The 65994-nt window shown below is 36.2% G+C and overlaps 1 protein-coding gene across 4 annotated transcripts; it reads left to right on the forward strand.

The window, feature by feature from the left end:
• The first annotated feature begins 23443 nt into the window (after positions 1–23443).
• LOC131157876 (mediator of RNA polymerase II transcription subunit 11) lies at positions 23444–39441 on the forward strand. 4 transcript variants are annotated; one of them, XM_058112307.1, is made up of 4 exons: positions 23444–23672; positions 23756–23872; positions 24370–24550; positions 29697–29900. In XM_058112307.1, the coding sequence occupies exons 1-3, from the start codon at positions 23619–23621 to the stop codon at positions 24544–24546; spliced, it is 348 nt and encodes a 115-aa protein (XP_057968290.1). In that variant the 5' UTR covers positions 23444–23618; the 3' UTR covers positions 24547–24550; positions 29697–29900. The 4 variants fall into 4 exon arrangements, with proteins under 4 accessions (XP_057968290.1, XP_057968289.1, XP_057968288.1 ...); XM_058112309.1 differs by lacking the exon at positions 24370–24550 and adding an exon at positions 39253–39441 and having other exon boundaries at positions 23478–23672; positions 29697–29756; XM_058112306.1 differs by lacking the exon at positions 29697–29900 and having other exon boundaries at positions 24370–24803.
• Positions 39442–65994: the final 26553 nt, after the last annotated feature.

A 65994-nucleotide genomic window follows, 5' to 3' on the forward strand; every position in this document is an offset into this window, starting at 1 on the left:
TTCAAGTGGGTTCATTACAATTGGTATTTGAGACAAATTCCTACCACCATAGGAGAGGGAACTCGCATAAACCAGATTTTGGAATCCATTACTGCACGTCAGATCACTATTGCTCAACAATTGGAAGCTCTTTCTGAGAGTGTGAAGCGGCTCGGCAAGCAGAGGATCAACTAAGAAAGCCCAGGAGGGACATTTGGCAATGATTTCAAATATCAACACTATGAGGGCTACGATAGGGTGCAACACAATACAGAGAGAGCATACCCCTTGGCTCCAGCTGCAGCAAACTCTGATATGTCATCCAAAAAGGTGACTGAAATGGGTGGACCTAATGGTAAGAGAAATTTGCATCAACAAAAATTCGGTTGCAATCCCAAATTCACTCAGCTGATCAAGAAGGGATTAAACATGTCTAATCTAGAAAGAAAGTGTCTAGATCCAGTGTTTTTGTGCACGCGCAACAAGAAAAGAGCTCCTCCTCCTCCTACTCCAAGAAGGCGGCGGAAAATTAAGCCCTACAACAAAGATTTAGTCCTTCAAGCAAACTACAAATTTGTTGTGTTTGACCCGGGAGACTATAAACTTGAATCGATGGATCTAGATAATATGTTGCAATGGGATGATGATACTCTAGAGTCACACCATCCATCTCAAGCAGATTGGATTCGTCACTATGTGGAGCAATAGGAAGAGGATGAATCTAAAATGTGGAAAGATAATGCAGTCAATGTGGGTTCTGATGAGCAAGCCATTTCCGTGGCTGAGAGAGTTGCTCATGAGCGCTGTGAACCTTCACCTGGTTTGGATGGTTCTCTCGCTGGTTATCAATTTCGTCTTGATAGTGTAAGGAATGAGAAAACGAAGCTTCTATTATGCACAACAAGCATTCTTCTGAGGAAAATTGTAGCTGACAGCAACTTGCCTGGTGTTACTCATGTCATTGTTGATGAAGTGCATGAGCAGTCTCTTTTGGGTGATTCTTTGCTTATTGTTTTGAAGTATTTGGTTGAGAAACAATCTGCTGATGGCACTCAAAAGTTGAAAATTATCCTTATGTCAGCAACAACTGATTCAAACTTATTTTCAAGATATTTTGGTCATTGTCTAGTTGTTACTGCTCAAGGCCGAACACATCTTGTTACCACAAACTTCCCGGAGGATACATATCAAAGCCTCAACTACCATCTTGCTTCAGATTCTCTTGCATCTATACCAAATAATTCATTCATGAAAGCAAAGCTTCCAAAAGGTCCTATGAGCCACAAGAGGGGAGAGAAAACTCTCATCTTATCTGCTTGGGGTGACAAATCTCTGCTCTTTGACGATTATATTAATCGATACTATATTCCTGAGAATTATCAATCATTCAGTGAGCATACTTGTCTTAATTTGAAAATATTGAATGAAGATGTGATTGATTATGATCTTCTTGAAGATTTGGTTTGCCATATTGATGAAATTGATGCCGAAGGTGCCATACTCATATTTTTTCTTGGAGTCTCAGAAATTAATGTGTTGCTTGATAGACTAACTGCTACATATCAATTTCTTGGCGCATATTCTGATTGGATTCTTCCTTTACCGTCATCCATAGCTGTTGCAGATCAGAAAAAAAAAAAGTGTTTCTACGAACCCCTCATGACATACAAAAGGTTATAATTGCAACTAATATTGCAAAGACTAGCATAACAATGGATGAGATGGATTTCATCTCCTCGAATTTCACTTACAATAACCTCATAGGTCTCTACACACAAGCTGACATGCTTGATAAAATTCCTAACATGCTATCAAGGATGAAGGAGAAGGGATTCTCTCCCAATAATTTTAGCTACAGAATTTGCAGTAACTCGTATGGGACAGGATCTGATATTGAGAACATGGAGAAACTTCTAGAAGAAATGGATAGTGAACCTGACATCTCCATGGATTGGAACACTTCCACCATGGTGGCCAATTTCTACACTAAAGCAAATATTAATGTGAAAGCAATTGCAGCCTTGAAGAAAGCTGAGGATGAAGAAGAGAAGGTGGCTTCACTATTATCTGAGCTCTAGTTCGAAGAGGTCAGAGTAGGGGAAGTTTTGAAGAGAGCTTCTGTTGAAGTTGCTGAGGGGTAGAAGAAGGAGGATGCGTGGAAGTGGTATCATAAGTGGAAGGAGAAGTTTCCTCACCTTGTGGGCAAGGTGCTCAAAAGGGGAGGGTATTGCTACGAGCTGAGACATAGGAAGGTCGGGAATTCCGAGCAAACGACCAAAGAGGAGAGGTGGCTCAGGCGGGAGGTTATGAGTAAATGACCAGAGGGGAGAAGAGACTTGGGTAGAAGGTTCCGAGTCGACGACCTGAGGGGAGAAGGGGCTCCGAAGGATGACGCGTCGCGAATGGGCTCAGATGGAATAGCTAGTCGCAGGGGAGCTCGAATAGAGGGCTTGAGGGGCTCAGACGGAACGGCTAGTTGCAGGGGAGCTCGAACAGATGGTGCTGAATTGTGGGCGTCAGAAGAGGCCGAACAGAGTGAGCACATGGGCAGGCTGGCCATTCGCAGGTCGGCTCTTTGCAGCTTGAGTCATCGTGGGCCAAGGCATGGATCACGTGGCAGCTGGGCTAGGTGCTGGGCCGAACTCCCTTGACGGCTCATTGTTGTCTTACGTGTAAAGGGGCCACCTATAGTAGATCGCAAGGAGTATTCCAGAATAGTTAGTTAGAGTTTGTTATGTATAAAGCTAGGGTCAGCGAGAATACAAGGGAGTAGAAAATTGGGAATCAATTTGTTTTTTGTTTTAAAGAGTGGCTGACTATTTTTTTTTCTATTATTAAAAGTCAGTCTTTTTTAATCTCTTTCATTTCAATTTTCTTTTACATTGGCTTTCATTTTCAAGTCTCTCTATTGAAGGTTTCATTAAAGTCTAAATTTTTAGTTAGTTTTTTTCTCCTTGTTTGAATTAATTTATGTCTTAAGTTTTGTTTGGGGGATTAATCAACTTAATTTGCATCTCTTATTTAAATTCTGTTTTAGGGCTCAATTAATTTTCTTAGAGTTTTATTAGTAAAGATAGTTTTTTTTTTTTTTTAGTATTTTGTAATTTTTTAAATTTTAATTTTGTCTGATCTCCATATTAAAACTGGTATCTTTATTTAGTGAACTTCAACTAGTGTTTAACACGTTTAGTGTTTATTTAGTTGAATGTTGTAGGTCTATTTCTCTCATTATTTTGTGTTGAGTCTGGCTTTTATTTAGTTATTATACGCGTGTTAAATCTTTTAGTTAGGGTTTAAATTTCATAGAAAAAATCTCAAAAACTCCAGGAACCCGAATCTAAACTATGTTCAGTAAACCTTTTGTTGTTTTTTTTTTTTGGAATTACACTAACTTTATAACTAAACTGCATTCTCTGAGAAGATGATCTGGCCCTTGGGCTAATTATTACACAATTGAACTCCTATAATTGGGATAGCTTTCGCGCTGCTCATTTTTAGAGTGAGCTAGTGCTACTACTGTTAGTTAGGTATCACAGATATAGAAGATCATTGCTCTATACACTATAGAGGCAAAGTATGTAGTCATGACAAAAGCCAACAAAGATATGATTTGGCTACATTGTTTGTTAATAGAGTTGAGTTTCAAGCAGGCGAAGAGTATTTTGCATAGTGACAGTCAGAGCGTGATACACTTGGTGAAGAATTCAACATTTAACTCAAAGACCAAGCACATCGGACTCCGCTATCACTTCATCAGAACTCTTCTAGATGAAGGAATGTTAGTAGTTGAGAAGATCCTTAACAGCAAAAACCTGGCAGACATGTTAACAAAGATAGTGACTACAGATAAATTGGAGTTATGCTCAAATTCAGTGGGTATCCTAGATCTACAGAAATCATCCAGAAGATGATCACTACACGAGCACCCCAGGAAGGTGGTGCACACACTCTCGCAAGGGGGTGCGGTCAAAGACTAAGGCGAGGATACAGTGTTGCAGCACTAGAGCAGCTGGCACTTGGTTGCCCCCATATGTTTGGAGGGGGTGATTTGCTGGCCCACAGATGTGGGTGCAATAAATGTTAAAAGAGGAAGTCAAAGATTGTATCTTCTCCTTGAATCACGCATGATCTAGCGTAATTATTTTTTCGGCGCCTACTCCTCCATAGTTAAGATTTGTAGCTTGCAATTGTTGGCTCATTAAATGCTACTCTGTTTCCATGTCTCCTCTTCTCCTATAAAATGGGTTGTGTGTTGTAGAGGTATATACACAAGTGTAATTAGTAGTGTAAAAATCAATTGAGTTGTGTTGTGTTTAAGAGGCAGAGAAGTTGAGTTGAGAGTTGAGTTTGAGTGTGTTACACTTCCTCCACTATATTTCTTATTGATATAATGAAACTCCCTCTCTCCCGTGGACGTAGGCCGAGTTTGGCTTAAACTTGTAATTCTGGTGTTCCTTGTGATTGCTTGCTTGTGTTTGTGTTTTGGACCATCCCCAATCCCTAACAACTGGTATAAGAGCATTTGGAGAGAGTGAGGAGTGTTTAGAGTAGTTTTTTGCGCAAAACCTGAACACTACTAGTGAAGGTCCAAATTTTCATAATGTTCTGATTGAAAATATGAGCATACCATTAGGTTGGAGACGACGAGACAAAGTTGGGACAACAAATCGCATCGCAGAACTTATGCCGAGAAGTCTTCACATGGCCGGAAGAGGCATGAATGCCGTCTTCACGCGCCTCCATTAATTTCTTCTCATTTTCCAGCTCGAGTTGCTTCCCCACAAAGATCATACATTGATCTTCAAGATTCAATGCGAGACTTGACAATGCAACAACAAGTAAAATGAACTTGGCCGCCATGTTCTAACTGCAGCAGCTAAGGGGAAAACCCAATGTTATGATAAATAAGATATTACAACAAAATGGGCTTTAAAAGCAATTCCCAACCCCTCGCTAGTCACACAAATGCCCACCCCACTCTACCCACCCTTCCCATTTTTGAACAAGAAAATTGAACCCCTAACCAATCTGTAGGATCCCACAGAGGCATTCCATCATGTAACACTGCATGGTACCCACTACCCACTACAAGTCATCTTGTAAATAGATTTTAAAAGCATGTTCTTTGAGAAGCATGCGTGAAAAGGAAAATAATTGTATCAACAAATTAAAAATACATGTTATTTTCTATATACTTTTTGCATTTTTGAACTTGGGTAATTATACTTCTACCTTATTGTCTGATAAACTTTTACTTTTTAAACTATGGTTTGAATTGTTCATCTTTTTTTAGAATTGAAGTTGGATGTTTAGAGCTTATTCTCTTACACAGGCCAAAATAAAAAGAGCTTTCTCTTGTTCTATATTTTTCCTAAAGGAAAATAGAAGATGGTTGCAAGTATTTGAACAGTATTATTTTTATTTTATTTTTTTTATGATAATTCGAAAACTTTAGCCACCATCACAATACTTTGGACACTATGGTGCAGCACCAAACCTGGGGTGGTGAAAGCTGCCCGTCCATTAACGCACCCCTGGTAATTCACCAAGAGAAACTCTCATGGGGAATCGAACCCGTGACCTTACAATCATCAAATCACAAGTCGTCCTTACCACTTTAGCCAATCCGGCTGGGTTGCAAGTATTTGAATAGTTATATTATTTGTTACTACAAAAATGAAACTCTAATCCAACCTAAAAGTTGATAATCTTAACTAGGTTTGCTTCACACTTAATTTCTTCATATGAAAAATGTTTTCTTTTTGTGGTTTCATTTTGGGATTAACAAAGTGATTCCTACAAAGAAAGCTTGGAGTATCATCTTCTATGCATAGAAAGCAAATTGCTTTTGGTTATTATGTAGTTTATGTGACGACCTGCTTAATTTCCACATTTTTTTTCATAATATAATAAAATCAATATCACAAATCTCAGCAGATCATAATCTACTTGGACCCGTGGGTACTAGGGATACATCAAAACACATAATGGAAGCCTAAGCAGCAGGAAACATACAATCACAATATCATAAATACGAAAACATCCATCACAATATCATAAATACCAAAGTCACTATATCTACTAAATTTCAGTATACACATACCAAAAACAAGATCTAGGGACATTTCCCTCAAAATCCAACTGTCACTACTAAAACTTATCCTTCAAAGAGGGCAGATCAACAGCACTAGATCAGCGGGGCTTTTCCCGCTCTCCTATTAGGGGCTCCTGAAAAGTTTATAAAATTTTGGGGTGAGACACCTCTCAGTAAGGGAAATAAACTAACACTAGTTTGTGGCAATATGAGTATTTCTGTGTTCTATATAAAATCATACATAAACATATCAGTATAACTGTATGTATCATATCTAGGAAACATATATTTTCAAATCATTGCAGAACATACATGATTTTCATAAATATAATTCATCTCGTATAACATAATAAGAAAAAAATCCTAGTAGATTAGCTGGCTGTTGTCATGTATTACCCCCACATGATTGGGTTGTGTAGCCCAAAGGCGGGACCTGACAATGGTTGGCCGACCACTGCGAAGTCAAAAGTATAGTTTGTAAGTCTGATGGGTCTGCCAGACCTGGTCCGTACACCAGGGGCGCTCCCACACTTCTTAAAAACCACATCGACCATCCAATCTCACACCACTCCGTACAATGGAGTTAACACAAATATCATTATCATGATGACCATGGACATATAGCAACGATACCATGCAAGTGCTAGCCTAGCTCAAGTCAGCCAGGTTCTGATATCATATAACATATACTGAAACTGTGATATATGGATATTTCATATCATTAATTATCAAATCAATCATATCATTTTGCCTATATAGGTATATCATGAAAATCATCGGCCCGTACACCGGTATTTCACATTTTACCATAGCTCGGCCCGTATGCTGGTAAATCATATCCATAGCTCGACCTATACACCGACAAATCATATACATAGCACGGCCCATACGCTGACAAATCACATCCGTAACACAGCTCGTACGCTAGCAAATCATATCCATAGCACGGCCCGTACGCCGGCAAATCATATCCATAGCTCGGCCCGTATGCTGGCAAATCATACACATAGCTCGGCCCATATGCTGGCAAACAAATATAAAAATCTCGGCCAGTACGCTAGTTTTTCATTATAAAAATCCATATCATTAATACATTCCTAGAAAACAGTATTTCATAACAATTTATACTCATGCCACACGAAACAGGTTTTTCATATATCTAACATACCATCATTTTCAGCAGTATTTCCCAAATATAAATCATATATAAATATATTTATTTCCTTGAAATCAAATGCTATAATATTATAAATACTTTTCATAAAATATTAATTTAGTTTATCCCCTTACTTGATTCTTGAAAAGCCCCTAAAACAAACACTCGTGCACTTGCAGGGTTCCCGTTCAACACCCTGAAAACAACATTCCTCAAAACTAAAGTTCAGTATTTCTACGCGTACTACGCTTTCTACAACTGTCAAATAACCAAATATTGAGTAGAAAACTTTACCCTAAATTTGGGATGGTTTTCAACTCAGCCCCACCGACGATTCGCTTCGGCAGATTTGCAGAGAACTTTCCCAGAAGCGTCGTGGTGGCTTTAGATCGTCAAACCGGTGAAAATTCGGCCCAAAATCTTAGAGAGAAGGAGGAGGAACCGAAGGATGAGAGAGAGAGAGGGGTTCTGCGTAGGAAAATGAACTGAAAATCACATTTAACCCTATTTATACTGCGGAATTCGTCGACAAGCCACGTCACCTCGTCGACGAGTCCTATAGAAAATTCGTCAACGAACTTCATCCCTCGTTGACGAATTTCAGGTTTCCACAAATCATCTTTCAGTATCTTTTTGTTGACGAATCTTGTCCTCGTCGATGAGCTCCTCTTATACCCTCGTCGACGAGTCCCCTGTGTTCGTTGACGAGGAGTTGAAAAATTCCTCGGGATTATCCCATCCAAAATGTTTCGCGTTCATCGACGAAGTCGACTGCCTCCTTCTATTCCTGTTTCCAATTCCCTTTCTTTTTATTATTTAAATATCATTATTTTTCGGGTCGTTACAGTTTATGTCAGCATGTACATTACTAATTAATGTCTTTCTAGATGGAAAATTTAGATGTTGTTATTTTATGAGTTTACTTGGAAAAAAAATGTATGAAGATTCACTTCAATCAAATCAATTTTAGAGACTGATTCCATTTAAAATTCAGAATTTGTTCAAAGGATTGAATTTGAATTCAGTGTATAGCACTTATCACTTAATTTTAGCAATGTTCCTAAAGTTTTTGAGACCTTAATTTTTTTTTTTTTTACTTGTACCAAAAAAATAATAATAATCATACTAAAAAATAAATTTTTTAGACTATATTTAGGAGTATATATTTTAAAGTTTACAAATTTAGTTTCTTATGGTTTTAAATAAGTTTACTCGGAGAGATCTTGGATTTAGATGAAATGTGATATAAAATTGTATTGAAATTTATTCAAATCTATCCAAATCCAAATTCAAGTTTGAAGTTCATGTTACCAAACACAACATTAATGCAATTTTTATTATATTTTATCCTAGTACACATAAATTAAAAACATGAATTTTATGTTGCCAGAGATAAGATTAAGACTATCAAATCTAAAAATAAACAATTGATAAAAAATATAATTATACCTATTTTTAAAAAAGGGGAAAAAGAGGAAGAGTTATTGGAAAATTTTAAATTTGTCATTCATTTTGTGAAATTATATTTTCAAATTTCAATAGCTATATTGTGGGAGTTTTTTCCCGTTTTAACTTTTTTTAAAAAAAATATATTAAATAATACCTCATTCTGGGAAGTATTTCCCAGAATGACTCTGACGTAATCTCGCTAGTCCAAGTAGCGACTTTTAACAAAGTCTCGCTACTTCAAGTAGCGATATTTACACGTGTCACTGGGGTTTATTTTTCGTAAAGCACAAATCTCGCTACTCCAAGTAGCGAGATTTACCACGTGTCACTGTAGATTATTTTTTGTAAAACACAAATCTAATTATGTGTTGAAAAAAAATATTATTTAATATCTATATTTTAAAAAATGATAAAAAAGGAAAAAACTCGGTTCCTTGTGCTGTGGTGTTTTTTGGTTCGTTGAATGAATTGTCTCGGGTGGACAGCCCCAAAAATGATAAATAAAGATGCAGTCATCGATTCTCCCGAGAGACCGCGAGTAAATATTGATGACAAAGGACGCATTTTTTATACTAATACTTGTACTTGCTCCGCTATTCAGCCCAAGCCTAGCTGAGGAAGAGTTACGAGACGTAAAACAAAAAAAATATGCAGATTGGCCCGTGCATACTATATTGAATATAATGATTCCATCATTCATGATAAGATCAATAATAAGATAAATAAGTGTTGGAATATTGCTTCAAGAATTAAACAGTTGGAACTGAAATCCAAAGCTACGCAAGTTAAATTAGAAGAAGAGAAGATTAGCTAATTAGTTAGCCTGATTAGTTAGTTTTCTTTATTCTTGATTCTTGTATTATATAAATACAAACATATACTCTGTATTTGAAGCAGATAATAGAGAAGAATTTTTCAACTTATGTAAAAACTTCACATGGTATCAGAGCACTTGCTTCCCTTCCGTAATTTTTTTTAATTTTCAAAAAACCATGAAAGCTCTGTTTTTAGCCACACTGCGCCTCCAAATTCTGAGCAGAACGAATATTCAGAAAAATTCTGACGCTGATTAAGAGAAGTTGATAGATTAGTATTATGTATTGGCATTATTCTGGTATCAAATTGCAAAGCCTCAAGTGAATTGCTTTTATCTCTGGTCTTTACAAAGAAAAATTCGTTGATCTGCAAATTTTTTATATTTCTTCGGGAAATTCCATATATGACTTCTGCTGATAATTCTACCAGTTCTCAAAATTGTCATCGTATGATCAATCTTTATGATGATTCATCCAGTCCATATTACTTACATCCAAGTGATAATCCTGGTGCATTACTGGTTTCTGAAATTTTTAGTGGTGATAATTACATTGCATGGAGTCGGTCAATCACCATTGCTCTAACAGTTAAAAATAAGGTAGCATTCATTGATGGCTCGACTCTTGCTCCTTCTATAAATCAGTGTTCTCTCCATACTACATGGCTACGTGCAAACAATCTAGTTCTTTCATGGTTAATGAATTCCATTTCCAAGGAAATAAGAAATAGTATTCTCTATGTTACATCTGCTGTTGATCTTTGGAATGAGCTGAAAACAAGATACTTACGAAGTGATGGTCCGAGATTTTTCATCTTGAAAAATCTCTTAGTTCTATTACTCAGGGTTGTTTATCAATTACTAAATATTTTAATTCATTCAAATCATTATAGGATGAATATATTAACTACCGACCATTCCCTACATGTAGCTGTGGTAAAATGGCAACTTGTACCTGCAACCTGTTTGATTTTTTGTTGGTTAGACAGCAATCTGATTATGTGTTGAAATTTTTGATTGGTTTGAATGATTTCTATGCTCCAATTCAAAGTCAATTGCTTATGATTTCGCCATTACCAAGTATGGCGAAAGTATTTTCTTTACTACTTCAAGAGGAAAGTCAAAGACAACTAAATAATGTTGTCAGCAGTGAAACTCATGCTTTGATTGCCAAACAAAACATTCAGCCATCTGGTTTTTGGAAATTCTCAAAGGATAAATAGAAGAGATTTTCTCTATACTGTACACATTTGTTGATACAATGGGCATACAATAGAAAAATGTTTTCATCTTCATGGTTTTCCTCCTGGCTGGACTGGACCAAAAGGAAAAAGGAAGCCACCTACTGGACATGCTGCCATGACAACTCCTGAGCTTTCTCTTCAACAGAGTAATGAGGATCCAAAGTTTTCTTTTACTTCCGAGGAATTCAATAAATTGCTAGCACTTGCAAATTCTACTTCATCTCTAATATCTCATCAAACATCTTCTCTGGCTATTAACATTGTTACTTCTCAATTTTCTGGTAACCCTTCAAATTTTTGTTATTTAGTTTCTTCATCTCTGCAGAATGTACATTCATGGATTCTAGATACAGGTGCAACAGATCACATGATATGTTCACCTTCATTATATTCTTCTCCACCTACACCAATCAACACTTCCATAAATTTGCCAAATGGAAACTCTTTTCCAGCTTCACACATTGGCAGTATTTGCATTTCAAATATACTGTCTTCATATAATGTGTTGTGTGTTCCCAGTTTTTCATTCAATCTGTTGTCTGTTTCTAAACTAACAAAACAATCTAACATTTGTGTTTCTTTCTTTAACTCATATTGCCTTCTATAAGACCAATTAACAAAGAAGATGATTGGGACCAATTAACTCATACTGCCTTCTTTAACTCATATTGAGAAACATGGACTGTACCATTTATCTCAAGTTCCTTCAAAGGCTGCTACTCACAATCAAGCCAAGTTTCATTCTTCATCTTTGGCTTCAAATATTACCCAAAATCAATTAGATACCTGGCATTACAGACTTGGTCATGTTTCCAACTCAAGGTTACCTTATCTTAAACAGCTGGAGTCATCCATATCTTTTAATACCACACATGTTTGTGATGTATGTCATTTAGCAAAACAAAGAAAACTCTCATTTCCTGTATCTTAGTCTAGTTCAAAGAACAAATTTGATTTGATCCATTGTGATATATGCGGACCATTCAATGTTGTTTCCTATTCTGGTTTCAAGTATTTTCTTACTATAGTTGATGATCATACTCGTTGTACTTGGGTATACATGCTCAAGATGAAATCTGAAGTTTCTTCTATCGTTAAAAATTTTTGCACAATGGTAGTAACCCAATTCAATGTTCTTGTTAAAATAGTGAGATCAGATAATGGTCCTGAATTTCTTTTAACTCAATTCTATAATGACCATGGCATTATACATCAAAGATGTTGTGTAGAAACTCCACAACAAAATGGTGTTGTGAAAAGATAACACCAACATTTGTTAAACACTGCCAGGGCCTTATTGTTTCAAGCAAATATGCCTTTACCTTTCTGGAGTGACTGTGTATTAACTGCAGCTCACATTATAAATAGACTTCTAAGTCGAAGTCTTAACAACCAAACACCATCTGAAATGCTTTTTGATAAACCTCCTAATCTTTCTCATCTTAAAGTATTTGGTTGCCTTTGTTTTGCATCAACACTTACAACCCATAGACATAAATTTGATCAAAGATGTACCAAATGTTTATTCTTGGGTTATCCTTCTAACATAAAAGGTTACAAATTAATGGACCTTAATACTAATAAAGTTTTCATCTCAAGAAATGTAGTTTTTTCTGAAAATATTTTTCCTTTGAAGGTTTTTTCACCTAATCCTGAATCACATTCTTTGTTATTCCCTCCATCAGCTTCTACATCTGATTTTTTTTATTCTTCTAATCAAACTCCTCCATCCTCTTCACATTCAACCAACAATCATCTAACATCTTTGAACAATGTTCCCATCCCAGATATTATTTCACCACAACTCAGAAAATCTTCAAGAATTACACGACGGCCAAGCTATTTGCATGATTTTTACTGTGGTACAGCTTCCAAGGTTTCACTTGCAACTTCTTCATCTGATATTGCTAATTGTTTTTCTAATAAAGGTATTCTATATCCCATCTCTGATTATCTTTATGAAAAACAATTATCTCCTTCTCATAAAGCTTTTCTAGTCTCCATTTCAGCTTCTAAAGAACCCAAAACTTACAAATTAGCTACTCAAATACCTGAATGGCAAGCTGCAATGCAAAATGAATTAAATGCCTTGGAATTAAATAAAACTTGGGAACTTGTAACTCTTCCTCAACATAAACAGACTATTGGTTGTAAGTGGGTATTTCCAATTAAGTATAAGGCAGATGGAACTATTGAAAGGTACAAAGCTCGATTATTAGCTAAAGGTTACACTCAACAAGTAGCTTAATTTTTTTGAAATATCTTTACTCATATTAATATTTAAATTAGAAGGATCCGACAGTTTCATTTATTAAGTCAAATGACAAAAATACTTATCATAGATAGTGCTGGATCTTGGTGATAATAATAATAATAATAATAATAATAATAATAATAATAATAATAATAATAATAATAACAATAATGTAATTATTATTTTACAAAAAATTCATTAATGTTGTATTGCTGCCCCCTTATGTTTATTGCTGGTCATTCATATCTAAATTCGCGACCTGGTCTTAATTAACAACAATTCTGACTTTATACGTAAAATAAGAACCACGAACCAACTGTTGTAGAAATACAAATGGCTCGGTATACACTTTTTAGGATTATATTTTATTTGGTAGTTCTAAAGATAAATCATCATATCATACAGCTCTTTTACTGAGTATACATTTCAACCCTATTCAAGTTGAATTGCACCTAATTGACTTCTTTCCTTTTTCTTCGGGGGCCCGTTTGGTGTTACTTTCAATATTGTGAAATTAAAAGTAGAAATAAAACCTAAGAAACATACATAGAGAGACTAAATTATATTTCAAAACGTTACATTCACGAGACTCGTATACATTGAACTTGTCAAAATAGTAACCTAATTTTAGTAGAGTCCTGTTTAAAAATTGAGCATATCCATCCACACACCTGTGCAAAGAAAACATTCTTCCAATACAGTTGATACCAGTATGTTCACAACATTACATTCACGAGACTCGTATACATTAAACCTATAAAAATAGTAAACTAATTTCGGCAGAGTCCTGTTTAAAAATTGAGCATATCCATCCACGCACCTGTGCAAATAAAACATTCTTCCAATACAGTTGATACCAGTATGTTCACAACATTACATTCACGAGACTCGTATACATTAAACCTATGAAAATAGTATACTATTTTCGGCAGAGTCCTGTTTAAAAATTGAGCATATCCATCCACGCACCTGTGCAAATAAAACATTCTTCCAATACAGTTGATACCAGTATGTTCAAAACATTACATTCACGAGACTCGTATACATTAAACCTATAAAAATAGTATACTAATTTCGGCAGAGTCCTGTTTAAAAATTGAGCATATCCATCCACGCACCTGTGCAAATAAAACATTCTTCCAATACAGTTGATACCAGTATGTTCACAACATTACATTCACGAGACTCGTATACATTAAACCTATGAAAATAGTATACTAATTTCGCCAGAGTCTTGTTTAAAAATTGAGCATATCCATCCACGCACCTGTGCAAATAAAACATTCTTCCAATACAGTTGATACCAGTATGTTCACAACATTACATTCACGAGACTCGTATACATTAAACCTATAAAAATAGTATACTATTTTCGGCAGAGTCCTGTTTAAAAATTGAGCATATCCATCCACGCACCTGTGCAAATAAAACATTCTTCCAATACAGTTGATACCAGTATGTTCACAACATTACATTCACGAGAATCGTATACATTAAACCTATCAAATTAGTACACTAAATTATACCTGCTTTTCACTTTACCTATTGCTGCTCTATAGATTCAGAATTAAGTAAATTACATTCTGTACAAATGATACTCCACACAATTACATTATGTACAAATGATACTCCAAACAAGTTGAAATAAAGGAGAAATGATATATTCTATATAAATAGATGCTGTACAAATGAAGTCATTAGTAAATACATTATGCCAAAATGAATAATGAATAAATACATTATGTACAAATGAAGCTGTAAACATATATCTGATGTACAAATCAAATTATGAACTAATTCACAACTGCATATATCGGCTACTCGGTACCGCATGGAGGTCGTCTCCGGTGTCGGGGTGGCTGCCATCTGTGTCTGCCCTCACCTGGCTGCTCCTCCGCGTCTGGTGTCCGGTCACGTCGAGGGGCTACATGTCTGTCGTCTCCGCCCACACGTACTGGAGAATCCCTCTCTAGGTGAAGCTGACGGGGAGCTAGTAGGTACGACATCGACGGCGTCGCGGCAGAGTCAGATCGATAATCCGCCGATCTACTGGAGGTTCCCGCAAAATCAGCAGCGGACGGCCCAAACACATACTCCTCATGTACAATGGGTGGTGAGAAGGTCGGACTCGATGGACGGCTGGAGGTAGCTGCTCGACCCCCTCGTACTGGAGCTGCTCGACCACCTCGTGGAGCCGGCGTCCGGCGTGGGGTAGGGATCCGTCGCCCGTCCTCGTAGACAATGTCCAAACCAACTCTCGCTAAATCGCTCACAACGGGGTCTGATGATAGCGACTCCACCTGGTGTAATACGTCAGCCTGCATCATACGAAAATAGTGTTTAAAACATTGAATTACTAATCATCACGGTAACAAATTAGGTAAACGTTTGAGTAAGCGTACGAGGCTCATGTAGACCGCCACAGTCCTATCTACGAAGCGACGTGTGATTGACCTGTACCACGCGTAATATGGATCCTCCGGACGCATCGGGCCATCTGCCCGGACTCCCTCGACAATGTAGTCGCGCCTATGTACCCACATACTCACGTACATGGCGTGCTCCGCTGCCCAATCTGTGTTCCCCCGACCGCGACCATCAATCTCATGCAAGTCCTCCCTACGTACATCCACCCCTGAGGTACAGAAGCGACCGGGAATGCCCTGTCGAAAGCCAAACTGGCGCATCACTCGGTCTGGGAGATGCCACTCGACAATATGAAAACATATGAGTGGCACTCGAGCAACCCAGAGGTCCGACCCAACTGCATAACCAGGTGGTAGGTCGGCAACAATATCATCCGTGTAGGGCGCCCATACGAACTGCGCGTAGACATATAGTAAATGTTAGAGGTGGGACGGGAATATATGCAAATCTTGAAATAGCCCTAAATACACATAATGGAGACTACCTTGTGCTCCCGGTGCATGTCCAGCTCGAATCTGTACCAGGGCAGCGTGTGTTGCCCAACATTAGGCGCCAACAACTGATCCCTCCACCTGTACACAATAGAACGTACGTTAGCAAGGTCTAATCACTACTACGTACTACAACTGAAGCAAATTATTTTCAGTTTAGTTACTAACCTCCACGCGAGTGGAGCTGGGTCAATCGGTCGTCCGTCCTCATCCCTCTGAATAAGACGTCGAACACCGCGGCGCGTAGGAGCTAACGACGTGAATCTCTCCCACGCCCAAACCTGCAATAAGCGGAGTGCTCCTCCGATCTGTGAGTGTGACACGTTAGCGGCGCGGCACATCTCCTGGTACAGCCAAGCTAACGTCGCAGCACCCCAACTATAATGGCGTATCTATGCTTGCTCCGCGAGCAGTGGAAGGGACATCAAGTGTGCGTAACTTCCCGATAGGTCGCAGAACAGCGTCCCACATATCAATCGCAGCATGTGGGCACGTGCGTGACACGCTATAGTCTGATCATCAGCATCAGCCGGAAGCTGGTGAAACATCTCCCCCTCTAGAAACCGCATGCGAATGCGGGCACCAACAAGCTCACTGTCTGGGGGCACCAACATGCGGCGAAGTCCTCCCCCCTGACCGATGCCTCCATCCTGTACTGGTCCAGCTGTACGACCAGTGATGGGCAACCCATCAATCGGTAGCCCGAACAACACCACGACATCCTGTAATGTGATAGTCGCCTCCCCGTGCGGCAAGTGGAAAGTGTGTGTCTCTGGCCTCCATCGCTCGACCAACGCGGTCACAAGATGCCAATCCAACTGGATATGGCCAATCTGATATATCCCATAAAAACCCGCGTCACGTATCCAATCAATAATGCGAGGGTCTGCGCCTATCCTATCCTGTACGCTCTGACTGCCCCCTCGGCAATATAAGACGTCAGCATGCGAATCGGACCACGCCCGACTGGACCGGTGCCGATCGCCCATACACAGTACAGTAGTATCGGACGGCCCTGGATCGATCCTACAAACAAGCCAGAATATTGAAAGCATTAACATAGAAAGCATAAGGATTGAGTATCTGTCCCCGGTGCTTTGTATGGTGGAAACGAACAAAAATCTCAAGGGTTATCCTATATGTGTACAAATGAAAATGTCTCACCAAGTTTTCATAAGGAATTAGCAGGTGAAAACTTGTCGTCACGTGAGGAGTAAAAGTACGCAAATCTCGAATCACCTATAAGTTATAGGTCAGTGCGAAGGTCCAGCTGCATCCCCAGGTTGGGTCCTTCTCGGACATCTTGTGCGGTTATGTCCTTCTTGACGGCATATGCTACACGTGATATGTTTCCGACCTTCCCGAGCATCCATCTCATTATGTATACGTGAGCTCCTAGGCCGACCTTTATGTCTAGCGTATGCAGGATTTGCCTGCAAGTTTGGCAACGAGCAAGTTGGCCAATATGCCTCATACATGATTGGATAAAATTCTGCAGCATATGTTGCGTAGTGCTCGGCAGTGCTCCAATATGGCTCAACAAACTGGCTCACATTTAGTTCTGTCTCGGCACAAGCTGCAAGAAGGTGCGAGCAAGGATAGTGTAAAGATTGCCACTTCCCGCAGGAGCATTCGCGCCTCTGGATGCTCAAAGTTTGGACATTGTTTCCTTTATGGGGTCCCCGCTGCGCGGTCGTGATGCTAAAAGTACCCCTAGATCGGTTGAACGTCGTGACTCGTTGTCCGGTCGCCTTCAGCTTCCTTCTTTCCATCGCTAGCAATATATGCGGAGTTAACGTATTTCCTCCAGATATTGCGTTACGAGCAGACTCCCGTTGGCTATTAAAGTAATGGGCAACACGATAAAATGTTAGTTGCACGAGAGCCGTAATGGGAAGGCTACGTGCGCCTTTTAGGACGGCGTTGAAACATTCGACGAGGTTGGTGGTCATGTTTCCATACCTCTTTCCACCGTCGTGGCACTGAGTCCACATATGAGGAGGGATCTGATCGAAGAACGACTTGGCTGGCTCTCCACCCTCATCGAATATCCTCTCCATCCAGGTGTCAAATTTTCTCACCTGATGCTCCCATCCAGCTCGCTCAGCCATTCGCTTCATATTCACACTCCGCACTTTCGTATTAAAGTTGCTTACGACATGTCGAAGGCAAAATCGGTGGTGCGCACGTGGTGGTTGCCAATCAGGATTGTGCTGCACCGCAGCGATAATCCCTAGATGTCTATCTGATGTGAGGCAAATGTCGTCCTTGTCGGTAATCAAACGCAAAGAACACAGAAACCAATTCCATGTGTCGAGGCTTTCCTCTTGCACAATAGCGAATGCAAGGGGAAATATTTGCCTATTTGCATCGGGGCACGTCGCAATAAGGAGTTTGCCCTTGTACTTACCATACAAGTGTGTACCGTCCACACATATAACGGGAGGGCAGTGACGAAAACCCTGAATAGATGCTGCAAATGACCAAAATACTGATACGAAGGTTGCGCTGTTAGTGCTACCTGGAACCGGAGTTGACCTCCACCTCACTGTACTCCCAGGATTGTACGCGCGCATCGCTTCCATCCACTTCGGTAACGTTTCGTACGATTTCTCCCAATCACCGAAGACTTGGGCTATTGCCTTCTGTTTTCCCAACCAAACCTTCTTATAAGATATTGAATACCCGAATCGACAATCAATGAACTCTTTCAATGTAGCGATCGACGTCGACGCATCTCCCCTGATCATAGTCACTATCTCCCCAGCAATATGCGAAGACGTGATTTGGTTATGGTCCTGCGATATAAGTTCATTCAGACACGTATGCGGACCACTATATTGGATGATTTCAAAAAAACGGTGTATCATCCGATACATGGCATGCAATCTCCATGTGCAATCGTGGTCCTTACACCTAGCAACCCATAACTCAGGAGTAGATCGCACGACGTGGAAGTCATGGTGGGTGCGAGTGTGATATATTCGCACTGCGGCGATCAACTGATCCTTCAAACCGAAGAGCATCCCCTTACTCAACTCAGAGGATTCTTCCCAACGAGTGACGCGTATGGGAAGCTCATCGACTACAGTTAAATCTGCAGCAGCTAGGTCAATATGACCGTACATCGGAAGCTCGCCGATGAATTGCGTGTCAAACGTTGCGTCGTCCGTGTCATGGTGAGGTAAGTTCACATCATCGGGGACATCATTTAACCCTTCACCCATTTCCTGCTCGTGCATGTGTTCGTCTTCAATACGAACATCATTTGTAATGTTCATGCCCTCGTCCAATGCGTCGTTCGCAATGGCAAACAACGATGCTGGTACCGCACTTGGGACATCTTCGCAACCTCCCTGCGAAAACATCTGAGGAACAGGTGCTTCGTACTCCGACGGTTGGAATGACGATCCCGGATATTCATTAAAATCGACCGTGGACGTAGCACGAACCTCCCGACCAACATCGACCTGATGTGTTTGTTCGGTGTCTTCACCGACTTCACCCAATTGCTCCGCGGGCTCATCTGGTTGCCTAACTGCAATTACACCCACTTGAGGAATAGTCTCGACATACAATTGCATCGTCAAATATGTCTCACCGACACAGTGTGCGTCCAATACAATGCGCAACCCATAATCATCTGAAATCGGAACAGCCTCGTAGAACGCTGTATTATTTAACTCTCGCGCAGGGTATCTTGCGGTCACCCGCAATGCATATTGATCTGGATCAATATGCAAATATTTATATATCTTCGTATATAATTTACTTAATTTACACTTACGGCCAATTCGAATAAGTCGAACTGGCCGACTACTATACCTAACACCATCTGTTGCGGTTATAATGTTCCTCCCTATATATAAAAATACAGTGACTGGATCACTACTTGAGCTTCCTGCCATTTGGATCGGCGATCGGGAAATAAAATAAACCTACGCAAGACAAAATTGTATGTATAAGTGATGTGTAAATGAGACGAAATAAGTAATAACTATAAACCAAATAGATGTATACAAATTCTAATGAATGAATGAACTTAGAGTTTGGACCTAACTTTCCCAGAAAGAAAATAAATAGATGAATTCAGCGTCTATATATAAACAACATGAATATGTATTGATTTTCCCCATATGACATATTCTTCAGATTTTCCCAAAATTGTAATTCAACTTAGAATCCAAAGAACTATGAAATGGTGCTCTTAAGAGTATTTTTTCCAAAATGGTACTTCGTACTCTGCCTCATTATGGGTTGGGTTGCCACTTAATTTGAAGTTCAATTTCGTTAAGTAGCCTTTTGAGGATTTATTGCTAATTCAAACACCCATACTCAAAGGAGTTGAAGGGATCTTTTGGAAAAATGTTACTTAGAACGCATAACATCCCGATTCATGAAATGGGAATGGGATTGTCTTATGGCAAGTGTTTAAAATGTGAACACTGCATTTATATCGATATATTGGTGAAAAATACATAAATTCGGGGAGGAAAAAACTCATTACTACTCTCCTTTAATAATGTGACCTTTTAGCTATCATCTCTACAGTGTTCCCAGTCAGCGTCATCGACGATGACTAGTTGAGGCCGATTTCGCCCTCGTACCGTTGGATCTTTAATGGTGCTCCGTCGACTGTGGCCTCCTCAGGCACCCTGCACCCTAGGATGTTATACATATGGGACTTTTTTTTATGGAATTTTTTATTTTAATTTGATCCCTAAGGAACCGCATTTTTTAGAACTACTGCACCTACCAAATAACTCGGATAATCCAACTAATTGTCTTCTGCTACTTCAGGATTCTAATGATGGTCAGCTGTTCAAGCACCTTTCTTTTTTGGCAGTTTATGTGCAGTGTAGGAGTTGCCTCTATTTTAATATTCGTTAAAGTCATTGTTCTATTACATAGGATGGACTAATGACAGAGGATGGGTGAGATAACCTTTCATAGCTAGCGCTGTGATTCTGTGAACATTGCCTCTGTGTATGTGATTTTGGGTGAATTAGAATTGAGTAGATTGTTGGAAACCAAGTAGTACGCTTGTCAGTATTGGTGAACAAAATATAACAGAAATTTAGGCTATGAGCTTGGAGAACTAAGAAAACTCTTCACTCGAAGAGAACTTGTCAAACCTTGCCCACATGATCATCTTAGTCTAGGAGAGGGAGAACTCATTGATGTCCAAACAGCAATTCACATTATAACTGGATTCTTGAGTAGGTAGACAAAGAGGTAATAAATTTTATTTTATTTTCATAACCTACACACACACATTCCCAAAGCAACATTTTTTTCATAGCCTACACACACACATACATATATATAAGTATGGAAAAAATCCCACCCGAAATACTAGTGTCAAAAACAAGTTTTAACATTCTTCTCGAGATGGGTTAAAATTGGGGTCTGAGAGAGAGATTATTGGAATTATTGTGAAAGGTACTAATAATCAATTATTAAGTATTTGGGAAGATTTATCCTATGAGTTAGTTTTTGAAATTGAGAAGGCGTAGCATCCAACAATATATATATATATATATATATATATATATATATATCATTGTGCTGTGCTGGCCCTAATTTTTTTTTTTATTAGTTTTTTGAAGAACCAATTCATAAATCTAAAAATAAAATAAAACTATTTAGTTAAAGATTAGAAAAGTGAACAAGAAAACATATTATATAAATATGTTTCTTTATGTGGTCATTTTTTTGTTTTTATTTTCAATTTTTAAGATATATATATATATATATATATATATATATATATAATCAATAATATAATATTTTTAACACATTTTCAATTGTCATATAAAGAAATATTTTATTATAAAATAAATTTGGATAGTACAACAATTAATTAAACTAATTATAATAAACTGTTTCTTCTTAATAATATTTTTATTATATATTATTTTTAATTTTATTTTTTAATTATATATTTAAAATATCAATTGATTTAAAAATAATACATAAATATTATTTAATTAAAAAAATTAACTTATATTAATTTTCATAAATATTAACCAAACATATTGTCAAATTTTAATTTTTCAACTAGTCCTAAATTAACTGGTGAAAAGAAAAGAATAAAGGGAAGAGAAAAGCCTAAAGATGTGTTCAATATTTAGAAAATAATTCTCAATTTTCAGATTCTTCTTTTGTACATTATAAAAATATCACATATATTTTTTTTACTTCTTTAACATTAATATAAGAGTCAGAATTTTTTTTAAAAAATTTTCAACATAATTATTAGTAACCCGAAAAATAAGGTATAAAATCCTAGGATCTTATATATATGACAATACAATTTATAATTAGAATGTGCACTCACATTAACTCAAAGTATCAATTAAAATCATACAATTTGCATATTATGTTCACAACTTTAGTGGATGTGCCCAATTATATTAAAAACAGTTGAAGAAAATTTAAGAATTGAATAACAAAATTTCACACTTTTAAAGTAAACCATATGATCTAATTATAATTGCACAATTATATTCAAAAGAGTAGAAGGAAATTCAACATATTTAGTAAGTGGGGGAAACTTCAACAATTTATAGGGCACCAAACATAATGCATTTTACAATGAAATAACAATCATAAAAAAAATAAATAAATATTAAACAATAGTTTGAATGGAAAAAATAACATATTATCAGCAAAAAATTAAATTCAAATACCCAACCAATGAATGAAATACAAATAAAATATTATCAGCAAAAAAATTAAATTTAAATACCAAAACAATGAAATACAAACCTTCAGTAATGTTTGTCCACGAATCTTTTAACACAAATCACAAACTCTTTCTCGGATTATCAAAGCTTTCGATGAAATCAAAATAATGTAAAAATGTAAGCACTGAACATAAAAAACATAACTTACCCCATCTCCTTATATAGATTTCGATTTGATAAAGCCTGCAACGGTCACCTGCTCCGGCTCTCTTCATCGGTCACCTGTTCCGACTCCCTTCAACGGTCACCTGCTCGGCTTCTGCAACAGGTACTCTGTTCGAGCAAGAAAGGAGGAAGAACGGGCGAGGTTAAACTGAAGCAAATCTCGCTACTTGGAGTAGCGAGATTTGCCACGCATCGAGAGCCGGGTGGAGTTAATTCAAAAGGCCGTGGCAGAGCATTAATTATCCCATTAAATCTCGCTACTTGGAGTAGCGAGATTTTCCACGCGTCAAATGGTGGTTGGCAGAGATTTACCACGCGTCGAAAGCGGGTGGCAGAGCATTAATTCTCCTAATTAAATCTCGCTACTTGGAGTAGCGAGATTTGTGCTTTACGAAAAATAAACCCCAGTGACACGTGTAAATATCGCTACTTGAAGTAGAGAGATTTTGTTAAAAGTCGCTACTTGGACTAGCGAGATTACGTCAGAGTTATTTTAGAAAATACTTCCCAAAATGAGGTATTATTTAATATATTTTTTTAAATAAAAGTTAAAACGGGAAAAAACTCTATATTGTGGTGTTCATCCTACTTTGGACATTTTACCTAGGTTATTTCAAAATCGCCATTGTTTTCCTCAAGACAGACGACGTCATTTCGGGTGAGCCCACAGCAACACAAAATGCCGTCAAATTAGTTTGGCATTGTTTTCTGGTCGCCGTGCCAATAATAGAACGCCCCACGCTCCGCCGAGTGCTTCTGCCGGGTGACTCTGCGCGGCCGTTTTCTGCAGAGCTCAATGGATTCGCAGACCCAAAGCACCTCGCTCCAACGCCTTCAGAATGTCGAGAAGGTAATCGTTCTATTTCATTTTAGGGTTTTCCGATCCAAAATCCAAGAAGACGCAATTTTTTTTTTTTTTTGTTTCTGTTGCAGAGAATCGTTAGGGTATTGGAGCTGGCAGGAGGAGTAATGGACGAACTCTCGAACCCCATTGGCCCTAGGAAGGAAATGGTCAACAGCCATTGCGGCGAGTTCATGCAACTCATCAAGGTTTGTCCACACCCTTCTTGAGAAATTTATCCTCTCTGAAGAGAAAAAAATTGTGAAATTCAATTCCTGATTGTTTTTTTTTATTCCTTTTTTCCGTCATGAAATTGGCGTGCAGAATTTATATTTTTAAAGAGCAAAGTTCAATTCATTAACATTTTGGATCCAAAATGTTAGAAATTTGTGGTTTTTCTTTTTTGGTTGTAAACATCAGTTGTGTAACTCATCTCCTTTACTTGTATGTTGATGGCGCTAAATTTTGGGGATTGAACACATCGTCTTCTTCTTCTTCTTTCTTCTTATGCTATTTGGTGAAGATCAATTTATCGACATTTTGGATCCAAATGTTGGAAACTTGTGATTTTATTGTTAGATACATCAGTTGTGTGACTTGTCTTCTTCATTGGTATGTTAATGGCGGTAAATTTTGGGGACTGAACACTTTTTCTTCTTCTTCTTCTTCTTCTTCTTCTTCTTCTTTTGGTGATTTGGGAAATTAGGACATCCAAATGACACTACGGGAAGAAATCAAAAGTGCATGCGAATATCGTCCATTTGAGAAGTGTGATTACAGTTCAAGAATATCTAATGAGATCTGTTGTCGGAAGCTGGAACATGTCATTGCACAGTTGGATGGGATGAAGCAAACCATTGATGATTATCATGGTGCAGTTTGAAGAGGTTTCTTTTTTGGCATTTGTAATCAAAACTTGATGCATTTGTTTTAATGCATTGCCTTTGCCTCTTTTGTTTAAAGATCTTAGTTTTTTTGTTCTACAAACTTGATTGTGCCAAGCCAAATTCTGCACATTCATTTGAATAGTGTGTTCATTCTGTAGGACTGAGAGAGATGTAAAATGGGAAAATTCCAAATCCACTATAATGCCTTCAAAATTCTTAAAAAGTGCAATGTAATTGTTTTATATTTCATCCATTTATGATTTGGGTCGGTTGGAGGAGTTTTGGTATGCATTGCTGTTCATAGGATTAGGAATTTTGCTCATAGAACTTTATGTGATTTGTTTTGTTAGAATGGAATTGGTACTTATAGTTTTGCATGTTGGCTACAAATTTTTTTTTTTATTTCATTCAACTCTCACTCTATCCTGTTAGAGTATCAAAGACCAAACAGTGGCTTAGATCATCTTACTAGCCAAAAAGAGAGAGAGAGAGTTCAGCCTTTGAACCGAAACTAATCGAACCGAAAATCAAAATACAACAAAACTGAAAACCAAAATGAATCGACCAAATATATTTGGTTAATTCAGTTTTAGCCGAATTATGCTCACCCTTAGGTGACAAAACCCAAAGAGAGAGAGAAAGAGAACGTGATCAAGAGAGAATGGCTTATTGGAAGGCTGTTTGCAGAGGAAGACTTAACGAGAGCTGGAGAGGCAAATGTGATGAAGAGAGGAAGGCTGATTTGGTACAAGGAAAAAATTGTGTAAATTTTAATTTTTAAAATTGAAAATTTATTTGATTTGTATTTACTTACAAACTAAAATTTAGCCAAATCATCAAAAAATTTTGGTCACATGTCAAATACTTATTGGGCGTCGTGATTAAGTAACCTAATAATTTCTTAAGTAGTAAGAAATTGCTCAATAGCTCACAAAGTAATCAAAGCAAACAATTACAAATTCACCCACAAGAAGCACAAATAATTTTACGTGGAAAATCCTCCAATAAAGAGGAAAAAATCACACAAATCTTCCACTATATCAATAAATTAGATTACAAATACAAATCTTCTAGCCAAGCTAGAGATCACCAATCATGTATGATCAATGTTAGAGAGAGAAGCTCTCACCTCTCACTAGGAGGCGCATGTCCATGAGCTGAGTTCTCTTCCACCCACCACCTCCGCCTCCGGCCATCTCTAGTTCTTCTTCCCCCCATTCTTCTTCCCCCCAGTCTTCATTTTCCCCATCCGATTTGGTTCTGTGCTGTTGATTTTCAGTGCTTCGTTTTTCCCGCTCATTTATGATTTTGAATTTTTTGAATTTTTTGTAATTTCTGGCTTGGTATGGGTAAGAAATCGGGTCGCAAGGTCGATTCGAACCTCCAGAGGGATTTGCATGGTATGAAGGAAATGGATCTAACCCTTAAGGTGATTGAAAGTAAGGGTGGTATCAAGGCTGACTGGGTTAAGAAAAAACCCCAGGGGGTCGCAGATGAGGCTAAAAGGCTTCTCGATGTTGATTGCTGCAAGATTCAAGCAATTGCGAAAGGGAAGATGTAGATTCCACCCTTTTCCTTGGAGGCGATGGCCTCATGTAGCCGATTGCAAGAGTTGGTCGAGGATAATGATGAGTCTTCCATGAAGAAAAGGGCTTGGGATGATGGCGCCCCTTTAGAATCTGACTCAGAGGGGGAGAAGTCGTCCCATAGTAGTGTTCCTTCAGCAAGGTTCCCTTCGAAAGGTGAGCTGCCTGAGAACCCTAATGCCAAAGCTGAGAAAGTGCCCAATAAAGGGGAGAATACTGCTTCCTGGGCAAAGTTGTTTGCTGATAATAGGCAGAGGCAAAGTTGTGGGGCAATCCCTGCCTTTGCTACTGGGGGTGATGTTGCTTCAGTTGAGGAATTTGACCTTGAAGACCCTGCTAGTGTTGGAGATAATTGTTTGGTGGGTTATTTCGTAGGTAAATACCCTGGAAAGGCAGCCTTGCAACAAATTGTTAACTTGTGGAAGGTAAAGGTTGTTGTGACCCATTTTGCAAGCACTTGGATCATTTTTAAGTTCAACAATGAGCAGGACATGAGCCAAGTCTTGCAAGGGGGTCCATATCTTGCCTATGGTAAACCCTTATTGCTCAAGGTTATGCCTGAAATGTTCCAGTTTGACATTGAGAGTTTCACAATTGTGCCAATTTGGGTTCAATTTAAAAATCGGCCACTGAAACTGTGGACTCCAAACGCCCTGGGTAAAATCTGCTCAGTGCCTGGGTTTCCTTTGTTCGCGGATAAGTTAACTACAAATCGAAAAAAATTGTCGTTTGCTAGAGTTTTGGTGGAGATAGACATTGCTAAAGAAATTCGAAGGAATATTACTATCAAATTACCCAAGGGTAAAACTATCTCTCAGGAGGTTCACTATGAAAATCTCCCTAAATATTGTAGGCAATGTAAGGCTATGGGCCATTTGCAAGTAAACTGCAGTGAGAGTGTTCAGCAGGTTTAGGTCAAGCCAGTCCAGAAGAGGATTCCAGTTCTGGTGGTTGAAGAGCAGATTCCTGCAGGTGAGGGTGAGGCTTCTATTCCTGTCACAGGAGAGGCTGCTGTTAAAGATCTGTTGGTCCCTGTTTCTGGGTCTGGTCCTCTTCCCCCTACGAATTTAAGGTTATGGATGCTGGTACTGTTAATCTAAAGGTAAATGAGATTGTTACTGCTGAAATTAGAGGTGGTACTTCAGGTTTGGCCTTAGGGTCTGTTGGGGGTTCAGTCCCTAACACTGACAATGGTGGAGATGATGATTTTATTCCAATTACCTACAAAAATAAAAATAAAGATAAAGGTCCTGTTGGTCTTCCAGTAGGGACAAGGGGTGTAGGCCCCAAATAATTTTTTCCTATACTTGTTTTAATAATGGTTTTAATGAAGGTAGGTTCTTGGAATATTAGGGGTCTTAATAAACCCCTCAAGCAGAATGGGGTCCTTGGCCTTATCAGAAATCAAAAATTGGATGTTTTGTGTCTTTTGGAGTCCAAGCTTTCTCATCAAAATTTGGATGTCTTTATGAAGAAAAGTTGAAGAACTGGAAGCAAGTAAATAATTTTGATTGCCATAATGCTGGTAGGATTTTTGTGGTGTGGAACCCCTTCAAAGTTAAGCTTCGAATGGTGGATTTCTCTCCTCAGGTTATTCACTGTGAGCTTACTTGTTTGGTGTCTTCTTCCACTTTCGTAAGTTTTGTCTATGGTTTACGCACAATTGTTGCAAGGAGTCCTTTATGGAGGAACATTGCCCAATTTGGTACCGACTGTTTAAGTCCTTGGCTACTGCTTGGGGACTTTAATAGTGTCATTTCTCCCGAGGAAAAAAAAGAATGGGGTTCCTGTGTCTAATTATGAAACTAAGGTCCTGAAGGAGTGTCTTTTTGAAATTGGGCTTAGTGATCTTAATTGTAGAGATCCGGAAAATAGAAGTAATAAAAATAATAAATAAAAAAGGAAATTTGGTTTGGTGTACATCAAACCGTCAACGGTTTTGTAAAGCTCAAGAAAACCATCGACAGTTTTGAGTTACCGAAGGTCAGTAAAGGTAAAAACAGTAAAAAGAGGTTTGGCTAAAAACCAAACTGTCAACGTTTCCTCTAGGCCAGCAGCCTATATAAAGGATCTTAGTTCGTTTTTCTTTCGAAAATTACTTCCTCTCTCACTCTCTCTCTGTAGGGCTGCGAACTCCCACTTTCTCTCTCCTCATTTTCTCCCCGAATTTAGTCTGAATCGACTGATAAACACCATTTCGGGATCCCGGCTTCGATTCTCTGCAGTTTAATCGGAACAGATTGGTTGTTTGGGGATCCTAGGCACCACTCCAATGAAAAGGTAAAGAGAATAGATTATGTGAGACATTTTTTAGAAATTTAACCAATCAAATTATAATATGTGATTGCAGAAATAATATATGTATGCTTTGGGAAAAATTGGGTTAATGACTTTGAGTAAATCCTAGAGACATCTATACCAATATTTTCAGCAGAATATTATAGTATGAATTATCACTCAAACTGTGTGACATGAGTTTGAATATTATGCATAATTAAATCGTTCAGTTTTTATGGTAATGTATATGCATAGACAGAGATATGATTTTATGCAGAATTATAGTATGATAGTGCTTTATACAAAACTATAGTGTGCAATATTTTATACAGAATTACAGTATTACAGTGTCCTATTTAGAACTACAGTATGATAGCATTTTATACAGAGTACAGAATGACAGTATTCTATATCACAACATTTTATATAAAGTTACAGAATGACAGTGTTTTATGTAGAATTACAGTATGATAGCATTTAATACAAAGTATGACAACATTTTATACAGAGTTATAGTATTACAGTGTTTTATATATAGAATTATAGTATGACAGTTTTATACTGAATTGTGAATATGAAATCTTGTTACTATATTGTTTTATATATATATATATAGTATGACAGTTTTATACTGAATTGTGAATATGAAATCTTGTTACTATATTATTTTATAAATCGCATTATATGGTTTAAGAACTTTGATGGACCATAGCTAAGCACGATACCATAGCTTCATAGATACCAATGCAGTCACACTGTTGTGAGAGTGTTGGGGATATACAGTCGATTTGACCAGTGAAGAGTAAAGTTACCCCCTCGAGTCTGGACCAGTTGGGTGGGCAAATCGTACTTACAGTTGCAGATACAAATACAATTTGACTTAGCCTAATGGTAGGTTAGTCATGGCTAAGTCTAGTTTTCAAACCGCACAACTTGGTCATGTAGGGTTAATTCATGACGTTTTATGTTTATCCATCCTTGGCAGTTTTTTCTTTTATTCATATATGTGTATTTTCGTATATAGAGGAATTTATATGTCATTATATGTTTTGGAAAGAAGGTAAGTATTTTGAAATATATATATATATATATATATATATATATATATATATATATATATATATATAAGGGTATGAGAACAGTTTTATATGATTTCACAGTTAAAGTTAAATTAATTAATGGATTTATTTTTATTATAGTAAGACTCATGTTGCCACACACTATTGATAATTTGTTTCGTCTTAGTAAGATGTGTCTCACTCCTATAATCTTTAATATTTCAGGAAATTCGAAGAATCAAGCTTAGAGTCTTTGAGGCAGGTTTGGATAGAGTTTTGTTTAGGGTAAGTTTTTGTGAGACACAATTATGTAAATGGGTATATGTAGTGTTTAGAGGGATGTATTTATCAAACTATGTGGGAAAATATGCATGTATTTCGGGAGACGGTAGAACTCTGGTATTATATTTGATATATGTATGTTTGTTCCGCTGTGTTGTATTATGTGGGTATCAGGATACAATAGTATAGGGTATTAGAATTTATGTATGGAGTATTACACTCCGGGCCCCCCCACTAGGTTCAGAGAGTTACATATATGGTATCAGAGCATATTTATAGTAAAATTTTACAGTGCGTCACAGTTTGGTATCAAAGCATATTTATAGTAAAATTTTACCAGGCGTGACAATGTGGTATCAGAGTTTAGGTTGTTAGATTCTGTAGACTTTAGCGAATAACAATATCAGAGTATAGGAATAGATCTTGATGAGAGTAAGAAATGGGTAAATTAGGAATCTAGCAAGTCGTTGTTGGGATTTCAAGTGGAATCTTGGGTTTTGGTTGGCAGTCGACAACGATGTAATAACCCAAAAAATATAGAATAATAATAATGATCATTTAGTTAGTATCAAAACGAAAGTGTTTCTCTGTTAGGATCATTGATTCCATATTTAATGCTTAAGAAAGACCTTGTCTAAGTGAGTGCTCATAGGCCATTGCGGTTCAGTCGCTCCCTGGAGATCGACCTAGTCAAAATGAAATTTCATATGATAAACATATAAATACTATTTGTACACGTAAATAAGTATATATACATAAAATAATGTTTTGACTGACATAATTTGTAGAAATATATGATAATAATAATAATAATAATAATAATAATAATAATATAGGTATTCTATGCGGGGCCCACAAGACAGTATAGTTTCTACATGAGTCCCGAAACCATGTGGAGTCTGCATGAATCTCGAAACTGTGCAGAGCTCATAAAATCGCGTGAGAATTATTGGAGTTACATAGGACCCACTTGGGTCTCGAAATTGTGTAGGCCCACAAGACCATGTTCACATGAGTTTTCAAAATTCGAACTTAATTCTCTTTCATTATATATATATATATATATATATATATATATATATATATATATATACAAAAACATAACTTAAAAATAATAATAGTGAATTCAAAATAATAATAATTAATTAAATAATTAAATAGGAGTGTCGGTAAGTACTCCCATTTTTCCCACATGTATCCCCATCCCATACGTCCCATCCCAAGCTCATCCGATACTTATTCCTTGCCCATTCTTTTATTTTTTAAAAAATTATAATTTCACCCCTCCCCACACTTTTACAAATTTCATTTTTTTCTCAAAATTTTCCTATAAATAAGAAACTCTCAACCTTCATTTTTTATAAATAAATTTCAAATAAAGAGAATGATTAGTAAGTGAAAGAATTAGTAGTAGAGGGGGAATTTTTGTTATAATTAAAATTCTCACTCACCTACTCTTTTTGATCTCATTTTTTAGAGACATTCGTTATGACCGTGTCACAAGGTTAAGTAAGAGATACGTATATTTAATTATGTTAGATTTTTATTAAATTTTATAACTGAGTTTATTTGTAAGAAAATTTGATTATGTTAGATTTTTATTAAATTTTATACTCGAGTTTATTTGGTAAGTAAATTTGATTATGTTGGATTTTTATTTAAAACTTATACCCGAATTTATTTGTAAGTAAATTTTGATTATGTTAGTTATTTTCATAAAATTTTCTCGAATTTATTTTTACGCATATTTAATTATATTAGTTTTATCTTTAATATGCTTGCGTTTATTTTTGAGTTAAAAAATATCCAAAACTATTCAAGTATTTTACAATATTAATTTCTATTCAAGAAAATATTTTTAACACGAAAATTATGTGACATGAGTTTATTTTTACGTTACATACTTCACGAAAATATGAATAAAGATTACATGAGTTGATTTTTACGTTGCATATTTCACGAAAATATAAGTAAAGATGAGATTTTCATGATATTATTTTAATTGTATAAATTATATGATAAGATTTTTTCAAAACCCCTTTATGACTTAGACGATACAGAAAATTACGAATGTTCGATACCGCAACTTAAAGTTTAAACGAATCAAAGTGCACTCATTGTTTACAGAGTGATTTTATATGGTAGTAAATTTCTCTTGAATGCACATCTGAGTCAGAGTAGGGTTTAGTAAGGAAAATCTCACTTAATGATTATGTACGTTGATTTAGTTTGACCGGCCAGTAAGTTAAATCCAATTTTCAGACCGCATAATCCAGTCATGGGGATAAACATGACTTACGACTAATAGAAACATGACTTACAGCTAACAGGCTTAAAAGTGATTTTTACAATATATGTATATAAATATTTAATTACGTGTACAAAGTTATTGATGATTTGAAGAAAAAATATATGTTTATATGAACATGATCATTCTTGTGCCTAAATAATAATTTAAAAGAAACATATATGGAAAAGTATATATATGTATATAATTAAATATTATAGTTAAAATTTTAAAATTAAAAGTTTAATTTAACTGTTATAGCATATGGTTATAAAATTTTACTACTGTAGTTGATGGTAAAAATTTTATGTAGAAAATTTTAAATTTACATTTATTTTAAAAGAAATTTTGAAGTTATACTATTAAATATTATTTTATGAATTTATAAAAGTTTATTTTTGCCACACACTAATAATAATTTTATTTACTTACTGAGTGTCGTCTCACCCCAATCATATTTTATATTTCAGATAACTCTGAAGGGCATATAAAAAATCAGGCATAGTAAGTATGCGGGTGGGAATAGAAAAAGAAAATTTGACTAGAAATATTAGTATGATGCCAGATGATTATGTTTGTGTAATTTTTCTTCTTTTTGAATAAATGATTTAATACGATTAATTTGCGTTCTGGTTTAATAATAATCGAGTTTATTTACTTTCGTTTTAAATCAATGGTAAAAAGTAAACATCATAACTCATTTGGGGTTTGGGGTATTACATTTGGTATCAGAGAAATAGGTTATAGGTTTTGTAAATTTTAGGAAATAATTTTACCAGAACATAGATATAAACCATGATGTGGGTAAGATCGGGTAAACTGTGATGTTTTTCTTTTGCCTATAACCTTAATTAAATTTTAAAGATAAGGTTATGATTTGAAAATAACTCTAATCTTTTTTCCTCAGAATGAACCCGAAGAACAACAACGTAAGTGTTGAAGGAAATGAGAATAATATGGGGACTTACAATGGAGAAGATATCAATGCTACTACAGTGTTGCGTGATGGCACAAGTCATAGCGAAATTTCTGCGGAACTCCAAGAAACGGAATGATCCACCAACTCATGAAGGTTGTACAGTTGAACAGTTCAATAGAATGCACTCTCCGACTTTTGAGGGAAAAACTTATCCAATTGCTGTAGAAGATTGGATGCAAGAAATGGAAGAAATATTACAAGTCCTTCATTGCACAGACGAACAAAAGGTGCTATATTCTGCCTATAAAATTACTAGTGAGGTCAAACGCTAGTGGAACTCGAAGAAGTTACTCCTAGAGGAAAGACCAAATCCAACAATCTTTACGTGGGAGTGTTTTAAGTGTTCTTTGAACGATTTTCCCCCAAAACCACCAAAGATGCTAAGGTCAAGGAGTTTTTGGAGTTAAAACAAGGAAATATGGACGTCCAACAATATGCGACAAAATTTGTTGAATTATTTCAATTTGCATCATATTTGGTTCTGGATGAATCAAAGAAAGCCTGAAAGTTTGAACAAGGCTTGAATTCTAAGATTTATGAACTGGTAGCAGTACTCGATGTCGAAGACTTCTCCATATTGGTAAACAAAGCAACGGTGACAGAAGAAAGTCTATAAAGGAGTATAGAAATATTCAATCAAAAAAAAACCCCATGTCACAAGGGTTTCACTCTGGTAGAAATCAGGGACCTTGGAAAAGAAGCAACAACAACAATAATTTGGGGCAAGGGCAAATAACGAGAAATCCAAACAATGCACAAAGCACCCCTTGTCCAAAATGCAACAAAATGCATGGTGGTGAGTATCGGGTTGGATTAGGGGTCTGTTATTGATGCGGTAAAGCTAGTCACTTGTAACGAGAATGCCTAAAAAATAACTCCTACAACCCAAATTAATAAAGAGGAGGCAACCAGACACCTCAAAATAATAATCAACAGAACACCGCTCAAGCGCTTGTCTATGCCCTCACTCCAAGAGATGTAGAAAATACTAATGATGTGGTGACAGGTATTATTCTCATATTCTCCAGGAAAGCAATAGTATAATTTGATTCTAGAGCCACAAATTCCTTTATATCTGCGACTTGTGTTAAAATGTGTGGGGTAAAGACTCAACCAATTAAAACTGAGTTATTTGTGGTTACACCAATGGGAACCTCGGTAGTATGTAGAAAAATACTTAAAGGTTGCCCATTTTTTGTTGAGGAAAGAATACTACCGGCTAACTTGGTAGTATTTAGTATGTATGAGTTTGATGTAATTCTTGGGATAGACTGGTTAGTTTCTGAATATGCTAGTATAAATTGTTATAATAAGGAGGTAGTGTTCAGACCTCCTGGAGAGCAAAAATACAAGTTCAATGGAACTTGTGTACTCCCTTCACCACAAATATTGTCAGTCATCCAAACAAAGAGATTACTCTTGAATGGATGTCAGGGGTATCTAGCATGTGTAGTGGAGGCACCAAGGGAAGAAATTACTCTTGAATGGATGTCAGTGGTATCTAGCATGTATAGTGGAGGCACCAAAGGAAGAATTAAAGTTTGAGGATATCCCATTAGTAAGGGAATTCTCGGATGTATTCCCTAAGGATTTACATAGGCTACCTCCTTACCACGAAATCGAGTTTGTTATCGACCTACTACCAGAACAGCGCCGATATCCAAGGCTCTATATAAAATGACACCAGTAGAATTGAAAGAACTGAAGGAGCAATTACAAGAGTTGCTGGACAAAGGGTTCATCAGACCCAGTATGTCATTATAGGGAGCACTAGTACTATTCGTTAAAAAGAAAGACAGATTGATAAGAATGTGTATTGATTATCGAGAAATAAATAAAGTAATAATTAAAAACAAGTACCCAATATCTAGCATAAATGACTTGTTTGATCAACTCCAAGGAACACAAGTCTTCTCTAAAATTGACCTCTGATTAGGGTACCATCAAGTGAAAATCAAGTCAGAAGATGTTCCAAAAACTACATTCTGAACGAGATATGGTCACTATGAATTCTTAGTCATGCCATTTGGACTGACCAATGCTCATGCGGCATTTATGGACCTTATGAACAGGGTCTTTCGTGAATATCTAAATCAATTTGTGGTGGTCTTTATTGATATTTTGGTTTATTCAAAAAGTCTCGAGGAACATGAGAACCATTTAAGGCTAGTACTCAAAGTACTAAGAGAAAAGAAACTTTATGCCAAACGTAAGAAATGTGAGTTCTGGTTAGAAATAGTTGCATTATTAAGGCACATGATATCTAAGGATGGTATTTTTGTGGACCAAAGTAAAATAGAGGCAATAGTTGATTGGGCGAAATCGAAGAATATTCATAAGATCTGGAGTTTCTTAGGTCTGGTACGATATTATCGTCGATTTGTGGAAGGGTTTTCTAAAATATCTAGTCATCTGACGAGATTGAAAGAATGTAAAGTATGAGTGGAATGATGAATGTGAGCAAAGCTTTCAAGAAATAAAGCAACGACTCACTACTTCGGTACTGACAATTCCATCAGCAGAAGATGGTCTTTTGATTTGTAGTGATGTATCTCGGAAAGGGTTCTGGTGTGTATTAATGCAACAGGGGAAGGTCATTGCATATGCTTCTCGACAATTCAAAGAGTATGAAAAGAATTATCCTACACACGATTTGGAACTGGCAGCTGTGATATTCACACCAAAAATCTGGAGACAGTATCTATATGGTGAAAGGTGTGAAATTTTCACATACCATAAAAGTCTCAAGTACTTCTTCATGCAAAAGGAATTAAACATAAGACAAAGAAGATGGTTAGAATTAATCAAAATTATGATTGCACCATCAATTATCACCCAAGAAAAGCCAACGTGGCAGCAGATGCATTAAGTCGAAAGTCATTGAATGCATCAGTCTCAACAATGGTGACCCAACATCAAATCATGATGGACCTGGAGAGATTTGGTGTGAAAATAGTGGAGAGAAATCATCAAGTTCTCATTGCTAATCTAGAAATACAACTGACCTTACTGGAAAAGATTAAGACTGCACAGATGGAAGATGCAGAGCTAGTGAAGATTATGGGTAAGGTACAAAGTAGACTGAAGGCAGACTTTAACATCTCTGACGATGGAGTTTTGAGATTTCAAACCAGATTGTGTGTGCCCAATGACAAAGATATCAAAAGAACAATCTTGGAAGAAACTCATCGATCTCTTTATAGAGTGCATTCAGGAAGCACGGAGATGTATCGAGACTTGAGAGAGTCTTTTTGGTGGAATAACATGAAAAAGGAGATTGCACTATTTGTGAAACAATGTCTTACTTGTCAGCAAGTAAAGGGTAAACATCAGAGACCAGCAGGGCCACTGCAACCACTCCACATTCCAGAGTGGAAATGGGAGCACATCTCCATAGATTTTGTAATCGGGTTACCACCAGCACTCCATGGACAAAACACCATTTAGGTGGTTGTTGATCGTCTAACAAAGACCGCTCACTTTATTCCGATCAAAGTTAACTACTCTATAACCAAACTTACAGAGTTGTATGTTCAAAAGATAATTAGACTACATGGCGTGCCCATGTCTATTGTATCAGATCAAGATTCACGATTCACATCACAATTTTGGAAGAGTTTGTAAAGAGCCTTGGGATCCCGACTTACTTTCAGCACAACATTTCATCCACAAACTGATGGACAATCAGAGAGAACCATTCAGATATTGGAGGATATGTTGAGAGTCTTATATTGGGATTCAAATGAAGTTGGATTCAGTGTCTGTCGTTAGTTGAGTTCGTCTATAACAACAGTTATCAGTCCAGCATAGAGATGACACCGTATAAAGCGTTATATGGTCGAAAGTACCGATCCCCATTATATTGGGATGAGGTTGGCAAACGATGACTTTTAGGTCCCGAGATTATACAAAGGACCTCTGAGAAAATTGATATGATGACCCCAAAAATAATATATGAGTAAGTGTGATTCAAAAAATATAGATATTAATTAATTAATTATTATTATTATTAACTTGAATTAATTAAATTAAGTAATATGATGATTATATATATGCGTAAATATATATAATGATAAGTGGTGTGTGTGTGTGTGTGTGTGTATATATAAAATATTAATATAATATAATATTTTATAATTATATAACAAAAGCAACCTGAAGCTTCAAAAGAAGCTTCAATAATTTGAAATTGGAGATGTTGAGAAGTCCCCACGCCACCTCTCTCTCTCTCTCTCTCTCTCTCTCTCTCTCTCTCTCTCTCTCTCTCTCTCTCTCTCTCTCTCTTTCGTTCTCTTGTCTTTTTCTCTCCTCACCTTCCTTCTCTCTTTCTCCCTCATTTTCTTGGCGAATAGTCAGCTGATTAAAGAACAGAACATACCCCTGGGCTCCATTCTGCACCACCGAAATTTTAACCGGAGTGGATTCGTGATTAGGGCGTCATTGGCACCACTCCTGGGATAAGGTAAACTCACTCTCTCCTTAATTTCTCTCAAATCTTTAGCCAAATCGACGATCAGAAATCACCACGATGATCTAGGAGTGTTTCTCTACAAATCTAGCGGAGTAAATTTTTAAACTGGGCTTTTCAGGCACCACTCCAAGGCTAGGTTAAGATTTAGGAAAGTAAGTAAATTTGATGTTTTTGGGAGTTTAATCATTTATTTGGAGTTTGTGGACCTAAGAAATGTTAAAATAGTATTTTACCTGGAGTTAAGTTGATTAAACTAGGATTTATGAATTTAGGGTTTGTGTGAGCGCCGCAAGCACAGTTTTGGGATCCTTGCAGGTGTAGTTTCAAGAAATTAGGTAAGGGGAATAGATTAAGCCAATTGTTTTGTAAATTCTACCGGTTAAAATGGAAATTATATGTTTATGTATATGATTATCATGCAAGTTTTGAAAACCAATCATTTAAACTAAGGGTTTTGAGCCTAGAGTTGTGTTAATAAGGATTATTTTCGAAAATGAACTAATAAAAGTAAAGAAAAATGTTATAGGATTTAAGTAATGGATTCTCTGGATAATTTGACTGGTCGAAATAATTGGTTGGAATTGTTTTACATTTTCTAAAATTGGTCAAGGTGAGTAGGGTTAATTATTTCTGTTTTTTTACTAATGCGTATTTTGAGCATTAGATAAATTGTGAAGATAATTTAACCTATATTTTCAATAAAGTAGATAATGAACATGGATCGACTTATTATTTCAGTAGTTATATAAATATGTGTATTATTCAAATCGTGTGGCATGAGGAAAAATGAAAATATTGTGTTGAGTTATGAAATATGTATAATATGTTGAAATACTGAAATGCGTTGGGATTATATTGTATTTATAATTGTTTAATTAGAGTAGAATATTAATGTTAAATTGCAATGTATGGTTTGAGAACTCCAGTGGACCATAGTACGCACGGTACCGTTGCGAGAGTTATGAAGAGTTTAGTGCAACCACACGTCTTTGAGAGAGTGTTGGTATTAAATAGTCGATTAAGCTATGAAGGGTAGAGTTCTCCCTAGAGTCTAGACCAGCATGGGAAAGCCAATCGGACTAGCAGACTAAAGAGTTGGGATTGGATTTAACTCTGATGGGCCGACCAGGGTTAAGTCCAACCTACGGGCCACATAACTCGTCATGGGGAGAAGCATGTCGGTTTTTATCCATCTGACAGTGAGTCTAAATTCATATTTGTAGATTTAGCCAAGGGTATAATAGAACAGTGCATGTAAATAAAGAACAGTGTATGTGAATACAAAATATATGAAAACAGAGGATGTGAAATGTGAGAACAGAGCATGTGAAAATAAAGATTATGAAGAGTTGGGTTTTATAGAGATAACAACATACAAAGTAAAGTAACAAAGTATTAAATATAGTAGTATTATATGTATTTGGGGCGAAGTAAACTTTTCGCTCGAGGGTTTGTTAAGAAAGGTGAGTGCCCTAATAAGTATCAGTTGTAGTCATACCAAGTTGCATAACGTATTAGAGCAGATGGGAGCTACATGTATGGGCGTGTAATCTCCCTTATCCTCGGAAACTTTTGCTTATAAATAATTTTGTGTGTGTGTGTGTGTGTGTGAGTATGATTTGAGAATGATTTTATAACTATGGTTAATTAACAACTTATGATATTTTGGATACACTAAACTCATGATAGTCACATAATTAGTATTAATCTATTCCATCTTATTGAGATATGTCTCACCCGTTATACAATTCATTTTTTTCAGGACCCCCGCGTGATCGAGCTTAGTGAACTCGGGGTTGGGTTTATTGGCATAACATTTTTGTGAAATGGTATAGATCTTGGATGTATTTTTGGGTTTATGTTTTTAGTTTATTGAGATGTATATATGGATATTGGATGTTAGGAAATTCTTTTTTTTTTTAGTCTATATAGAACTCTGGTATATTATTGAGGATGTTTATTTATTTTTCTGCTGCATGATTGAGGTTATGGTATCAGACACGAGTGATTGGATCACATCACACCCCAGGCCACACTTGGCAGGTTCGGAGTGTGACAATTAAGCTTATCTGGGGCAAAATAAAAACCGTCCAAAGTCGTCAAAAGAGCTATGCAGATACCCATTGTTGTGAGTTGGAGTTTAAAGTGGGGAATAAAATATTTTTAAAAGTCACTCCAATGAAAAGAATCATGAGATTTGGGGAAAATGGCAAAATAAGCTTGTGGTATATTGGACCATTTGAGGTATTGGAGAAGATTGGTCCAGTTGCTTACAGAATTTCCTTACCTCCTGCACTGTCGAAAATTTATGATGTATTCCACGTCTCAATGTTAAAGAAATACGTTACAAATCCTTCTCATGTGATAAGTTATGAGTTGTTAAAAGTTAGTGATACTCTATCATATGAAGAAGTACCAATTTAGACTTTAGACAAGAAGGATTAGGAACTACGCACAAAGAAAAATTCATTGGTAAAAGTGCTCTGGCACAACCATGACATTGAGGAAGTATCATGGGAACTATAAGTAGAAATATGTCAGAAATATCCACATCTTTTCGACGATAGCAAGATCGGATAAAAGCACAACATTATACAAGGTACTCATATTAATTTTAATAAATTTCGAGGACGAAATTTTTATAGAGGGGATGTTGTAATAACCTAAAAAATGTAGAATAATAATAATGGTCATTTAGTTAGTATCAAAACGAAAGTATTTTTCTATTAGGATCCTTAATTCCATATTTGATACCTAAGAAAGACCTTATTTATGTGAGTGCTCAGAGACCATGACGGCTCAGTCGCTCTCTGGAGGTCGGCCTGGTCAAAATGAAATTTCATAAGATAAATAGGGTAGACACTATTTGTATACGTAAATAAGTACATATACATAAAATAATATTTTGACTGACATAATTTGTAGAAATATATAGTAATAATATTAATAATAATAATATAGGTATCCTATGCGGGCCCACAATACCGTGTGCGGCCCACATGAGTCTCGAAACCATGTGAAGTTCACATGAGTTCCAAACCTGTGTAGACCTCATAAAACTGTGTGAGGACTATTGGAGTTAAGTAGGACCTACTTGGGTCTCGAAGTTGTATAAGACCCACATGAATTTTTGAAATTCGAACTTAATTCTCTTTCATAAAAAAAATATACTAAAACATAACTTAAAAATAATAACAATGATAATAATAATAATGATTTCAAATAATAAAAATGATTAATTAATTAAGTAAATTAATTAAAAATTAATTAAATGGGAGTGTCGGCAAGCACTCTCATTTTCCCCACATGTACCCCCATCTCCATCTCATACCTCTTATCCTAAACCCATCCTATGCACATCTCTTACTCATTCCTTTATTTTAAAAAAATTATAATTTCACCTCTTTCTCCACACTTTTTTAAATTCTGTTAGCTTTACCGTGATCCCAAGAGGGGGGGTGAATTAAAATTTTAAACTTTCTTCCTAGGTTCAACTAATCCTACAATCAGTAGTACACAAGCCAAAGGTCTTTCTATGCAATTCCAAATGCGTAGATAAAAATGATGTGGAAATTAAGTCAAACGCATCATTCACACCATAACATATATATGCGGTAAATATAAAGTACAGAAATATAAACAAGGCACACGATATGTTATCGGGGTTCGGCCAACTGTGCTTACGTCCTCGCCTCTAGCTTGCAAGCCAGAGGATTCCACTAATAGCTCACTTAAGGGTGGAGCGACACCGTTTACAACCAGATCAAATTAACACAGGGCTAACCTCAACCTTAACTAGGTCAACTAGCGGGGCTGACCTCAACATACATGTCTTAACAGGACGACACACCTAATTTTCCTAACCGAGTTTAAGCCAATCCGAGACTATTCCAGGGCTAGTCTCCCTCTTCAGGCCCGTGCTTGGATATACAACAAATGTGTATATAATCAGATGGTACAATGATTGTGCTTTCGTGTAAAGCAGATATGTACCCAGATGCGCGCAATAACATACCCCACAATATGATTCAATATGTAAGCTCAATGTGGTCTAAATGGTTCAACTCTCAAAAGTATTTTCTATCAGTGTAATGCATATGTGAAAGTGTCAAACAACCAATCTTTGTATCATAAGATATTCAGCCAATAAGTTTACACAAAGATGTCAAGTCTCCAGTATTTCAATCAGTAAGATATCTCAAGTATGTAAGTATTAAATGATGTATATGCTTGGTTTGCAAAAATTGTGTAATCTTTGTATTCGGCAAATAACATATAAGTGAAAGAATATTGCAACAAAGATCACCATCACACAAACAAATATCTTTTCAAATATTTTACAAGATAAAAGTGCAATAGATATTTGGAAGTGTTTGAAAAGTTTTTGTAACTAAAAACAAATACAATCTTCTCAAGATCTTGCAATAAAGGTGCAAGCTTAGAAGGTCAAACAGAGTCTTCTTAGGATAGGCTTATTAGCAAAAGCCCCCTAAGAATCCTTAGATTTGGCTCTCAAGAAAATCATGTCAAATAAGTAGCACAAGGAGAGCAAACCTATTTAAGCAAAACCCTCAATCAACTTACAAATAATGTAGGCAATAATAAAAGGCAAGTATGCGTGATTTGAGTAAGAAAATGAGTAGTATAGGATTTTAGGTTTTCAGAGAATTCTCTCCTAATCAAAGTGGTTAATCCATTTTTAATTTTCTCAAATGATCTCATATATATAGGCATGGGAGAAAATATGACCGTTGGGAACCTATTAGGAATTATTGAAAAAGTTTAATGACACTTAAACCATTTTAACCCTGTTTAAAAAAATTTAACTGCGATAAAAATCTGGGCAACCCGAGAGGTCCAGTCAACCAGAAATGTTACGGTCGACCAAGACTCATATGGTTCAGTCGACCAGGGAAATATTGAACAAAGGACTCGGTCGACCAAGAGAGGGCGATTTCTCAATTTTTCAAGGTTCGGTTGATCAGGCCATTTTGAACTGGCTGGTTAGGTCAACCAGATGGTCAAAATGTTGACTAGGGAGGGCTTCGGTTGATCGGGGCATTTTGAACTGAGTTGGTTCAGTCGATCGGGACCTTGGTCAACAGTTGACCCAGGTTTGGTTCAGTCGACCAGGCCAAAATGAACTGAGTTGATTGGTCTACCGAAAGTGCACTAAGTTTGCATTTCGGTCCCGTCTTGACACAACCAAACCCTATTCGAGTGCCTAACAAACATATATGCAAATTTGTGTGTCGTAAGGTTATTTGGGGTCCAATTTGAAGACACCGAAAAAGTCCAGTGTCGGTTAACCTTTGATCGATCGAAAGGAAAACCCTAAGGTCTTTCTAAGGTCCTTTCTCATTCATGGTTTGTTTGAGCTTACGTAATAAATCATACATGTGATGTATGTGAGCTTATTACAAACCAAATAGCCCTAATTAATACTACAGACCTATTACACAAATGAATTATATATTACAACACAAAGTAATTGGGTCTTCAATTTTTGCTTGCTTTGTGCACATCTTGATCTTAACAGTCTTAGTTCCTGTACAAAACCTCAAACACTCATTAGATACAATGAGTATTTGTCATAATCAAAACCGAGCGTGACCAATGAGGTCAACAAATTCTATTTTCTTTCCCAAAATTTTCCTATAAATAGGAAACTCCCAACCTTCATTTTTTACAAAAATTTTCCAAAGGAAGAAGGATTAGTGAGTGAAAGAATTAGTGGTGGAAGGAGAATTTTTGTTATAATTAAAATTCTCACTCACTTACTCTTTCTGATCTCATTTTTTAAAGATATTCGTTGTGACCGTATCACAAGGTTAAGTAGGAAGTAAATATATTTGATTATGTTATATTTTTGTTAAATTTTATACTCGAGTTTATTTGTAAGTAAATTTGATTATGTTATATTTTTATTAAATTTTATACCCAAGTTTATTTTGGTAAGTAAATTTGATTATGTTAGATTTTTATTTAAAATTTATACCCGAGTTTATTTGTAAGTAAATTTTGATTATGTTAGTTATTTTAATAAAATTCTCCCGATTTTATTTTTACGCATATTTAATTATACCAATTTTATCTTTAATATACTTGCATTTATTTTTGAGTTAAGAAATGTCCAAAACCCTTTGAGTATTTTACAGCATTAATTTCTATTCAAGAAAATTTTTTTGACACGAAAATTGTGTGGTATGAATTTATTTTTGTGTTGCATATTTCACGAAAATATAAGTAAAGATGACATAACTTGATTTTTACATTATATTTTTCATGAAAATATGAGTAAAAATGAAATTTTCATGATATTATTTTAATTGTATAAATTATATAATAAGATGTTTTCAAAATCCTTTATGACTTAGACGATACAGAAAATTACGAATGTTCGGTACCGCAACTTAAAGTTTAAAGGAATCAGAGTACACCCACACTGTTTACAGAGTAATTTTATATGGTAGTGAATTTCTCCTGAGTGTATACCTGAGTCGGACTAGGATTTAATAGGGAAAATTTCACTTAATGATTATGTACATTGATTTAGTTTGACTAGTCAGACAATTAAGTCCAGTCTTCGGACTGCATAACCCAGTCATTGGGGTAAGCATGACCTACGACTAATAGAAACACGACTTATGGCTAACAGACCGAAGAGTGATTTTTATAATATATGTATATACATATTTAATTACGTGTACAAAGTTATTGATGATTTGAAGAAAAAATATATGTTTATATGAATAGAGTTATTCTTGTGCCTAAATGATGATCTAAAGAAAACGTATAAGGAAATATATATATATATATATATATATATATATATAATTAAATATTATAGTTACAGTTTTAAAGTTAAAAGTTTAATTTAACAGTTAGAGTATATGGTTATAAAATTTTACTGTTGTAGTTGATGGTAAAAGTTTTATGTAGAAATTTTTAAATTTACATTTATTTTAAAAGTAGTTTTGAAGTTATAATATTAAATATTATTTTACGAAATTATAAAAGCTCATTTTGGCTGCACACTAATAATAATCTTATTTACTTACTGAGCGTCGTATCACCCCAATCATATTTTACATTTCAGATAACTCCGAACGATATATCAGAAATCAGGCATAGCAAGCATGCGGGTGGGAATAGAAAAAGCAAATTTGACTAGAAATATTAATATAATGTCAGATGATTATATTTGTATAATTTTTATTATTTTTTAATAAATGATTGTAATACGGTTGATAAACGCTCTGGTTTAATAATAATTGAGTTTATTTACTTCCACTTTAAATCAATGGTAAAAAGTAAACATCCCAGACCCTTCGGGGTTTGGGGTATTACAGACGTGGTGACAGGTACCATTTTTATGTTTTCAAATAAAGTTGTGGTGTTGTTTGATTTAGGTGTGACTCACTCATTTATATCTCGAGGATATATTAAACTGTGTGAGGTAGAAACTCAATTGTTAGATGTCATGTTATCTGTTGTCACACCGATTGGAATAGTGGTAAAATGTAGAAAAGTGCTTAAATATTTTTCAGTGGGTATTCAAGAAAGAATGCTACCAGCTAACCTAGTGGTATTTGACATGCATGGGTTCGAAATGATTTTGGGAATGGACTCGTTAGCCGCCAACTATGCTAATATTGATTGTTATAAGAAAGATGTAGTATTCAGACCTCTTAGGGAGTAGGAGTACAGGGTTGTTGGGTCGAGTGTGCATTCTTCCCCACATATTTTATTGGCTATAAAAGCAAGGAGGCTAATCCTGGAGGGATGCTAGGGGTACTTAGCTTGTGTGAAGGAAGCACCAGGGGGAGAGTTAAAGTATGAGAATATCCCTGTGGTGAGGGAGTTTTCAGATTTTTTTTCAAAGGATTTGCCTGGGTTACCTCCCGACCTTGGATTCGAGTTTGCTATTGATTTACTTTTAGAGACGGCACCAATTTCTAAAGCTCCCTACAAAATGATTCCAGCAAAGTTAAAAGAATTAAAAGAACAGTTGTAGAGACCTGAACCCATAAATAAGGAAAATAAATAAGAAAAGGGGAGTAAGGGGTATTTCAGTAGGGTTTGTCGACGAAGGTAGTGCATTCATTGATGAGGTCCCTTCAGTGCTTCGTCGACGAAATTCAGAGCCTCGTCGACGAGGAAGTACCGAGCGAGCCAAAGAAATATCCTGGCGGAGCTCGTTGATGAAGGTATGGCTTCGTCGACGAACTGCGTGGCTTGCTTGTCGACGAAAGCGCCAACTCGTCGACGAGTTTGACTCAATCAAGGGCCTATAAATATCCTATTTGGTTGCTTAAGGGCTAAGATACTCCCAAAAGCTCTCTCTCTCTCTCTCTCTATAGAATCAGCGAGTTCTCTCTCTCTCTCCCTACGATCCTTCGCCGTTCTTAGTCTGTTTCGAAAATCGAAAGTTCCTGCGTAGATTAGAGGAAACTCTACAAATATAGCGGATCAGATCGTCGTTTTGAAGATTTTCAAATTTTTTCAAAAATCGAGGTAAGGATCTGATTTTGATTTCGATTATGTAGTTGTATAGTAGTGTTGAGATTATAGAGAAGTAATGTTCTATGATTTTTAGGTTTCGGGGATCCAGGGTCATTGTTTTGAACCGTTCCATTCGTGTTTCTAGTTTCGGGTTTAAGGTAAGAGGAATTTGTTTACATTTTTTGTTTTGTAAAATTAAACCACTAAAAAGATAGTTTATGTTTATACGTATGATTTGACTGCTTATTTTCTAAATTTCACTGGGTGAAAATGTCGGTTTTGCGATTTTACGATTTTGGTAAAAATACGGGTTTTGGCGTATAATCTCCAAACTTTTCAAAACTTCTTTATTTGCTTAAATATTAACGTAGGAGATGCTTGAATCCCTTATTTTCCATTTAAATGATGTTTACTAAATTATTTACTATATAGCGGGCTTTTGATTAAACGAGTGTGACGTATGTTATGAAATGGAATGCGAAAATCTCTATATTACTTGTATGACTTATGGGAGCTGTAGTTCCATTTTTGCTATACAGAAAATGTGAAAATAGGTGTCGGTTATATACCATGCTATATACATAAAAAGGGTAAACTGAGAGAGTGTGTGCCGGTTTGTTCCTTGTATGAATGTATGATTTTGCGAAAATACTAGAATTGCACAGGTTGTTATGTTTTATTGTAAATTGTATACATGATAAATGGAACCCCAGCTTGCTACCAAAGGAATTGAAAGATACTTCAGTATGACAGAGTTGAAACATACTTCTGTCCATAGGGGTTGAAAGATACTCCGGTTACAAAAGGCTCGGTTCCGTAGCTAGTAAGTACAGTGCAACCACACATGTGAATCAGTGTGGGTACCAAGATAGTCGGCTTGCAGGAATATTGAGACCACTGATGAAATAATGGACCAAGTGGGGGCAGTCGGACTATAGAATAGATGCTTGACAATGCCTACACAAACAGGGCATGTTAGAGTTATCAGTGCACAACCCGTGCCACGGGGTAAATATGCGTAATATGTCATACCAAGCTAGTTGTTGTTCTAATATTCATAGGCATGATTTAAAAACTAAATAGGCGAAATTACTGGATTTATGTCTGTAGATCTCTTATATTACCATATTGCAAATATGCCATTTATGTAGCAGATTTTAATTGAAATATACGTATGTGGTCACACACTATTGTAAATATGTTCTGCCTTACTGAGAAGTGTCTCACCCCATTATACAACCTTTGTTTTCAGGGCCTTCAGGGCGTCATTCTTAGTTGCTAGTGGTACTGGGAAGGTGGTTTTTGGGTTAGCATACGTAAGTGTTTTACTTGTGTGATAAACGTAGTTGGAGTACTTTTTTGGAGATTGTAAGTATTGGTTATGTTTTGGGTATGAATGTCTGTAAATAAGAATACGACGGGTAAACTATGCTATATGTCTAATAGAAATCCCGATGAATGTTTATATTTTTTTGCAACATTTACATTATAGTTACGTATGAGTTACACCCGTATGTCCCTGTTTAAGGAGGGTTGTTGTGTATGTTAACAGGTATATTGTATAAGTGGTAACATCTAGGTCCGTACAAAGGGTCGGGTCGTTACAACAGTTGTAGGAATTATTAGATAAAGGATTTATCAGGCCCAGCATGTCACCCTAGGGAGCGCCAATTTTGTTTGTTACGAAGAAGGACAGGTCGATGAGGATGTGTATCGACTACCGGGAGATAAATAAAGTGACGATTAAGAATAAATACCCACTATCTCGAATTGATGATCTGTTTGACCAAGTTCAGGAAACACGGGTCTATTCTAAGATTGATCTCCGATTAGGGTATTATCAGGTGAAAATTAGATCGAAGGATGTTTCAAAAACTACTTTCCAAACCAAGTATGGTCACTATGATTTCTTAGTTATGCCTTTCGAACTGACCAATGCTCATGCGGCATTTATGGATCTTATAAACAAAGTATTCCATGAATATCTGGATCAGTTTGTGGTGGTATTCATAGATGATATTCTAGTTTATTCAAAGAGTCCCGAGGAGCACGAAAACCATTTGAGACTGGTACTTCAGTTGCTAAGGGAAATGAAGTTTTATGCTAAATTTAAGAAATGCGAATTCTGGTTGGAGAAAGTCACATTCCTTGGACACATAATATCCAAGGATGGTGTTTTTATAGACGCGAGTAAAATAGAGGCAGTAATGGATGGGCAAAACCGAAAAATGTTCAAGAAGTCAAAAGTTTCTTGGGTTTGGCAGGGTACTATCGGCAATTTGTGAAAGGATTTTCTAAACTATAAGGTCCTATGACATGATTGACGAGGAAGAATATGAAGTTTGAATGGATGGATGAATGTGAATGAAATTTTCAGGAATTAAAGCAACGCCTCATCACCGCCCCAGTTTTTATCATTCCATTAGAGGAGGGTGGATTTGAGATCTATAGTGATGTGTCCCAGAAAGGGTTTGGCAGTGTTTTGATGCAACAGGGGAAAGTAGTAGTTTATGCTTCTCAGCAACTCAAGGAGTACGAGAAGAACTACCCTACGCATGATTTGAAGTTGGCTACGACGGTTTTTGCGTTGAAAATTTGAAGGCATTATTTATATGGTGAAAAATGTGAGATATTCACCGATCACAAAAGTCTTAAGTATTTCTTTACATAGAAAGAACTGAATATGAGGTAGAGGAGATGACTAAAATTGATAAATAATTATGATTGTACCATCAGTTACCACCCAAGGAAAGCTAATGTGGTAGTCGATGCCTTGAGCCAAAAGTCAGGGAATGCCTCAGTATCGGGAATGGTAACCCAACATCAGATCAAGATGGATCTAGAAAGGCTTGGTGTGAAACTAGTTGGGGCAAGTTCTCAAACATTCATTGCAAGTCTAGTAGTTCAACCCACTTTACTAAAGAGGATTAAGACTGCTCAAATGAAAGATACAGAGCTAGTAAAGATTGGAGATAAAGTGCAGAGCGGGTTGGGGACAGATTTCAATATTTCAGATGATGGAGTTTTGAGGTTTTGTATCAGACTGTGTGTACCTGATGATGTTGAGATTAAAAGAATTATTCTGGAGGAAGCACATCATTCCCTTTATGCAGTGCATCCAGGAAGCACTAAAATGTATAGGGATCTACGAGAGTCTTTTTGGTGGAGTAATATAAAGAAATAAATTGCTTGATAGGTAGATCAGTGCTTGACATGCCAATAGGTGAAGGCTAAGCATCAGAGACCGGTGGGACTGTTGCAACCACTTCACATTCCCAAGTGGAAGTGGGAGCATATTTCTATGGACTTCGTTGTAGGATTACCACCGGCACTTCATGGATAAGATGTCATCTGGGTAGTCATTGACTGATTGACGAACACTACTCATTTCCTTCCAATCAGAGTTAACTACTCCATGAGTAGATTAGCAGAATTGTATATATAGAAGATAGTTAGATTGCATAACGTGCCAGTGTCCATCATATCAGATCAGGACCCATGGTTCACATCTCAGTTCTTGAAGAGTTTGCAAGGAGCCTTAGGTTCTCAACTAACGTTTAGTACAACATTTCATCCTCAGACATATGGATAGACAAAAAAGACAATTTAGATACTGGAGGATATGTTGTGAGCGTAAGTGTTGGATTTTGGAGGTAGTTGGATCTAGTAATTGCCACTAGTTGAATTTGCTTATAACAACTACTAGACCAGTATTGGAATTGCACCGTATGTAGTGTTGTATAGTCGAAGGTGTTGATCTCCATTATACTGGGACGATATTGGTGAAAGACAAATTCTGGGGCCAGAGATTGTTCAACAGACTTCTGAAAAAATCAAACTCATCCGAGAAAGGATTAAAACAGCCCAGAGTCAATAGAAAAGCTATGCAGATACTCGCTATCGAGAGCTGGAGTTTGGTGTGGGGGATCATGTATTCTTAAGAATTGCACCAATAAAAGGAGTGGTGAGATTTGGGAAGAATGGTAAGTTAAGCCCTAAGTATATTGGGTCGTTTGAGATACTAGAGAGAATTGGTCTAGTTGCCTACAGGTTGGCATTACCTCCGGATCTGTCTATGATCCATGATGTGTTTCACGTGTCCATGTTGAGAAAGTACGTCTCAGATCCTTCTCACATGATCAGTTATAAGTCACTAGAGCTTAAAGATACCATGTCATACAAAGAAGTGTTAGTTCATATTCTGGACCAAAAAGAACAAGAACTACGTGCCAAAAAGATTCCGTTGGTAGATCCCGTAGTTAAGGAAGTTTCATGGGAACTAGAGGAGAAAATGCATCAGAGATACCCACACCTATTCAGCAAGGCCCAGCGTTAGTCAGATGAAGGTAATGGTTCAAGTAAATAAATGGTGATTGACTTGGTTAGAGTAGATTGTATAGTTAATTTGTTCAGTTGTAATCTTTTTGTTTTTGGTTTTAAGTTTTGAGTGGTTTTGGGAAAAATTTATTTTGAATATTTGTAATCTCCCAGAAACCATTGTTGTAACCACGATATTCCTCCGCTACAAGTGAGGGTTATTAATAAATTTGGGACGGGACCGCTATGTGGGTGGCTTCTGGCTTTTCCCAGAGTCGAGTAAGCAATTCAGTGATTTCTAAATTATAATATAAGTACGAGTTAGCAAATTTTGAGGACGAAATTTTTATAAGAAGATGAGGATGTAAAGACCTAGAAAATAGAAGTAATAAAAATAATAAAGAAAATAAGAAATTTGGTTTGGTGTAGACCAAACTGTCGACGGTTTTGTGGAACTCAAGAAAATCGTCGACGGTTTTGAGTTGCCGAATGCCAGTAAAGTTAAAAACGATAAAAAGAGGTTCGGTTAAAAACCAAATCGTCGAAGGTTTCCTTTGGGCCAGCAACCTATATAAAGGATCTTAGTTCATTTTTCTTTTGAAAATTCCTTCCTCTCTCACTCTTTCTCTTTCTAGGGCTACGAACTCCCACTTTCTCTCTCCTCATTTTCTCCTCGAATTCAGTCTGAATCAACTAATAAACACCATTTTGGGATCCCGACTTTGATTCTCTACAGTTTAATCAAAGTAGATTGGTTGTTTGGGGATCCCAGGCACCACTCTAGTGAAAAGGTAAGGGGAATAGATTATGTCAGGCATTTTTTAGAAATTTAACCGATCAAAATATAATATGTGATTGCATAAATAATATATATATGTTTTGAGAAAAATTGGGTTAATGAGTTTGAATAAACCCTAGAGATGTTTACACCAATATTTTCAGCGAAATATTATAGTATGAATTATCACTCAAATTGTGTGGCATGAGTTTGGATATTATGCATAATTAAATCGGTCAGTTTTTATGGTAATATATATACATAGACAGAGATATGTTTTTATACAGAATTATAGTATGATAGTGCTTTATACAAAGTTACAGTGTGTAGTATTTTATACAGAATTACAGTATTATAATGTCCTATATAAAGCTACAGTATGATAGCATTTTATACAGAATACATAATGACAGTGTTTTATATAGAACTACAATATGATAGCATTTTATACAGAATACAAAATGATAGTGTTCTATATATAACTACAGTATAACAACATTTTATACAAAGTTGACAGTGTTCTATATAGAACTAGAACATGACAACATTTTATACAGAGTTGACAGTGTTCTATATAGAACTACAGTATGATAGCATTTTATACAGAGTTATAGTATTATAGTGATTTATATATAGAATTATAGTATGACAGTTTTATACTGAATTGTGAATATGAAATCTTGTTACTATATTGTTTTATAAATTGCATTATATGGCTTAAGAATCCTGATGAACCATAGCTAAGCACGGTACTATAGCTTCGTAGACACCAGTGCAGCCATACTGTTGTGAGAGTGTTGGTGGTATACAGTTGATTTGGCCAGTGAAGAGTAGAGTTACCCCCTGGAGTTTGGACTAGTTGGGTAGGCAAATCATACTTACAGTTACAGATGCAGATATATATACAGTTTGACTTAGCCTAGTGGTAGGTTAGTCATGGTTAAGTCTAGTCTTCAGATCGCAAAACCTAGTCATGCGGGATTAATTCATGATATTGTATGTTTATCCATCCAAGGCAGTTCTTTTATTCATATATGTGTATTTACATATATAGAGGAATTTATATGCCAGTATATGTTTTGGAAAGAAGGTAAGTATTTTGATATATATATATATATATATATATAGAAGGGTATAAGAACAGTTTTATATGATTTCACGATTAAAGTAAAATTAATTGATGGATGTGTTTTTATTACAGTAAGTGTAACAACCCAAAAATTTTTCCATTTTTTTTCCTTACTTGTTTACTTTGATACCCCTAACTTATGTGCTATAACCTCCCAGGCTCCAAGTGAGCACTGAGGGAACCCTACTCATATTACACAACTAAGCAGTAAAAAGCATAAAAACATACATTCATATTTACAATACTAAAATCCAATTTTTCCCAACACATAAATTACATAAATACACATCATCCCAGTATTATATACCCAAAACTACTAGTTACTACACAAAAATACGACCTCCTATTAAAACTTACCCTACAAAAAAGGTTGTGAACTCGCCCTCTCTATCTGCGAGCCTAATCCGCTCGCCTAACTAGATCACCTGAAAAATATTAAATTACTGGGATGAGACAACGCTCAATAAGAGGAGATATACTATTACTAGTGTGTGGCAACTGAGCTTACTAACATATTATACTAACAAATAACTGAAACTAACTTTTAATTAGCAAAACATCTCATATAGTTTAAAATACCACTAACATCTCTGTTTACTATTTATTCATGATTCTAATACTATAGAATATCTGCTACTATTTTTGTAAATCTATATACATAGAAATAACTATGATAATACCCTGGAAAGCTGTATATCATGATTTAACCTTTACCCCTCCTCAGCCTAGCCCTAACACAAACTTTGTGGCACGGTAGCTGGTAAACTGCACCCCACCAATCCTCAACCAGGCCCTGACACGAACTCTGTGGCACGGTAGCTAGAAAACTGATCTAAAATTGCAACGATACCATGTTCTGCTGATAACTGATCTAATTCATCAGGGTCTAATACTATAAATATGTATTATCTTGCTATTTCATCCTAATTTCAAAATAACCATAACATTATAAATCTGATATGAAATATTGAAATATCTGACTGAAAAAATTGTAATATCTAACTGAAATATCTAACTATATAATCTGTAATATCTAACTGAATAATCTGTAATGTCCTAGTGTTTTGGTTTTGGAAATCATGGAATTTTATAATGCTGCAAAATATCTTTCTATAAAATATATGTCTATATATATATATATAGAGACACTGTAATTTATAATTCTGTAAAATTTGATAATACATATTTATGTGCATAAATTCTGATAAGTTATGGTATTCTGAAAAACTATATAAACTCTATACTTAACAAATATCTACTTAGGTCACACAACTAATAAAACACATGCTATAAAATCCATAAAACCATATAATCAATATTCTACATCTTGTTAAACAAATACCATATTTTACTGATAATATTCCTGAATTTCCTAGCATAACATATTTCCCTTACCTATCTAGCTGGGAGGCTCGGCTCCAACTCTACCCTCACGCCCTCGGCATACCAATCTCAAAATCCTACAATAATTTATACAAATTCCTTGGTGAATCACTAAATTTCCCTAGAAAACTATCCACTCATATTTCCTGAACCTGCATATTCACAATTTTCTTTAACTTTATTATACCTGGGCTTCTAGAAAAATATATGTTGGGCTTCTCATCCCATGCCTACAAGGTCCCAAAAATACTCTAACCCTGAAAATATAATACTCTAATTTTATTCCATAAAATACTAGTATATACCCTCACAATACAAAATCCAAACTCAGATAAAACCAGTAATACTGGAAATACCTAAAAATTCCTTTACCCTGATTTTAGGATGGTTCCCAAACTTCCCAAATCGAATTTCTGCTCTGTTTAGGTTGTAGAGAATCTCCCTAGGATCTCCGTGGTGGCTTCTGATCGTCGAACCAAGGAGAATCGGAGCCGAAATCGTAGAGAGAAGGCAGAGAATCCGAAATCTAGAGAGAGAAAGGAAATAGGAGATTGTAATTTCATAAAAAAATGTCGTTTTGCATATTTATAGGTGACTGGCCACGTGGCTTCATCGAAGAGCCATGTCACCTCGTCAACGAGTCCAAAAGGGAGTTCGTCGACGAATACCTAACCCTTGTCTATGAGTTTCGGAGTTTCAGGCTCCGAAATCAACCCTCTTGGTAAGTTCTCGTTGACGAGACACGTGTTCACGTCAAGAGGATATTTATTCTTAACTGTCAATTTATTTATCTCCCTGTAATTGATACACATTCTCATGATTCCATCTTTTTTTTTCACAAGTAGAACTGGCGCTCCCCAGGGTGACACGCTGGGCCTGATGAATCCTTTATCCAACAATTCTTGCAATTGATCATTCAGTTCTTTTAACTCAGTTGGGGCCATCCGATAAGGAGCTTTAGATACTGGTGCTGACCTCGGTAGAAGATCCACAGTAAACTCAATTTCACAGTCTGGTGGCAAGTTAGGTAATTCTTCTGGAAATACATCTAAAAATTCTCTAACTACAGGGACGTCAGCTTGTTTCAGTTCTTCTTTCGGTGATTCCTTAATGTAAGCAACAAATCCCTAACAGCCTTCTTGGATCAATTTTCCTCACCTGAACAACTAACGCAAGCTGTGGCGAAGAATGTACCTGCGAACCAAGAAATCTATATTCTGGTTCGCCTGAAGGTCTGAAAATCACTTCTTTTAAATGACAGTCAATACTAGTATGATTATCTGCCAACCAGTCCATACCCAGAATTATGTTAAATCCTTGCATATCTAATATCACCAAATCAGCTGGCAATATTTTCCCCTGAATAGTTACTAGAAAACCCATGAGTACCCTTCTACATCTCACCACTGACCTAGTCGGCGTAGCTACAGCTAACCCAATATCTAACAATTGTGCCTCATACCCCGTTAACTTAGCATATACCGCAGAAACAAAAGAGTGGGTGACACATGTATCAAATAAAACAATAGCTATAAATGAGAAAGCAGTAAGGATACCTGTAACTACGTCTCCAGCTACATCGGCGTCAACACGTACACTCTCACCAGTGTCGTATTCCTCTGCTGTCCTCCACGGGGCGCCTGATAACCACCCTGGTATGGTCTGCGAGCTGGTGCCTGAGCTGGCAATCCCTGACACGACCAAGATCGGTGTATAGGTCTCCCGCATTGATAGCAGACGTCCTCACCCATCCTACATTCACTTGGATGTCTGCGGCCACATCTAGGACAGGTAGGAGCAGTCCGACCACCCTGAAAACCACCACAGCCCGACATCCGTCCCACACCACCTCCATATCGATCCCCTCTCCATGGCCCTCTGCTAGAGCTCGCCTGTAAATCTTGAGGCGCGGACCTCTTCCTCTAACCCTGAGCTGCAGCACTCCTTTGCATACCACTCTTAATAACAGCAGCTCTATCCACCACTTCTGCAAATGTCTGAGCTCGAAAGCCAATAACTTGCTCAAATAAATTCTGCTTCAATCCCTCTTCAAGCTTCCTGGCCTTTTTCTCTTTGTCTGGTGCTATATATGGGGCGAAACAATATAACTCAAGAAATTGTGCAACATACTGTGTCACTATCATCAACCCCTGAGACAAATGCAGAAATTTCGCTGCCTTTGTGCTCCGAACGATAGCAAGGAAATATCGCTTGAAGAACAATTCCTTGAACCGACTCCATTACATTGGCACTGGATCCGGCCTCTGCTGCTCAATCATACGCATTGATCACCACCAGCATTTTGCCTCTTCTGTCAGTTTAAACATCACAAACCCCACTTTCTGCTCGTCTGTACATGCCAATACTACTAAAATCTCCTTGACATCCTGAACTAATTCTCAGCCATAATCGATTCAGGTCCTCCAGCAAAAGAAGGAGGTCTCATCCATGTAAACTGCTCGATCGTGCAACTATGCTCTCCTCCACTCCTAGCCATTTCAGCCATCACCTACTGAGTGGCATTGCGTAACACAGCATCTGTATCTCCACCTCCCATACTGGAGGGTCCTGGTTTGTCACCTCCAACATTTGTACCACTGCTACCTGGATCCATCCTGAAAATGCAAAGAACGCTATTTTAAAATCCTATACAAATCTAATTTATCTTATTCAACTAGAATCTCAGTTTCTCTATTAGCCACTCCCCTGTTCTTACCCCAAAATTCAATCCTGCAACCCAAACACATAACTCGTCGATAGTTTACTATGATTTTCCTAAAATCGTCACCCTAGGAAAAACACATAAACCACCACGAAAATCCTGTATTCAGACCACAGAACAAATCTTCAAATTCTTTTCCTATATTCTGGTATTGTATCCGCTGCATTTTAGAGTCTGTAGAACTTAGCAACCTAGGCTCTGATACCAAATTATAACGACCTGTTACTTATTAAACATTTTTTCCGTAAATATCATCTGTCTAAAATAGAACTGAAAATAACTCAGGCTCAAAAGAGCACTGAAGAAACTTTGTCTGTCATAGTGTACAAAGCTGGGAACTACTATATACAATACCAGAAAAATATAAGCTCTGAAATATAATTACAACACAAAATACCCAGTGACAACATCCAAAACAATCTAACCCAAATCACTAGCATAAAAAATACACCTACCCTTCCAACTAGAGCAGCTCAAGACAATCTCTCTACCCGCGAGCCTAATCTGCTCGCCTATCAGGATCCCCTGAAAAATAATAAATCACTTGGATGAGACAATGCTCAGTAAGTGGAAATATGCTATTACTAGTGTGTGGCGGCTGAGTTAATCATTTAAAATACTGTAATAATATTGTAATCTGAGAAAACTGATAAACTATACAAAATATATATCTATCATGTAATCTTTAAAATATAACTGTGTATCTGAGTTTGCTTTCTAAAGGTACTACTAATATAATAATATAAACTGCTACTGTGTGATATATTTGTACATACGAACTTCTACTATACCTTAGGATCCGTATATCATGATATATCCTCTCATGATAAGGTTGTGCGGCCCATAGGCTAGACTTACTTTGGTTGGCCTACCAGGTAAGTCAATCTATATATGTACATCCACCAATCTATATCTATCTATGTAGATCTTAGCCCACTGCAATCACTCCGGGCCATCTCAAACCTCTATCATCGTCTAACCGGCTACCTCAACCCAGCATCCTGGGGAGACTGCAAATCTCTCCTAGCACGGTTAGACAGAATCCACATACTATCTAAGTCATGTGGTTGCACATGTCTGAAACTAGCAATGGTACCATGCTCTGCTGTATATATATTTATCTATAATTTCCACAAGGATCTGATGTCGTGTAATACTGTATACATACATAAATATATAATCATCTTAATGCTTTTAACATGATTTCAAAAACAACCATAACACTATAATTATGAGCTGTACTATCTGAGATATCTTACTGAAATATATCTATTATCTGTATGTAACATCTGTGTTTTCTATCTATACTATCTATAATATCAGTATAAAATATATGTATATAATATATGTATACTTTGTATATAATATCTATAATCTCTGAATAATCTACTGTAGCATCTTAATGCTATAATTGTATAACCTATCTGAATAAACTATCTGAGTGTTATGGTTTAGAAATCATGTTTTTCTGGGAAATACTATAAGTCTCATTCTTTGCTAATAATCTGAAATATCTGAATATCTGTAATACTGTAAAATCTACATATTGTACTGTAATAGACTCATGCCACACATTTGAGTAAACACAATCTCATGCTCAATTTCTATAATTCTGCTATAAAGATAATATTCATAATTCTCCGAAAAAATAATATAATCTGCATGCTTGTAAATACATATTCATAATATTCTGTATACATACTAAAATTGCTAGCATAGCATACTTCCCTTACCTTAAATCTGAAAAACCCCTATTAAATTCTGGTCCTATACCCACAGGGTTCCTAGTTCAACATCCTAAAAACAATATTCCCCACAACAAAATATCAGTATTTTTCTATGTACAACACTTCTTATAACTGTAGGGAAAGCATATTCTAAATAAAACATCTTACCCTGGATTTGGGATGAATTTCAAACTAACTTTCCCCATGATCAGCTCCAACAGACTTGCAAAGAACTTCGCCAGGAGCATCGTGGTGGCCTCAGATCTTCAATCCGGTAAGAAATGGGGCCAGGATCGAAGAGGAAAGAAACGTAAAGAGAGAGAGAGAGGAGGTTTCTGCACTGAAAATTATGCTAAAAATCCGCGTTTCAGGTATTTATAGGGCTGGATTCATCGACGAGACACATCACCTTGTCGACAAGTCCTATAGAAAGTTCGTCGACGCACCCGCACCCTCGTCGACGAGTTTTAGTCTGCCTTAAATCCTCTCTCGGTATCTTCTCGTCTACAAGAAGACACTTCATCGATGAGATCCTGAAGAGCCCTCATTGACAAAACCTCGTATTCGTCGACAAGTCCTACAAAATTTCTTAGGTTATTACCTTGGCAATCTCATTGGGTCGTGGCCTGGGCATAGTCTTTCTTATGCGGGAAAGTTGGAGCTTATTAATTTTGTTATTCAGGTGGTGGATTGCTCCTGGCTTGCTATTTTCCCAATTCCTAAGGCTATAATGAATTATATCATTAAGTTGTGCAGGGTGTTTTTGTGAGGTGGTAAAAAGAAGACACTTGTTGCTTGGAAAGAAATCATTTTGCCTAAGGAAGAAGGGGATTATGGTAAGGTGGATTTGTAATGCCCCGAACCTTAAACTCAGGTCCAGCGCGTTATACCTAATAAAACCCTGATAATCCATAAATTAATATATACGCAGCGGAAAACATAGACATAATCTCCATATAACATAATAGCAGAGTTTACTAATTCTAACTATAATCCATAATAAATCATCCATCACCTGCATTTCCATAAATCTACATAACTCCTAAAATATTTCAATAATTTTACAATCATTCCTTACTCAACAACCTTAAAACATAAAAACATAAAACATAAATATTTACATTCCCCAAAATTAACATAGAAATATACCCTTTTCTTTTTCTATTTCCCAATAATGCTATAAAAACCTCGAGCTCTCAAAGCTCGATCTCGAGGAAATCCTGAAAAAGATGAATTTATATTTAGGTGAGACACATCTCAGTAAGGGAAGAAACATACATATTAAAATGTGTGGCTAACATAAGGTATATAGATATCATTTTAAATACATTTGCAAATCATTATCATAACATTAAAACCATTTTCTGAACCTAAGCAATCACATGTAAAGATTTACCCACGAGATTACCCAAGGATAAGGGTGATTACCCGCCCATACAAGTAGCACTACTTTGCTCTGATACTTAGGTAACCCTAAGGTCACAACTAAAACATAACAAAACACTCACCTTACTCAGTAAGCCCTCAAGTATTAGATTAATCTCGTACTCACATAGTTCAACAATAGTTTACCGGCAAAAGCCCTAAGGATAGGGAAATCTACTCACTCATACAAGTAGGTTCCCTCTGCCCTAGTACATTATGCGGCTACTGCCTCATATGAAGCTACTAGTGCACTCACCTTACTCATCAAGCCCTCAGGAGAAAAGTACGCCTTGCCCAATTGTAACATGTTCTATGTACATACATACTTCTAATATCATAATACGTTACTCTTTCTATCATTATTCAATCATTCACATCCATTCATGTTCATAGCTTAACATTGCATTGCATTTCACTTTAAGTGACTCTTTTTCATTTGTATCGTTCACGTTTCATATTTCATTTCATTACATTGTCATTCTATTGTCATTTCATTGCATAACGTTTTCATTTCATTACTTCGTACTACAGTTGATCTTTAGCCATCATCAGTTAGTCCACATAAAAATGCGCTAGAATCTGCTAACATGGTTGTCTTTTAGCTGTCTTATATTTAACCAGCATCTTTCAGCTGTTTTATCTAGCATCTTTCAGCTGTTTACATGGTTGCATTAACACTCACATGCAGCATATCTCATTTAACATTTTCGTACTCAGTTCATTCCCTGTATATCATGCATCTCAAACATATAACATATTTTCAGACAGCATTCCTACTTATTCATGTCACACAGTTTAACAGTAAAATTCATACATTGCCTAAAAATAAGTCAATCCACATTTAACACTCATATACTAGAAAAGACCTTTAATTTCTTACATAATTATTCTGAAAAAATATTTCACTTTCATCTGTTCAATTTGCATATACGTATCTAATTAAATAGCCCTAGGCTCAGAAAACGTATTTTAAATTATTGGCATTTTTTAAACTCATACTGAAACATATACACGTATATATAACACAATTCATTTGCTTTTATATGGATTTAAAATGTCAATCATGTAAAACCATGTTTTTGAGCCTAGGAATGCTTATATAGCTATGTATATGTGAAAGTAAACAGAAGAAAGTGAAAAATAAATTTCTAAGGAATTATGTAAGAAATTAAAGGTATTTTTCTAGTATATGAATGTTAAATGTGGGTTGGCTTATTTTCAGGCAATTTATGAATTTTATGTTAAATTGTGTGGCATGAGTAAATTGAATGCTGTGTGGAAATATGATATATGTATGAGATGTATGATATTTAGGAAATGAACTAAGTATGAAAATGTTATATGAAATATGTTGTTTGTGTGTGTTAATGCAACCATGTAAACAACTAAAATATGCTGAGTAAAACAGTTGAAAGATGTTGGGTAAAACAACTGAAATGAAATGAAATGAAAATGGAAATGAATGAAATAGAAATGAAATGTGAAATATGAACAATGTAAAATGAGAAAGAGTCACATAAAGTGAAATGAAATGAAAAGTAAAGGGTGAAAACATGAATAGTTGAGAGATGCAGAATAATGGCAAATAAAATAATGTATTATGGTATTATAAGTATTTATGCTAGTAGAACATGTTACGTTTGGGCGAGACAAACTCTTCGCTCGAGGGCTTGCTGAGAAAGGCGAATGCCCTGGTTGTATCAGGTGTAGCAGTAGGCTGCATAACGTATTAGGGCAGAGGGAAACTACTTGTATGGGCAGGTAGATTTCCCTAGTCTTGGGAGCATTTGCCAGTAAACTTTTGTATGAATTGAGTGAGTACGAGATTAATTTATCACTTGAGGGCTTACTGAGTAAGGTGAGTGGCCTGATATGTTTCTGTTGTGACCTTTGGGTTTCCTAATGTATCAGAGCAGAGGGGTGCTACTTGTATTGGTGGGTAATCACCCCTGTCCTTAGGTAATCTCGTGGGTAAAATATCTTACTTGTGTTTGAATAGGATCAGAAAATGATTTCAAAAATTATGTCAACGATTTTCAAATGTTAAATATTATGTGTTATATAAACTCACGTTGGTCACACACTGTTTTAGTATATTGTTTATTTCCTTACTGAGATATGTCTCACCTGAATATGAACTAATCTTTTTCAGGACCTCCACGAAATCGAGCTTAAAGACCTCGAGCTATGATAGCACTTTTAAGGAAAGGGGTAAAATTTTGATAATATTTTGGGATGTAGATATTTTATGTTTTATGTATTATGTTTAAGTCTTCTGAGTGATGGATGGTTGTGAAATATACTGATATTTGAGGATTATGTTTTGGAGATATGTATTTATGTGAATACATGTGGATGTATGATGTATGTTAGAATATAGATGGATGTAGAAAAGTCTGGTGTTATATTTGTTGAAAGATTTTAGTTATGTTTTTCGCTGCATAAATGATATTAGAATATGGATTATTAGGTAAATGAATTGATTAGTAGCACTCCGGGCCTACTTAGGGGGTCAGGGCGTTACAGGATTATGCAATGTGTGTCTACTACTGCTTTCTCTTTGTCTTTAAATGGAAGCCTTTCAGGGTTTTTTGTTGGTAAGAAGGGTTTGAGACAAGGTGACCCCCTTTCTTCTATCTTATTTGTGCTTTGCCTAGAATACTTTTCAAGGCTGTTGAAGCCACTTGAGGTCAATCCTAAATACAAGTTTCACCCTCGGTGTGATGTTCTGAAAATTTCCCATCTTGCTTTTGCTGGTGACTTAGTTTTGTTTGCAAGGGGAGATGGTTCTTCAGTTAAGCAGATTAAAAATTGTTTGACTAAATTCTACTGGTGTCAAAAGCCAGGAGGTGGGGTTGATTAAAAGGATTACAGGATTCCCAAATGATGAGTTTCCTTTCAGGTATTTAGGGATTCCCTTAGTTGCTTCTAGATTAAATGTTATGCATTACTCTTTTCTCATTAATAAGATTGGCAATCTCATTGGGTCGTGGCCGGGGCATAGTCTTTCTTATGCGTGAAAGTTGGAGCTTATTAATTTTGTTATTTAAGGGGTTGATTGCTTCTGGCTTGCTATTTTCCCAATTCCTAAGGCTGTAATGAATCATATCATTAAGTTGTGCAAAGTGTTTTTGTGGGGTGGTAAAAAGAAGCTGCTTGTTGCTTGGAAAGAAATCACTTTGCCTAATGAGGAAGGGGTCTAGGTGTCCTTGATCTCTGTATTTGGAACAGGGCTTTGCTTACAAATGCCTTGTGGAATATTCATGCTAAAAAAACTTTATGTGGTCTAGGTGGATCAACGAAGTTTATCTTAGGGGAAGAAATATCTAGGAGGTTTGTGCAAAACATGAGGACCCTCCTCTACTCAAGAAACTCGTTGAAATTAAAGACATGATTCTCTAGAGAAGCGGCTCTTATAAGGAGGTTGATTTGCTGTTCAGAAAATGGCTTGTGGGGGATCAGATGAGTTGCTCCTAGGTATACCAGTTTTGGCGATTCAGACATTATAAAGTCCCTTGGCATTCTGTTGTGTGGAAAAGTGGCAACGCTCCTAAACATGCGTTTGTTCTTTGGTTATATGCTAAATGTAAACTTCTTACTACAGATAAAATGTCAGTGGAAGGTTATGACAAAGTGTGTGTCTTGTGCGATAATGAAAAGGAATATCTTGATCACCTTTCTTTAAATGTAGAGTTTCTAAGTCAGTTTGGGATCAGCTTAAGGCTTGGTTGGGTTTGACAAGGAAGATGTCTACGATTAAAGCTTCCCTCAAATGGCTCACCAAGGAAGCTAGGGGTAAGGGTATCTAGTCTTTAGCCAAGAAGGTTTGTTTTACCTCTATGGTTTATTCGATTTGGCATTTTTGTAACAAAAGGAAGTTTGAAGGTTCTATCACTTCGGTGGATTCTATTATTAGAGTTGTTCAGATCCATGTGTATAGGGTCTTGTATGAAAATTTTCCATTTTTCTTTGGACCCTTGGCTGATGTGGAGAGTTTAGGTTGTTTTGTTCTTGTAGTTTCTTATTTGTTCTTGGCCTTTGTGCCCTGGGTATACCCAGGTTTGATGTATTTTGGTTAGGTTATTTGAGTGGGGTTTCCCCTCTTCTTGAGTATGTTCAGAGCTTCTATACATATCCTTTTTTATCAATGCATTTTATAATTTACAGATCAAAAAAAAAAAAAAAAAAAGAGTATGCAACTTTTGTATAATAATTATGGTCATCACCCTAGGGTGAATTTGAACAATACACCAAGAGAAGGTCTCACCATGTAGGTATTTGTAGCAAACAAATGGAATTTCGATGAACAATTAAGATTGGTAGAAATAATCTTTATGCCATCAGGAGCAAAATACTGAAATTTCGTCAAAATCAAGCTTTAAACAACAATTTGATCTTGACTTCAAAGAGGCAAACTAAGTGAAAAACTCAAGTTTTTCTCTTCTTGCTCCATACTATACTATCAATTGCAAGCACAAGAATAACCTTTGATTCTCTCACCTAAGAGAAAATACACCCAACTTCCAACATAATTTCATAGCAACTTCTCATGTACTCTCACTAACTAAAGCTTTGACTTTTCTTATGACCTTTTCGGATATCATTGTTGTTTTCTATGTTTTGTTTTTATTTCTACATAGTGAAGAAACAAATTATAAAAACACATTTGTTTATGTTTATAGTTTCTTATTTCTATTGTTGGTGTTCATCTATTTTCAAAAAAAAAATGAAAATGAGATTTTTTTTTTTTATATCCGTAAATAATTTTTTTAGATTAGATCATTCATTTATACACACTTTTAAATTAAAAGTAAACTAAAATGATCATATGAATTTAAATATAATTAAAAATATAATAATTTTAAAAATAATAAAAACCAATTAGAAATATTTTTTACTATTTTTTAGTTGTCATGTACAGTAATGTTGTTGTTGTAAAGTAAAATTTGAAAATATAGCTGCAGTAACCCCAAAAATTTGCTCTGATACCAACTGTAACAACTCGAAAATTTGCACAGCGGAAGACCTCAAATATATTTACCATAGTACTAACAACCCTTATACAACAACAATATCTCCAATATCAAATTTAATACATCCTTAAAAATTCTAAAACATTAAAAATACAACTAATTTAATATCTATTCTAAATAACTCTTCTATCACACCCACGCTTTCGCTACGCTACTGTAACGACCCGAATTTTAAATGAAATTTAAATAATAAAGAAAGGAAAATTAGAAAAAGGAAAAGAAGGGAAGCTGCCAAGTTTCGTCGACGAACACAGGGTTTCGTCGACAAAGGCTTTAAAGATTTCGTCGACAAATACAAGGCTTCGTCGACGAGAAAATGCCGAGATGGGGTTTTTGAGCTGACTGAATTTCGTCGACGAGGAGTGGATTTCGTCAATGAAATTTGTGAAGAACTCGTCGACGAAGGTCGGGCTTGTCGACAAATTCTGCTGTATATATATGAAAAAAAATCCGATTTTTATTCATTTGAAGTTTCCTCTCCACTTCTCTCTCTCTCCCCTTCGGCCCTCTCACTCTCTCTCTTCGATTTTGGGCTAGTTTTACGCCGGATCGAAGATTTGAGGCTACCACGACGCTCCTGACGAAGTTCCCTTCAAGTTTTCCGGAGCGGATCGTTGGAGAAACGAAGTTGGAAATCATCCCAGAGTTGAGGTAAGACTTTTTAAGTCAAATTAGACTTTATGGTAGTTATAAAAATTGATGTACGCATGAAAATACTGATGATTAATACTGGGAGTTTTGAGTTTCAGGGTATTGAGTAGGAAATCCTATTGGGATTAGGCTAGGATTTTAGGGGGCTTTCTCAGTAGTCAGGTAAGGGAATAAACTAAAGCAGTTAATTTTCATATAAATTATGATTAATTATGAGTAAGTTTATTTTCAGAAAAGCTTATATTATAACTGCTTATTACAAATGGAATGTATGATTGGGAAGATACTATTATGATAATTAAAATGTATATGTATGTATGAGATAATACAAAAGCACGACTTTAGAATATGAAGTATGATTTTTAACAGCACATGTGTGGCATGAACATTATTTTTATGTGAAGTGAATCATGATATGAAGGATTTTACGATCAAAGCATATTTTCAAGTATTTTGGACGATGAGTTATGCTATACTGAGTTTGACGAATATATGATAAATGAGTTATTTTCAGAATGTAAATACCTGAAACGTATCTGGCGCAAGGCCATATTTATATTATCGGCACGAGGCCATATTTACGATTTTGGCGCGAGGTCGTATTTACTATGTTATCGGCGCGAGGCCGTATTTACTATGATTTTGGCATGAGGTCATATGTATGATTTCGGCACAAGGCCGTATCTATGTTTTCGGCATGAGCCCGTGATAATATTATGTATGTTCATGTATTATATGTTATTACAGTTAGGATGTTAGTTTAGTTCAATTCAGTTCAGTTCAGGGCTCGTTACTGTAGCTGTATGTGTAGATCAAATATTTACTTCAAATTAA

Source organism: Malania oleifera, chromosome 6 (genome assembly GCF_029873635.1).
Source record: "Malania oleifera isolate guangnan ecotype guangnan chromosome 6, ASM2987363v1, whole genome shotgun sequence".
Lineage (NCBI taxonomy): Eukaryota > Viridiplantae > Streptophyta > Magnoliopsida > Santalales > Ximeniaceae > Malania > Malania oleifera.

Excerpts from the sequence above, each read along its gene's own strand:
- LOC131157876 (XM_058112305.1), top strand. The coding sequence starts at position 23,619 with ATGGATTCGCAGACCCAAAGCACCTCGCTCCAACGCCTTCAGAATGTC. Across the intron at positions 23,673-23,755 it reads GCCTTCAGAATGTCGAGAAG|AGAATCGTTAGGGTATTGGA; the intron begins GTAATCGTTCTA and ends TTTCTGTTGCAG. Across the intron at positions 23,873-29,696 it reads AGTTCATGCAACTCATCAAG|GAAATTCGAAGAATCAAGCT; the intron begins GTTTGTCCACAC and ends TTAATATTTCAG.